This window comes from Carassius auratus, chromosome 49, assembly GCF_003368295.1.
Source record: "Carassius auratus strain Wakin chromosome 49, ASM336829v1, whole genome shotgun sequence".
Classification (NCBI taxonomy): domain Eukaryota; kingdom Metazoa; phylum Chordata; class Actinopteri; order Cypriniformes; family Cyprinidae; genus Carassius; species Carassius auratus.
The window spans coordinates 11,211,845-11,283,933 of NC_039291.1; the positions used below are offsets into that span (position 1 = coordinate 11,211,845).

The 72,089-nt window shown below is 36.2% G+C and overlaps 1 protein-coding gene and 1 long non-coding RNA gene across 2 annotated transcripts; one reads left to right on the forward strand and one right to left on the reverse strand.

Annotated features, from left to right (window-relative positions):
• Positions 1-31,386: 31,386 nt before the first annotated feature.
• On the reverse strand, positions 31,387-33,419 carry LOC113066208 (class E basic helix-loop-helix protein 22-like). The gene has a single exon (XM_026238005.1). It carries the CDS (start codon positions 33,017-33,019, stop codon positions 32,234-32,236), a length of 786 nt encoding a protein of 261 aa, XP_026093790.1. The 5' UTR covers positions 33,020-33,419; the 3' UTR covers positions 31,387-32,233.
• Positions 33,420-42,215: 8,796 nt separating this feature from the next.
• Positions 42,216-60,250, forward strand: LOC113066209 (uncharacterized). The gene is made up of 3 exons (XR_003279140.1): positions 42,216-42,390; positions 45,526-45,658; positions 59,268-60,250. It is a non-coding gene; the product is annotated as an uncharacterized LOC113066209 (long non-coding RNA).
• Positions 60,251-72,089: the final 11,839 nt, after the last annotated feature.

Sequence of the window (72,089 nt, forward strand, 5' to 3'; positions counted from 1 at the left end):
CAGGTATATGTAAAATAGACATTAATATGGAGAATAAAAAAAAGTTCTATATTTTGTATGCACAACTATCATAATTATCCCAACAAAAAATGTTTTGTAAAAATTTTGATTTTAAACTTTCTACAAAGATGCGAGCTACACCGGAGTAGTGTAATGGACGTCTTGGGCTGATGGGAAGAATTTGGATGAATGGACATTTGGTTGAGCTGGTGAAGTCTTTCCTGATTAGCAGTCTTTTATGTCTCATCACTGAGCTTCAATAATTTCTTGTTCTTGCTCATTGGGTTTCAGCGTCATTAGAAAGTAGGCTAATAGCTCAGAAGGAATCGATTTAATTGTTAGATCGTGGTAACATTTTTTTTTTACTTAGACTACAGTTTATCAACATGCCAAAATGTTTCATTGCAAAATAGGGGATAAGAAAAACCATTCACCTTTTTAACTGTAAGACGTTTTGGTGAGAATATGACTGCAACCCACAGCAAAACAAAAAACCCTGTTTACAGTGGCCTCCATTATTGTGCATGGCTGCTGCTGGTAAAGGAAGGTTTTAGCAGGAAACAGTTGTGCGCTTTCACACAGCGGTCAGAGCATGGCGGTTTTCTTTAGCCCGAGGGGCTTGAAGCACCCAGCACTGATGCTATGAGCTTCTCTCCCTCTGAGCGGCGTGTCATGAGTCAGACTCGATTACCGATGATGGCTTTGTGATGTGGGCAAATTGTCACTAAGGGCAGATCTAGAGCTCCGGCTCTCTCGCTGCACTCGGAAGTGAAAGTCAAAGCACCAGAGACCTTGTTAGAGCTAATTCTGTACTCCTGTCTGCGAGACAAACTGTGCTGGTGTTGCATGCTTGGTGTGCATGATGATGCCGATAGAGATAAACTATAAAGGCATAATTCTGCCATGCAATAAAAAATAGAAAAGGGGACTTTTTTGATTTGCAAGATTAATCGAGATATTAAAGAGCAATTGTGTGAATTTTTTGTTTTTATGCAATTCTGAAAATAATTAAAGATAAGTAGTGATTATATTCTCAGAATGACAACAAAAAAATTGAAATTGCGAGATATGCATAAACTCGCTATTGCAACAAAAGTTACAGTTCTGAAAATTATTTTCAGGAAAAAAAAACTCAGATTTGTGAGAATAAACTCAGAAATGTACGAAAAAAATTCAGAATTGTACTCTATAAACACAAAGTTGCGCAAAAAGACAGATTTGTGGGTTATAAACTCGCAATCGCAACTTAGTATCTAATAGTTTGTGAATTTACATCTTACAATTGCAATTTATCAGAATTGCAAGTTTATAGCTCAGAATTGTGTTATATAAACTCAAAACTGCGAGAACAGACATCGCAAGACAGTCACATTTTATGGAAATAAGCTTAAATAGGTAAACTGTTAAACCTTTAAAATTTGACAAGATTGAATTTCTTAGATTTAGAAACAGCTGCTCGCGTGGTGTTGAAACCGATAGTCTTGTATTGTGAGACATCCATTGTGATTCAAATCTACAATAGACTGTGAGTCACTCATTGGAGATGTGGTGCTTTGTCTCTAACTTTAAGATTGCACAATAGCCTCAGTGATTATTGAGTATCCTTCTTTTTTTAACGGTTAGTGGGCCGTGATAGCCTGAGCATAAGCTTTTGACTTCAGTTGGGGCCAGAGAAACATATGGAGAGCTAAATAAAATTCAGATCAAGCACAATGATCCCTGCAAATCCTTTGTTATGCCACGTCCCCCGGTGAAAGACAGTGGGCGGAGAAGGGAGTTAGATACTTATAATGAGCTCATGAGGCATGAGCAAATGAATGTATAGCACGATAATGTGGCCTTCTTTTGAGGCAGGGGAAGTGCGGCCTGCCTGGGGAATTTTCAGAGCCCCTTTTCTCTACGTTTGACGGTTGAGGATTTTGAAGCCTCATTGGCCGCCCCGTGTTGTCCTGTAATCAATGACAGTGACACTTGACAGATTGTCCAAACTTGCATCCTTTGTTGCAGATTGGTGAAGTGAAAAGGCTTGGGAAGTAGCCAATGAATAAAGATGTTTAAAGCCAATAAATAAAGCTTATAAGTCTATCAGTGTGAGTGGCACAAGGAAAAGCTTTCTTTCACACCAGAAAAAAAAAAAAATTCTGCCACCTTTGAAGGACTTGTGAAGCCGAAGGCGTCTCATTGCTCAATCAAACAGATTAAGTCAGTCAGACAAGCAGCAATCTGTCCTTTTCAATAAAGTTACTTTTGTCATGTGGGATCACAGGCTCACATACATCAGATATTACTATTTTATTTTAATAATTTTATATATTTAAAAAAAAAGTTTTTCAATAATACAAAATAATTTTTTTTAGCTTTACATACATACATATGAACATATAAAAAGACTATAGTCTCTCTCTTTCAATATATACTCTATATGTGTGTGTGTGTGTGTGTGTGTATGTATGTGTGTGTGTGTGTGTGTGTATATATATATATAGATATATATATATATATATAAATATATATATATATATGAGTTGTGATTTGGTAACTTAGTATAAAGTGGTAAAATACTGTAGCAGTCTTCACAGTCACTCAATGCAGTTTGTTGTTTACTAATAGCAGCATGCTGTCTTTTAAAGCAGTTGCGACCCAGTAATGAGGACATCTGTTTTCATATGGTGCTTGACGCGCAGCACCAGAAATTTGATGTCATCCTGTCCAAACTCGTACATGGCTGGCAGATACTGTTAGATTCTCTGATTGGTTCTGACAAGTCACTGACAGCTCTGGAGGTGAGGAGGGCGCATGACAAAGGGCAAGAAAAGGCTGAGCGAATGTCAGCTGGAGTCCACTACGGCGCGCTATTCCTCACAACCCCCAACACCCAGCCTCTGTACCTCATCGCCCCCCATTCCTGACCTCTGTGACCTTGAATTGATACAAGCCTGTAAGCAGTGTCACAACCCCCCACATGCAAGCCATGCTGTCAGGCCCCACCTACTTTGATTATAAATCACGCCCCCATGTGAACACCTATGGACAACCATTTTCCCAGAATTCTACTCAAAATTCTTCATTTGCAGCATTTTCACAGGTGTTTGGAAAGCATTAGTAATTTGATGCGGATTAACACCATGCTTCATGTGATGTTTTCTCTAGAAATTGCTGTTATGCAAGTAAAGCCATTAGTAAATTTTAGCAGGCAGACACAGCTAATCTATTTTATTATTTAATCATAGTTTATTGTTCTGGAGTCTCTTATATTGTCTACTTTTGTGTTCCAAGATTCACAAATGCTTCGTTTCCAAGATTGGCATAGCTTTGGGAACATCTTGCCAACTCATGAACAATTTTTTGGGCCAATTTTTTACACTAAACTTGGCAAATGGCAATACTCTGTAAATTAATAGCGTAATGGCCATGTGTAGTTTAAAATAAATTAGACTTTATTTATGTCTCTAATATCTTTTAGTATAGAACAGTGTTCACAGCCTTTCCCCTTCAAAGTCTCTTTTAAAATTTTTGACACTTAAATGCATCCAGTTTATCCCAAATCAAGCTTTTTTCCACTGTTATTTTTGCACTCAGGGGAAAGAAGTAAAAATCTGAGAATGCTTTATTGTTTATTTTTATTTTTTTAAGCAAGGGTAGAAGAGGCTAAATGTGGGGTTACAATTCAGATGTGCTGATGTGATGGTACATGGTAAATAGATATAAAAGCCATTTTGTATCAGATTTGAGGCACCATATACACCATGATTACAGAATTTATATATATATATATATATATATATATATATATAAAGTGAACCCTCTGCCATATCTATCAAGGGCCAAAACATAGGGTTGCTGTGTCTGTTGACTTAATGTATCAAGCAGATTTTGGGCTTTCAGTTATCATTAGCCCCTTTTTGTCCCCTTTTCAAAATGAAATTGTCCTGTCACAAGAAAAATAAAAAAATAAATAATTTCTGATGAATGTTACTGGAAAGCTTCCCGAACAATTCAGATGCTATCTTATGTTTGAAAATGTTTTTGTGTGGACCCCATGTACAGTATTTTAGTATTTACTGTATTTGTTAGTCTACATAAAAATTAAATACGAAAAATACATTTATTATTTTTAAATTCCACATTTAGCTTACATCATTGGTCATTTTAATTATGTATTCTGTTCAGATTTAAGCATAGCATGCTTGCAGGGATTTTGAATGCATAATGTGTTTAAAGTAACATTAGTTGTAGCAGAGAATTTAATTTCATTGGTGCCCTCTTAGAGGAAACAAGATCCTGTAAGCAGCCTTACTGTTGTGCGCTCGACCCTCAAATCTTTGCAGTATCTCTCTAGGATGTCAGTCTGGCTAAACACTCACCTGCCATGTTCTATTTGACCTGCGCCGGTGATGCTGCCATCTCAGTGCTACAGGGGCATCCTTCATTCCCTGCTGTGTCAGGATACAGAAATGACCCAGGCCTCATTTCATCAGATAACATCCTTTACCATTATAATAACAACCCTAAATATGATGTGTGAACCTCTTTGTCAGTGTTGTATGATGCTATCATCATAAATAATGGTACCACTCCTATATATATATATATATATAGGCCACATATATATATATTGCATCTGTGGCCTAAAGGTTAGAGAATTGGACTTGTAACCTGAAGGATGTAGGTTCAAGTCTCAATGCCGGCAGGATGAACAGTGCTCTCTTCCACTCTCAATACCCTTGGCTGAAGTGCCCTTGAGCAAGGTACTGAACCCCAAATTGCTCCCTGGGTGCTGGAGCATATAGCTGCCCCCTGCTCCGGGGGTGTGCTGTGTGCTCTGGGTGGGTTGAATGCAGAGCACCAGTTCCGAGTATGGGTTACCATACCTGGCAATTGTCATTTTTTTTGTTTGTTTTAATAACAGTAGCACTATGATTTTAAATTATATCGTAGAGTTTGGTCTAAATACCTATTTAAAAACATGTATGCATTTGATAGACCCTTTTATCCAAAGCGATTTATATTACATTGGAAATTTATCAGGTCATCTATTCCCTGGGGCTTGAACCCATGGTATTGGCAACATTCTCCTCTGTTTGAGCTACAGGAAACTTCAGTGTGTAATTTGTCCAGCATGGTCTGTTGCTGGACATTTTGGATTAGGAATAAAACCGCTAATAGATAAATTTGATAATAACCAAAACAATGCATTTTATCATCAGATAATCAAGTCTGTGCCCAGTGCACGGAAAAACTATATAAGTGATGTACCTTTTATAATCGCAAAAAACGCATGTCCATGGAAAAACACATTTGGAAACGGTAGATAATTGCAGAGCAACCTGCTTTGGGAAAAATGCTTGACCAGAGTAGTCAAAGAATATAAAGAAATATCAAAGGTAATATCTGTGTTTTATTTGACTTTTGACTAACTGACATATTATTATTATTATTATTATTATTATTATTATTATTATTATTATTATTATTATTATTATTATTATATCTGACTTTTAATTGGCAAAGAAATCAAATACTGTACACTGCTGGACAATAATCAATAATTTGTAATCTATAATATTTTTCCTGATTACATTTTTAGGTTTGGTTTATATACAAACACATTTTTCCCCTTTTTGTCACAGAATAAGGCAGCAATCGTGTGTTTTATAAACGTGTGTTTATTGTCTTCACATTTCATCAGTCAAAATGTTTTCTGCGTTTCTGGTTCGAGTATGAATGAAACATACACTGTATAAGTGTTTGAGATTCCATAATGTTTACATCGCCTTGTTTTTGATATGAATAAAACATTGGGTCGTGCACCTTTTCTCTTTGCATTTAAATCTAGATTTATTCACACTGGTCCATGAAAACCTCTATGACTACATGAACATACTTGCCCAAAAAAAGCGTGGGGGACAAATTTACATTTCATTCAAAGTGGATGGGATTAAAAGTGGATATCTTCTGCACCCATGTATGTTTTATAGATTGATAATGCACGATGGTTAAATTAGTAAACTTGGGATGCTGAGAACTTTTATTCATTGATTATTTTGTTTGCATTTAATACAGTATTTTCGTGCTTAAGTAATACCTTTCTATTTTACAGTCAATGAAAAAAGTTGGTTTTGGTTGAACTAGTATTCATCCATGTGTAGTGGTTGGGAAACAACAACAACAGTGTTTTTTACTCTTCAGAGATCTGCTGAATTTCCACTACCTCTGGGCGTCTGTGTCAGCAACACACCTGAGGCATGTTGAATCACAGAAAATGTCCTCTTACGGTGCTTTTGCAGCGCATTGTCTTGTCTTTACGTCAAAGGAGCAGAGATGTGTTTAGAAGCTGCGGGGCAGTTTGGGCCATGACATGACCACCTCAAGACCTGTGATGCCAAATTTTAAAAGACTATGTCACTTTAAGCAAGAACATGATTTGCTGCATGCATCTTCAGTCTGGCAGATGGACGACTTATGATTTGTTTGCTTGCCAACCAGACACAAAATGGTTATATGTAATCCAGCCTGACCACAAAAAGGGTTGTAAATGAGAAGCATGTGTTTTCATGATTACAGTTTGACCAGGGACATTTTATTTTAACATATTGACATACTAAAGATGACGACATGGAATATTCACAATCCCCAACGAGGCAAGCGGGTTTTATATGCTGCCTGGTTTGCATGCTATCAGCAGTTTTCTTCATGACATTGCAGCCTCACAGTCAATCACCCCTGAATTTACAGCTTATTCTTGTCTCAATGTGAATTAACAGAGAGCTGGAATCAACATCGCTGCTTACAGACCTGTGTTCTGTTTAGCCACTGATACAAAAGCATTGATTCTCTATTGCAGTTCTGGCTATGAAAATTATAATATGGAACAGAGATTAAAAGGAAATTATTATAGCCAGAAGGCATTTACCCAGAGATGGTGGGCAGAGAGGAAGAAAAAAAAAACCTTGGCCCAAGAATAATGGTAATCCATTTGGTTGGGCATGCGTGGCATTACTGCTGTACATTATGTATGTTCCATTTATACTACTACACACGCCACAGCCATGCTGACAGATAGGTAATTACTCTCTGCGCCAATGAACACTTATCAGTCCCAGTGCTGTTTATTGCCTAAATGAAGAGCACTTGTCTGTCAAGGTCACTGCTTTGTACGTCGTCTTTAATAGTTCTTTCTTCACAGTTGTTGAACTTTGCATGTGAGCACTTTAAGTGGCAGGATCGCGGTGCAGTGCCCCTATGAGAGCTCAAAGCTAAGTCTTCTCTCTCTCTCTCTCTCTCTCTCTCTCTCTCTCGGGAGATCTTGCTTTATTAATCATTGTTTCAAGGCTATCCAGAGATTTCCAATGGGCTATATAAAAAGAACAGAGGGAAAATGGGTGCAAAGCTTCTGTAGAGACAGCAATATCATACTGTATATAATGCATATATTTATTGGTAATCTGTCTAGGTGTTTGAACAAATATATGTGTGAGCCACTTCTATCATTCGTATATGTTTCTTCACAAAAGGAAACATCATGTTAATTTGAACTGTAATTTTGACTTCATCCCCAGGAAAGTAATGGAAATTAGTCCATTGGAACAATTTTTATAGTGAGTCATTTTTTGTTAGTATGCTGTTGTCTATTTAAATTTTTTGGTATATAATTGTGCATGATCATTTTACTATTTGGATACCGTTATCAATTATTCGCTTAAAGTCGAAATGTTTTAATATGCAAATGATTTATGTATTATATTATTATATGTGGCCAACATATTTTAAAAATTAAGTAGCGATGTTGCACATTTTTATAGCAGATTTTGAAAGTGAATCTGGGTAGCACTAAATGTAATATACTTTTCTTCTCAGAATCGTGAGTTTATAACTTTATCAATATTATAATGCCTTGATTTATGTGTAACATTTACATTGATTAATTTTAGTCTTTAGCACTGCATATTTAATTTGGTAGTCAAAGTATCAGTCATTTCAATATTTGAGTGTTTATATATATATATAAGCAAAAAAAAAGTATAATATTATTGGGCGATTGGACAAAATCTTAAATTTAAAATGTTAATATTTTAATATCTTGCATCTATTTTCCTTGATATTACTCTAAGTATTTGTGTACAGCAAAACTTTCTTTAAAGACAGTGGGGTAACATCCGTCTCTCTTTTGAGGGTCTTTACACTATAATTGTTTAAATCTATTAATATTATATATATAAAAACTTTACCCAAAATAAAGATTTGATGGTTATTTCCTCACCATCATGTTGTTAAAATATATATTTTTTTCTTTTTCCTAGAATGTGCTGTCTGCTCTTTGTTTATATAATGAAAATGGACACTTATTTTTGTACACTAATTATCCAAAACAAGTCATTTCTACTAAGAGCAGTGTTTTGTGCAGGATAAAAGTCACTACAGCGACGTTTCACTTTGGATGCCGGCTGGGTGTGTATGATAAATTCAGCTGACAGAAACCAAAGAGCCTGTTCCTATCTTAAGGGGCAATAGAAAAGCATGAATGCCTTTGTTACTCCAGTTAACACTAATATTACAAGTTACCCATGGTGCAGGACATGCCATGGCCTTGGGATAAAAACATATTTTTGTTGCCTAGGCCTAACATTGCCTAAAGCTGCAGATTTTTGCCATGTGAAGCCTGGAGATTCTGGCCTGTCTAATATGAGTAGTAATGTGTTGCTTACATATTCAGACTGTTGAGGTAGTTTGGTGTGCCCTGTGGTCACTGTCTGCTGTCGTTTATGTTGTGTTTGAATATTAGTACTGTAATACTGCTCACTTCATTACCATTTCAATTAGTTTGCTCACAGGCCCTCAAGAAATTTCTTTTAGATTGCAGTATTAGGTCAGATATTTTGTACTGGTTGGGTTTAATATTTATTATAGTAAGTTTACCACAGAAAAAATAAAATGATAAAAAATTAAAATGAGTTTGATTTTTTATAGAAGTCTCAAGTGTCATCTATTTATGAATTGACAGTGGACTTTATATAATGTTTACGATTTAGTATCATTGATATACTATAAAAATTAATTAGATTAGTTTTTATATTTTCTGTTTTCAGTTGAATTTTGGTTAAAGGTTTAGTAATTTTGTTGGTTTAGTCATTTTTTTTTTTTTTTTTTTTAAATGTCTGGGTTTTTTGTACTACAAAAGAGGCAGATAGAGAGAGAAATGTTACCTTGGTAGCTAACTGAAATAAAATAAGATTTTTTTTTTTATAACTTTTTTATTATAATAATAACCCTGGTTTCAAATCTAAAAGTTTATATCCAAAGCCTTCTGTGTATGGACAGATTAGATTGAAGAAATGAACAGTTCTTTTTCCTCCCTCTGACGTGAGGCTGACAGGAGTCACTTTGATACACTTTTGGAGCTGGGATTTTTCTTTCAGTTGTGTGTGTGTTTTTCTTGGGGCTTCATCTTTGCAGACGCTGTGAGCTGTCATTTTGTTACCCCCTGTGACACACATGACACTCACAGGTTATGACAAGTGCTGGACATCAGCCTCAGCGCCGAGCCAACTGATAATATTTCTTTAGGTGAAAAGATAGTACAGTGTAACATACAATACATAGATATACAAATTCACGTTTCCCGGTTTTACATGAAGAAAATGATTGTAAAAAATGACAAATTATTAGAAACAGATTCAATAGATAACTTCAAAGTTATAATTTATACGCAAAATATATGGGATTGTTGTAGTCTGGACATTAAAAAGCTTGTATATGTACTTTAAATCCAGCCAAAGTTTTATGAAAATGTTATTTAAAAGAATATTTAGGGTTAAGATTTGTAATTTTTATTTACACATAAATGTTTCAATAACACAAACAGTTTTATTAGAAAATTAGTTTTTACTGTCACTATTATATCATATTACTATATTGTCATATTACAATTTACTCTATTGCTTTTAAGGTTGCTGTAAAATATTTTCTAAATATATCCTTTCTTTATTTTTGTGTTTTCAGTGGCCTTGAGGCACATTTTCACAGTTCTGTGTAGATGAGACACCTGTGAGCTGGTCGAGCTACAGCTCTAATACACTCTGCCTTAGGCACCTGACCTACAGAAATGCCTGATCAGCTTTGCTACTATTTTTGAGGTGAATTCAGTCATTCCCCTTTAAAAATAAATAAATAAATAAATCATAATAATAACTATATAAATAATGATTGATTACACTTTAAAATAATATTTGCAATCATATATTTGATGAGATATAAACATTTTGTAAAAACTGAAGACTTTCTGCAAGGAGCGAATATGCTATATACACTGGCAGTCAAAAGTTTGAAATAATTAAAACATTTTTTTAATGTATTTGAAAAAAGTTTCTTATGCTCACCAAGGCTGCATTTATTTCATTAAAAATGCAGTAAAATCTGTGAAATTGTAAATTGCACTATTGCAATCGAAAATAGCTGTTTTGCATTTTAATAATAATTTAAATGTCATTTATTTCTGTGAAGCCAAAGCTGAATTTTCAGCATCAATACTCCAGTCGTCAGTGTCAAATGATCTTTCAGACATCATTGTAATATGCTGATTTGGTGCTTAATAAGAAACATTTCTCATTATGATTAGTGTTGAAAACAGTTTAGCTGCTTAATGTTTGTCAGGAAATTATGAAACCTTTCTTCAGGATTCTTTGGTTAATACTTGTACTAGACAGAAAACTTTAGTAATATTATAGATGTCTTAGCTGTTATGTTTAATTAATTTAATGCATCCTTGCAGAATACAAGTATTAATTTCTCTTAAAAAGAAAAAGTATTTACAAAAACATTTTCAAGATTTCCACAAAAATATGAAACAGAACAACTGTTTTCAACATTAATAATAATAAGAAATGTTCTTTCAGAATCAAATCAGCATATTAAAATTATTTCAGAAAAATCACGTGACACTGAAGACTGGAGTCAAAATTCAGCTTTGACGTCACGTGAATAAATTACATTATATATATATATATATATATATATATATATATATATATATATATATAGAATTAAATTAATATAATTTATATATATATATATATATATATATATATATATATAAATTCTATTAATATTTCAAATAACTTTTACTCTATTTTTGTATCAAATAAATGCAGCCTACTGTGTGAGTTTTTAGAGAATGCTTTGTCATGGTCTATTCTGCATGGCGTTTATTTTGGTTTGCCTCTTCTTTGAGGCATGTTAGCTAGGGTTGTTGAGTGGGGTGTCAGAGGGAGTGTGTGCTCATGGTATTGATAGTGGTGGAGAGTGTGTGATGGGTTTCATGTCTGTTGGCATATGACCTGCAGGGCCTCTGCAGCCACCGCTGATGCCGGTCCAGGGCGCAGAACTGAGCCCACGCCGCACTTCAGCAAGAGAGGGAATCTTGTCACCACGCACCACGCCAGGCCAGCCTCGCCACACACACACACACACACACACACACACACACACACACACACACACACACTCATGCACACATGTCTCCAAATTCATCCATCACCACGGAAACCGCCACAGGCTTCACTTCCCTCACAAAGACAGTTTTGACTGGAGTGCTAAGAGCCAAGATGCACACAGTCAAAATGCCAGAGATTTTACATGCCAAATTAAAAAGGGGACAAATGCTGATTTGGAACGCTTAATGAGATGAAGCGATAGGAGAAGACATGCTTGTGTATACTTGGGAGAAACGTCTCACTGATCTAATCTCTTGCCGTCTCTTTTTTAAGAAGGCGTATTTATAGACAGATTGTTTTCGCATATATGGGTTTTCATGTTTTCATTGCTCTATTTACCTTTTTTTCTAATGTGCACTAGATCTTTAAGCATTTTAATAAATGTTTAATAAATGTTTCTGTCCATCTATCTATCTAGAAAAGAATACATGTTTGTTTGTTTGTTTAATTTTGTATTCATTAAAGAATCCTATAGAAATATATATAAGAAAATATTCATCTGTGCAGCTGTTTTCAACATTGATAATAATAAGAAATGTTTCTAGGAGGAGCACGTATGTTCTGGGTGTGGTCATAGGTTTGTACTTCATGGAGTGAACTGTAAGTAGCCATTATTATCATTATTTTGCATCTGCAATCGCTCAAGAAACAGCTGTTGGGTTTGAACACAATGCAAAGTGGCAGAGCCTGGAGTTGTTCTTGTTCATTCAGCTAACTACGCTTTGACGTGATGAATTCTGGCAGGGTTTTGTGTTGAATTCCACATCTTTGACAAGCATCAGTGCCACTGACCAGCAGTCATGCTATTGCCATGTTTGAAGGGGAAAGGGGAGGGGAAATGTGGAAATTCTCCACCTTCTGCTTTGGGTGCCACTGGATCACTGCCGGCTGCCAAATCTCATCCGCTTCACTGGACTGTCAGCAGGTCCCATGGTCCTGGGGTCAGCCCAACATCTGGCTCCTCTGCCTTGTCCTTTAAGGACTGTCACTGGGCAGCATCTGTTTATAGACACTGGCCCGATACCTCAGACTGCGTCCAGGAACGCTTCAGTAACCTCCATGGTGTCAACACATCTGTGTGAAGTAAATGCGTCTGCTCACAATTTGCCTCAATATTAGCGCCATTTTATTATAAATGTTTATTAGGGATTATTTTTTTAACAATGTTTAAAGATATTTATTATCTATTCAAGTAAGAGAGTCTGGGCTAGTTGTCACATGGGGAAGGCATGATCTATTGCATTAAATTCTTGTTTTCCATCGATTTATGGTTTATAAAGAGATACAACTTATAAAGCCGAGATACAACTATTTGAAAATCTGAAATCTGAGGGTGCAAAAAATTCTAAATAACTGAGAAAATATCCTTTAAAGTTGTCCAAATGGATTCTTAGCAATGCATATTTCTAATCAAAATGTAAGTTTTGATATATTTACAATAGGAAATTTACAAAATATCTTTATGAAACATAATCTTTACTAAATATCCTAATGTTTTTTGGCATAAAAGAAAAAATCTATAACTTTGACACTCATACAATGTTTTTGGCTATTGCTAAAAAATATACCCCAGCGACTTAAGATTGGTTTTGTGGTCCAGGGTCACATATAAAATCAATGGTGATGAAAATAACAATATTTTTCATTGTATGGAAAGGAAAAAATGTATATTATTTTTCCATACAGGTGTGAAACAAAAAAATACGTTACTGAAAAATATTCAATTTGGTAGACAGTGTTCCTGTCTATGATGTATTGTTCAAGTTCAAGTTCAAGTCTGCTTTATTGTCAATTTCCACATGTACAGTACATACATACAGAGAATCGAAATTGGCCCTTATATGTTAAAATAATTTTCAATATAAAGCTTCATATGCACTGTAGTATGGTTATTTCCAACGTCTTTTTTGTTTGGATAGCTGTTCTTATCCTTTGCACATTGCCAAAACACCAGTGACATGACTGCTTGTTTGTCACAAAGTAAAGTTTCATTTGTGGTAAACTGGGAGCGTCACAGCCTCAGAGGGGTCATGGCAGAAATTATTGAACACAGGTTGAGTGACAGAGGGAGCTGGCTCAGGGATCAAACAGATGTTGCAATCATAAAGAAATACACAAGTCCTGAATTAAATATGAAGCCTTAAGGCACAGAACACACAGGCCTAAAAAGACATGGATTATTGCTGTTCTACAGGCTTTTCGGATGCAACAGGAGCATAGATTTATTTTAGAGTGGGTTAAATACAAGGAAATCCCAGAGAACATAAATGCATTGGATTATATTAAATAACTGTAGTAATGTCTAAGGCCGTTTCTCGATGTGTCCATCTTGAAGAACATTTCATTTCATTTCTGGTGAGTAGACAGCTGTTCTCACCATATTGCAAATTCATTATTCAAATGGCTGGGATCCCTGGACAGCCCCTGTTATGTCAAAGGGTTTTAAAGCATTTACTTAGCAGAGCACAGAGATGACATTTGTAAAAAGGCAAAGAATTTGACAGAATCTCCACAGAACATGGTTTTACTAGGAAATGATTTGTTAAGCAATCATTTTTCTATGTTGCAGCATGTTTGAAGAGGCTGTGTTGTGGGATCTGTAAATATTTTAAAGTAGATCTGCTGGGTAATTACTATTTCATAAAAAAACATTTAGGAAAACTGATCAAATGCCTACATTTTGATTAAAATAGCCATAAATTCCTATACACAAACAATAACTTTATATAATACTAAGATTCTTTTGTCCCAAGAGGTAATCAACACATACTCACCTTCATTTCACTCCAAACTAATTCCAAACCTCTCTCTTAGTTCTGTGGAACACAATATTTTGAAGAAATATATGCTTTTGTCCATATAATGAAAATTAATGGTGATCAAAAGAAACCTGGATCACACTGAACTTCATTTCAAAAGTCAGGTTTGAAACAACACTGAAATTGACAGTATTTTCATTTTTAAGTCAACTCTCCTTTTAAATAAAATATACGTTTGTGTCAGTGACTCACAATCAGGGGCCCTTAGCAGATTACAAAAAACTATTTAAATTAATATATTATTATTATATTATTTTTAAAAATCACAAAATGAATTGTGGTTACTTGTGTGGTTAATAATCACTCCTAGTGTCGGGCCTTTGAATGTTGTGTTGGACAATTGAAGGCTTTTGAGTCAGAAAGGTTAAGAATCAGTGTAATGAGTGACCACATTTAGATTTGGTGGCCTTTTGCCAAAGCAACAAGCCAACTCTGTTGCCATATCAGTAAAGCAGTGTCAACAAAGTCAGGGTCCAAGCCAGATGGGTGATGTAAGAATTGACACACACCCTGAAATCACATTTGCTTTGCAAAAAAAGAGATGTTACCAAAGAAAACAATGGTGTTGTGAATTCTTGGCAGCGGGTTGCAGGGTGCCACTGACAAAAGCAAATGTGATTAAATTTTACTGGGATGGCTAGAGTCTCCGCAATCATCAGTGAGCTCGAGCTAAAGAGAGATGACACATAAATTACTCTGCCTCTTTCTCTAATGGGACTCGTCACTGTGGGGAAGAATCTTGCACACAGAGCAAATGACAGAAATGTTCACAGCTAATAGACTAACAATTTGCCAATGCATCTCCATAGTTAGGATAGAAATCACAGAGAGGCGAGGTGATAACCTCCTCTAGATAGGCTTTATGGGAAAATCTCAACATTGCTTTGATTGAAATTTTGAATGGGGAAGTGTTTCAAAGTGTGTGACATTTTGTGAGACACCGAAAAGTCAAATTTTGGACGGAAATAAGATGAAATAAGACATTTCTGTCCATCTGCATTTGTAACCACAGAGCAGAGCTCTGAATATTTGTGTTTGTATGAGGATGTCTGTGTTTTGGCGTGTTATTGCATGTGGGCAGTGTCTAGGAGAGGAGTCTAACTTGCGTCTCTGTGTGGACAGACCCCTGGGGAGTGACATTTAACACAGGCGGATGCAGGGCAGCCGTGTGACTGTTTGACTCCTTCTGTGTTCAGGGACCACATCTAATGCCACACATCTCTAACACTCAGTCGACATGCTTTCAGATGACACTTCACTGAGCACAAATCACTTCTGCCAAGGGTTTGTTTAAGTGTTACCTGAGCATGATGGGTAGAGTGGGTCTGTATAATGGGAGAGAAAATACCTATCTTGAAAATAACTTGAAATTAAATGGTTTTTAAAATTAAACGTTTCAACCATTTGAAATTTGAATGCATTTCTTCAACTATAGTGAACAGTCTCTCAAAAGATATTCTTCAAATTCTCCCTAGTAACCAATGATTGATTATTTATTTATTCATTTATTTATTTATTTGAATTTCTTTCAGAAAGTCATGGAAATATCCAACCCAATGTAATTTGCACCACATCTTCAATTATGTTTTATGTTTAATAGCATTCATGTCATGGAAATGATGCTGATAAAACTAGTTGGCCTACTTTTTTGTCTTGCTAATTTTATGAATGGAGTTTGACAGAATATGTTTGTAATATTCTGATCATAAGTGATTTATACTTTTATGTTTATAAGATGATTTTTTTTTTTTTGATTTTTAAATTGGTTATTAAACCACCATATTTCCATAAGAAAATCCTAGCCGAAATAAAATTATATATGGACATATTTGAAAAATAAATAAATAAATAAATACAATTACAAAAATGTTAAGTATAATTAAAGTTAAAATAGAAAAATACAATCTGCTTCAAAATATTAACAAACTATAACAGTATATCAATGATATTGAAATAAGTTATCATAAAAGTACAAAGTAACTATCAATGTAAAATAACATTGATATATATACAGACATTGACATACATCAATTTTAGAAAGAAATTGTAAAAGATTTTAATATGACCTTCATATACAGTATCAAAACAATAAAAAGTAAAATAAATAATGAAAAGTAAAAGTAAAAAGTAAAATAAATAATCTTTTGTATAATATTTTATACAATTTAAAAAGGTCATTCTTCACAAGTGTGTGTCTGTGTGCGAAAGCAACCGTGCACAAATCTGTGTGTTTTTGTGTGTTTTATGAAGTTAACTGTGGTGTGTAAATTCCTGGGCAGCATGAGATATAGACTTGTGATCTACTGATCTCTGATTATGTCTGAGCCTGTAAATATCATGTGATTAATCAAGAGGGCTTGTTCTGCGCACAGCTTCCTCAGTCACCTTCACAGCTGGTAGACCAGCTCTGCCCTGTTTGCACGGATTTGTTTCAGTCCCATCTGCCTGCAGCTTATTTCATTTAATAGACCTTAAGTCTGCTGCGCTCTTTACTGTCTCTGTGTTTCTGTTTTCTCCAGCGGCTTGAGACGCACAATTTATACCATATCACATTTAGTTTGCACTGTTCCTTTTATGGTATTTATTTCACACCTTGAATGTGTCTCCATCTTCTTCAACCCTGAGGTGCTGTCAAAGGACATTTGCTCTGTGTTCAGAGGTTCAGAGGTTGTAAATGCATAAAGGAAAAATCTAAGTCTCTTATGTGTATTAATATGTCTGTTTGGCTTGTTTGAAAAGTTACTTTGCAAAATATAAAATTAAATATAATAAAAAATAAAAACCTTTGAAAAAATTTTACATTGTAGAAAATGTATATATATAATTTTGCCTGGTTTTTATTTTGAAACCAAAATCTTTTATTTTAGAATGTTTGAAATCCAGGGGCCCATTTCACAAAGGAGGTTAGGTGAAAACTCTGAGTATGTTAACCCTGAAATGAGGGAAACTCTAGGTTTTCTGTTTCAGAATGGAAGGTTTGTCGAACCCGAGAAAGCAGGGTAAGTCAAGCCCGTTTCTGAAAGAGAGGTAACTTATACTCAGAGTCAGTTACCGTAGTAACTTACTTTATGAACCTAACCTGGTCAGGAGCAGGTTTTCTTCGATAAACCCAGAGTTTCTTTCAGTCTCCTCCCCCTTTTTAAACACTTCATTGATGCACGCTGGAAAAAATGCTCTTCTTACTAAGTGTTTTTTTTTTTTCTTCTTTTTTTCCCCCAAATACAAATATACAATTTTTTTTTTTTAAATAAAGATTGATTTTCTATATAAGAAAATTATATAAGATACTAAGTCTTGTTTCATGGGGGGGATCTAAATTAAGTGCATTTTATTTAAGTAAAATTATATGCCTTTGTGGTAATAAAAATAATATTAATGTAAATGGAAAACAAGATTATTCTGAGTGTCCATTACTAAGTGTAAATTTACTGTAGCTCCGCCCTCCATCAACACATAAGGTTAAATATGGCACATGTAAATAACGGCTTCAGTGGTGTAAGTAGTAATATTTTGGCCATGAAAAACTATAGTTTGTAACACGATTGACTGGGTTCTCACTTTTTCCCATCACATGTCACATTAGAATTTATTTTCAATAAAAATGAACAAAATGTTCTAAAAGTGGAAGTAAAGTGCCCAACGATTGTTTAATAATGATACAACTATTTATAATTGTAATAAAAATAATAATTTACAATCTGTTATTATTGCATCCTGTTAATGTATAACAATACTGAGGTGCAAATGTATCTGCTAGTTTAAAGTATAACTAGCATCTAATTATTATTTACACTTAGCCTCTTGCAAAGAACTGCTACTTTTACATGGTAAATAGAATATATCATGATTTTCACTGTACTTTTTTCTGTAAATAGCATCTAGAGCTACTGGCACTTAGCCTACTGTAAATAGGATCTATCGCTAAGAAAGGATGTTAATTCCACTTAGTGTAAATAGCCACTGCAGTATTTTTCTTACTCTATTTGCAGATCATTTGTAAAATAAGAAGAAATGCACTTAAAATATTATTATTAATATTATTGCTTTATATATTTTTTTTTGCCCATGAGATACCATAAAATGATTAGCTATTGGTTCATTAATCTAACGTTCTTCCAGTTTTCACCTGTAATATTATAACACTGATAAGAATTATATTTGTATCGAGTCTGAAGTATGCAGACAGCTTTTTGGCGGGAGCTGTTGCCATGGTGAATCGTAATATCAGCGCTCCATTGATAATGGCTTTTTATAGTTGTGGTGCACGCGCTTAACTCAGAGTCAGTCAATTTAGAGTTGATTAAACCAACTCATTTCAGTTGTTCTGTAACTGAAAACTCAGAGTTCAGTTTAAACTCAGAGTTGGTTGAACCTCCTTAGTGAAACAGGCCCCAGGTCTTGATTGTACTTACCTGTGATTTGTTTGCTAATTGTTAACATGTTTATCGGCTTTGTTCTAAACTGCAGGGAGCGGTCTAGATAGTAAATGAATTAACAGGCAACAGTTTTGTTTGAAGGTAAAAATTAAAGAAACTAAAAAGCTTAAACTCAGGTGAGTGTTACATATAAATCAGTGCATATTTAATGACAACAAAGCTTGTTTCATGGTACAAACTGAACTGTGAGGGGTAAAAACTAAACATGGACCCTTTTAACCATTCTATTAGACACCGTTTGTGTTCTCTCTGCCAACTCGCACACACAGGATTATGGGATCTCTTCAACTGAGAAGGACACATTGACTGCCTTCAATAATCTATAATCTAATAATCTAAATATCTATCTGGAGCAACTTTTGCTGAGTATATGATGTCTAATCATAATAAAGTCACATTTTCAATCAATCAAGTTATGTTTTAGAGCAGATTTTTGTTTTTTTTTTACATTTGGTTCATACTTTCTGGTTTTAAAGTGATGTGACGATGTCACTTAAAAAAAAAGTGAAAAAGTGAAATACAGCCAAGTATGGTGATCCATACTCAGAATTCATGCTCTGCATTTAACCAATCCAAAGTGCACACACACAGAAGTAAACACACACCGGAGCAGTGGGCAGCCATTTATAATGCGGCACCTGAGGAGCAGTTGGGGTTTGGTGCCTTGCTCAAGGGCACCTAAATCATAGTATTGCCGGCCCGAGACTCAAACCCACAGCCCTAGGGTTAGGAGTCAAACTCTCTAACTACTAGGCCACAACTTCCCACTTTTAAACAAAGTGAAGTATCTGGAAACCAAGTAATACTATGTATGTAGAAAGAATGAAATTTAAATATTACATCTGTCATGTGTCATTAGCTGGGTTCCCATCCAAAGTTGTGAATTCAACTTATGTGCAGAATTGGAATATTGCATAAAACATTTGCGAAGAAGCATTTGTTTCCATCAAATGAGTCAAAGAGAAAAAAATTATTTATATATTAGTTATTTCCTTATTAACTGGCACAAAATAGGCGCTCAGTGTTTCTTTAAGAAGTGACATCACCAACTAATGTCCTGGATGCACAATAAATAATTTTTTGGTAATTTTTGCAAATCTGTTTAAACAGGGAATGTTTTGACAATGTTGTTGTGTCTGCATAAAACGTAAAAAAAAATTATTTTAAAACACAAAGGAAAAACATTTCCATTTTTTGTATATCGTTGTCATGTAAATGTACCCTAGATGGTTGCAGAGTTGTGAAGGCAAAAAAATTGCAAATAATGGAAGGGGCAAAAAATAATGTGAAAAATGGCGGGAAATAAATCTGTTGTGAGTGGTAATGAATGATTGTTCATTGAATACTTGATGAATTATTATACTTTTTAATGCAAAATTTCAATAACTTTATTGCACTGTGTATGAAAGAGATTAAAAACAGCAAACTTGAAGTTAATCACTCACCTTGTAATGTTTACCTTATGTAAAATGAATGTTTTTGTTAGATAACATGAGTAGAAAATAGTTTTCGGTATGTCGCTCATTATTTAGTTCCGTTTACACTATGTCTATATTGTTTTCCGAAATGCATGGCATGTCATAATAACGAACACCCAGCTCAAAAGTAGGAGTTTCCCAGATGCACTTGAACACTTGACCTCTTAGAAACATGCATATGCAGAGGCAAAATTCTCCTTTCTGGATCTTTGACAAATGCCCTGTCATCTCCTACTACCGTTATCTACCAATTACCCCTTTTCAAACCAGTTCACTTGGAAAATGCAGTTGGATGGCATGGATAACTCAACATGGGCTTGAAGAGGGTGAGTGATTCGGCTGATTGCTGAGACCTCAATGATTGTCATTCTAAGATGGCGTAGGGGACATATATGTCAGCTTAATCAAGACATTAAACCTAGCACCCATCCACCATGATGCGAATCCCTGACCTGTCTTAGGAAATAGCTCTCTAATTGGTTTTGTGTGGTGGTGCAGCGAACACAGTCCCACCCAACCGTCATCCCCACACACTTCCAGTGCACATCACTGTCAGTAGGCCTGGAAAATCTCTGTAACAAGCTCCACGTTACATAAACACTCCTTTTTTTATTAAAGCTTTAAGTGAGACACTCAAGTAGAGGTTGTGTTGGGAAATGGTGAAAAAACAACAACCGCTAACCTGGGAATGCATCCAAACTTTAGCTATGCTAATTTGGTCAGCATCACAGCTTGACCATGGAAAGATAGAATTAAGTTACTGAGCAATTTGAAAGGGGTGTGCGGGTGGATGACAGGCTTGGTGAAATATGCCATGCAGTGCCCTTCCTCAAGTTAAGATCAGGAAGAAAATGCAAATCTATTGGATGTGCTTGTAGAGGTCATGAGCTGTTCTATTTTATCAGCCAACCTATCGACAATGTCTAAATACTACTACAGTTATTTTTCAGACATCGTAGTACATTGTACTTGTGGGATATAGTGTTTTTTATTTTTATTTTTTAATTTTTTAAAAAGAAGTTGCAATCAAGGTACAAGTCTCATCATAAACATTAGTTTTTTGATAAAAGCACGCAAATTATTTTGCCTGTTGTTTATAAGAAAATGTATGTGTAGTTTATATTTGAAAATGTTTCAGTTTTTTTCTAATGTAGTATGGTTGCCTTTTTAGCTCAGACAGACTGATTTCAGACAGCATAGATTGCAGTACCATATCTTAATTTATTGCAACAGTTATTTATTTAATCTAAAATATGCATGACTTCAGCCACAGTCATTAGGTTTTTAATGAATTGTAATATTTTATTTACCCTAATCACATCAGACTACAGTCCTTAAATAGGTGAGTGGTTTTTGGGATAATGCATTGATTGAGATATGCAACTTTTATTTATTTATTCATATAATAGATGGTTGAATCATCATTTAAAACCAGCATTAGAGAGCACTTATGTTGAGCAGTCGGCATGCTTTATTTTTAATCTGGCTCATTACTGATTATAAATTACATCTTAAATACCCTGTGTAAATGAATGAGGTATTTCTGACAGGAGGACTAATTTGCTAATAACTATCACCCTGTGAATAAATGATGACACCTCTCATTTAGCTTTACACATTAGTCTCTTTTGTATTCCTCTGTCTTACTCTCTTTTTTTTTTTTACTTGATATGCAATATCATGGGCTTAATATTCAATATTGATAAAAGGGATAGTTCACCCAAAAATGAAAGTAAAATGCAAGTCTCAGGCTTTTGTTCACAAAGAAGTCCCATACGTGAAATTCCCTTGTCACTCTGTGACAGGCTTAAGTGCTCAGATAAGCCTTGATTCATGGCACTATGCCTCAGAACAATGACTAAACAGTGAGCTAAACCTCTTCAGTGATCAACATTAACATGAGGCGAGCAGACAGAGAGCTCATCTATTAAAATATACAGCTCTGGTTACTCCACAGGAGACCGACGCCTCATACGACAGTACAAGGGTGGGTGACCTTGAAGCATTAACTATTCCTGCTAATTGACTAATAATAAAATGTTTTTATTGTGCAAAAAAAAAAAAAAAAAGCATTTAGGATAATTGAATTTTGCCCAACTTTGTGGTAGGTCTGGATTTTTGCTGAGGTTGTAAAACATGACTCATAATTGACATAAAGAAAAAGATTAAGGTGATGGCTGTGATTACTGTTCACGGTTTCTGGAGCCACCGCTATGCCAAACTTTATGTTAAAACCTGACTCATTAATCTGCAAATTACAGCACACAAACCTATTGGTCCTCATTAGCATGACTGATCCTTGGCTGGGCAGAAACCCTCACGTATTTTAATTAGCTATACCTCACATCCGATCAGTCTAATAACAGGTGTTAATTTTCGATTTCCTCTTTTCTTTCTATGTTATCAATGTTGAGTAAGAAGATGTAAAATGTTGAGATCAGAAAATGTAATATCAGAAAATCAACCATCTAAAAATCAATTAAATATAAAACTTCTTTTTTCCTTTTCTTCATTTGGCTTTTATTTATTCATATATTTATTTATTATCAAATATTTATTCAAAAATCATCTACTAAGAAAACAGCAAGGTGAAAGAAGGTACGTGGGGCTGGTTTGATTTCTGATTAAACTTACAGGACAAGCTCGTGTATTCTGCTCCATGATAACTGTGGCTCTGCCTTGAAGGCACGCAGTCAAAATGCATCAGTCTGAGCTAAAGTTTTGCTTTCATGCCTACAAATAATGTGTTATAAATAATAACACATGTTATTATTGTGTCTTAAACTGTACGTTTATATTGGGTACATTTTCAGCTTCTGCTATGCATAAATTACCAGTATTTCAAATTTACATCCCATTTAGTGATGAATCCTAAAACTAAAGATCCCACTGTGGTCTATGCAGCTGTGTGCCATATATAACGGGGACTGACGGGTCTTCTGATAGGGTGTCAGTTTGGCTGTGTGTTAATGTTAAGTTGCCGAGCCATGCTCCCAGTCTCATTACAGCAAATTGAGTCTGCTGTGAGCACAAGAACACATTGTAACAAAGAGATCTGTTTCGCTATTAGCTCTAATGCTTAATTTTACAAATAAACCATCACAGTTGAGCCTTTAAACATAATAACCTAACTGCATGCTTCTAGTGTTCAGCAATCATGTGAACGGCAAAATGGCTAGAAAGGATCAGTGTTGGGCAGTGCAAATTTCCTAGACTGCAAGATCCCTGGCAGATATTCAGTTCTGACTGAGAACCTTGATTAATGTGTCGTTCTCTTTTTAAATAGCCCAGTATAGCAAGACCACCTCTGACGGTAATCAATAATACACTAAATAAACTGCTTGATGCCTTCCAGCTTAGCGTTATCGTAACATGTTGTGAATCAGGCAGCACACAAGCATCTAGAACACCAGCCGTCATCCATCATTCCTTTCCCAGAAGAATAATTGTAAACACGTGGTTGTCGAAAGACCTAAAATGCGCTCAGATTAAGTGCTGGAGCAGAGTGACATTAGAGCTGTTGGTTTTAGGGTGTTTGACTGAATAAAGCGTGCGCTCAGAGGTAGGCGGGGGACTGTGTTTATGGGCTGATCCCTTGACATGCCCTAAATTGCCTTGTTTGCTCAGCACATGCACAGAAACAGATGCTGCTTCACTGTGCTGGGTCAATTACTCTATCTCCTCATGCTCAAAAATACACTCACGTTTGTTTATGCTGTTAATGCAACTACTAAAAAGCCACAATTTTTTGTAACCACGAGATGGCTACGTTTAGGAAGCAAGCCATTCAAAATGAATTAATCCACTTTGGCTGAGGCTAATGTGACTGCCATCATTTACTAATTGTCTTCTGGATTTCCGAAAACCTGTGTTAACTGAGGGACCACCCCACCCCCTGGAGAGGAGGTGGTCTCTGCAGACATGTCATTTAGAGCTTTGTTACAGAGGTTTGTGCTCCCTGCCCTAGATTGTTATGATTAAGATCCACCTAGCAGATGACTGTCCAATTGTCACCATCATTACGCCACCCAGATCAGGATGGGCACTTGTGTTGTGCCAATTCTTTGTGGCACCAAAAGAATGCTCATTGTTTTTCTGATGGCTGTTATATAAATATATATATGTGTGTGTGTATATATGGTTTCATTATTTTTTACACATCTTTAGCCTTAATGCACATCTAACCTCTGCTGATTACAGTAAGAAACTCTTGACATATCATGACAGTTGGCGGTAACCTGAACACAGTCCCATCTTTTCTGAGTGCCGTAGAGCCCACAAATAAAATATCTTGATCGTGAATGTCTTCTATATCTACATATAGGGATGCACTATATGTTGACCACATACTGTAGTATAGTATATACTATACTAAATATAATATAGAAAATCTAAGTGCTTTCTTTTTTCTTTTTTCTTTTATAATGATAAAATGGTAAAATATGAATATAAGGTAATTTATTAAATGAAATATTCATTTTAATAAGTTAATATTTAATATTTAATTTTATTCATTCAAATATTCAAAAAGCATTAAATTATTTATTAAATTATAGAAATTAAAAAATAAATACAAAGAAACAAATTATAAATTAAATAATGCCAAAAAATTAATTAGATTATGATTCATTCAGTAATACTTTACTTAAAGCCTTTATGTATAGTGAATAAAGCTAGACGTATTCGTAATGTACATTTTAATACATAACTTCTCACAAAAGTTTGTAAGTTAAAATGCATTATAATACTGAAGGCTTGTTTTTCATTTTTTAATTCATCATACTTTCTAAAGCTAAATAGGATAATGTTTTATTTTTAAGAAGTATATACTTGTAAGTTTTATTACATTGTAATTCATTGTAATTTTAGTTAAAGTTTTATTAATTTTGTTTTGTGTTTTTGATGTTTCATAAAAAAATCATATATAAAACAAATTATTAGTTGTCCATTAAGTTAATTTGAAATTAACTGAAAATTTGAAATATTGTCTTTTTTATACTTTTATATTTTATTTCGTTTTAGTTATTGTTTATTGTATTTTGATTAATGAACATGTTTTTTATGGTTTTAGTTAAAAATAATAACCCTGTATAGTAGTCCTACATATGTTAAAGGATTTTGAGAAAGGTTATATTCCGAAGTTGATATTTTAAAGTTGTTGTTTTAAAATGTTAAGATTAGAAGCTAGTTTTTCCTCATAGGTCAAAATATAAATAACTATTGGCTATCATATCAATTATATCAGTGCATCTCTCTAAATCATATTTCATTATTATCTTTTGTGTATTTATTGGTGGCTCCTACAGATTGAGTGAATAAGGCTAAGACTTTGGTGGTCAGACCTTCAGATTCTGTGAGTGCTGGTGGAGAGAAGTCAGCTTTGATTACAAACTAAGTGCTGTGCTGCCAGACGGGGGAGGGCCTACGTGCTGATATGCATTCTATCAGAATGATTCATGCAAATTATCCACATTATTCCTGCAGGAATATCCACTGAAACTGCCTGGAGAAATTGCCGGAAATTAGCCATAAAATTCACTGTGTCGGGAGTGCAAGGTGAAGGCCACTAGGAAGCCAAGGACACTGAGCTTGTAGTTATTCTGCATGTGTGTGTCGTTTGTGTGGTCACCTGATGGTCTGTCCATGGATGCAAATACACAGCATAGTGTTCATTAGAGGATTTTCCTTTACTAACACACTGATGAGATTTTCAGTCACATGCCTGATAATGAAGCTGTGAGATGATGAGGAGCGTAATGTTGATGAGTGTTACATTAAAACACATCCCCAGCTGCTCAGTCATTGTTTCCCGCACACTATCTTGTTTGTCCCTGTTGTAGCATTCATTCATGTTATCTTCCAATAGATTATCATCTTAATTTGCAGATTAATGGGCAAACTGATCAGCTGACATCTTGATTAACAGGTTTGTTTTTCAGCTCTTGCACTGAGGATCTACTTTACTGTATGTTAAATCATTTGCTTCCATTCTGAAGAACAGAGTTGTTTTGTCCATGTTTTAATGAATTTTCATGTAACTGAAAAATAATACTCATGTTCTACTGGAAACCTAAGAGATCCCGAAAGCCTGAATCTGTTTTATAATATCTATAGTGTCCAATTTTACACTCAAATACACTGAATAATAAACAGAAATATGACAGAAACATTAAAATACACACACACACACACACACACACACACACATATATATACACATACACTGTTAGGGTAAATTGCTCTTCAAAATATATTTATATTTATTTTTTGCTTGTATTTTTAAATGAGTATGATATAAGTGAGGAATGTTTCTGGATCTGATTTTGAAATTATTTTGAATTAGTTTTTAATGTTACTCTGACCAAATCAAATATAATTTGACAGATATTCTTTTCAATATATATTCATGTTTATTTCTGTGTGTATTTTAAAATGTCTCTCTATCTCAACCAGAAACATATAAGTATCTAATGACCAGGAAATAAACAACAACAATTTTTTTAAAGGCTGCAGAACCCTTAACAATTAATCACCTTATTCTCATTAGGAATACAGAGCCTCACATAAACCCCATGTGTAATGTAGAACATGAATGTATATATTAATCCAAGGCCACAATCAGCAGGGGTCCTGCTTTAACTCCATATGTCCACTCTGCGCCTCATATGGCTGATGCTGAATGCCTGGCCTGCCTCATGGAGTGAGGGAGCAGGGCTGGGGATGTTGCTCTGACTGACTCCCCTGGTAATGGTGTTGTCCCGCTGGCACTTTTCTCTTCCCCCCACAGCCACATTTAATGAATATCAGAAGTTGGAAAGGGTCAGTAAGCTTTGAGCATAACCGTAGCCCTTCAATGTGCACGTTGTGATCATCCTGAACAGGTGCTGGACTATGTTTTTTATAAGTGTATCTTTGAATATGCACATTAATATTCATATGCCATTTACAGTGGTAAAAATGAATAATTTTATAAATGAGTCATTTGATATGGCAAGAATCAGGCTGTGATCACACTTTGTCATTTTTTTTCTGTTCAGAACACATGGTGATTATGTGACAACAGTTTCATGTAATGAAACTCTGATGCCAAAGTATTTTTACTTATTTTCTTTTTTTTACTTACAGATACGTGGTTGCTTATATACTCGCTGCTTTTAATTAAGAATATTGAAAACAACTGACACATTTTCGGTGTCATAACCCCTAAACTGTCTCTATTTGGGCTGAATCAAACTCTCTGCATGTGTTACAAATTGAAACATTTTCCTTCAAAGCCTACCGAGACCATAGATACTGGTGCAGGTGTTCCGTCACCTTTGACCTCTTGTGTAATAGTAATCTTTCACTAGCAGCACTGTGAATTAGAGCCCTTGTGTGAGCTTTTAGCTGTAATCCGAAAACAACTCCAAGAACATCAGATTATTATTTAAAGAAAAGGACAATTTTGGAACGGGATTAAGATAATAAAACTGTCCATTAATCTCATTCATCCAGACAATAGACAATACTCCACAAATGTAATTCAGTAATTCCTGTTTTCTGAAGAATAGCTCATGATCACAAGTGACAGATCTAGACCGTGACTCTTAAAAGATTTCCAGTACTTTCACTGACGAATTTGGCATAATTACAGCACATAAAGTACTTAAAGATCAAGTGGTTGAAGGATTAATTCTTAAGACCAAATACATAAATGCAAGATGCACACTTATTATCATGACCTAAATTCAATAAAAAAATTGCATCACTGCAATCAGCTGCATCACAATTAATATTACAGAAAAAATACATAATTTTAAATGAATTATAGAAAAATTACAGGTGTATAATTTTCTATAATTACAAATTGTATCTTTTTTTATTTTATCTATTTTTAAAGTGTGTGTATGTGTGTGTGTGTATGTGTGTGTGTGTGTGTGTGTGTGTGTGTATGTATGTATGTATATATGTATGTGGGTGTGGGTGTGGGTGTGTGTATGTATGTATGTATGTATGTATGTATGTATGTATATATATATATATATATATATATATATATATATATATATATATATATATATATATATATATATATATATATATATATATATATATATATATATACTTTAGTGATATTTTATGTTCACCATTTCTCCAGTTTATTTTTTCTTCATGAGATAAAATTTGTCATTATGGTTTGAAAAGTGGTGTTTAAGTTCTTTTCACTTATTTGTTTAGTCTTGTTAAACTTATTCACCTCAAATTAATTTTGCCAGTGCACCTTAACATTGACAAAATCACATAAAATATTTTTTGGAAGAGCAATTTCATGTTTTTTTTTACATCTCTCTTTTTTTGTATTTTTAATACCGCACTATACACAGCAATCCCACAGCCAAGTGTGAATTACAGCGTGGGACATTGGGGTACTGTCTCATGTACAGCATATTTCTTCTTGTTTGTATAAGAACAGAGAGATGATTCAATTTGTAGGCTTTGAGTCTGAAGCTGATATGAAGAGGATGGTTCAATAGGGTCCCCTAATGTATACTTTAAAGATCCTTGTTTATCATCCCCAGCATACATAACATCTATATTACAAATAAGTGCTCTGGTAGCTCTTGATGGTAAATTGGATATTTTATGGTTTATGAAAAGGCGCCTTTTTATATTTCACTTTTATTCATGACCCCTAAAGCTACAGTGCAGACATTGTAAAGACACGTTAAGCTTTATTAGGTTCATGAATACAAACACTGCTTTGATTCTGAGTCACTGTTTAGGTGGTTATCTGGTATCTAGTTGCCTCTTTGGTTTGGAGTTTATTTGAGTTTGAGCAGTTTAAGCTCTAAAATCTGTCTGATAGCACTGCCTTAATGCCTCTTAAGGGAGTTCAGACTTCTTTTGATTGATCCCATCCTAATACGTTTGAATTAAGTCCTTTGTGAACTAATTGCTGTATTAAATAATGCATCCCAGTGCCATGTATAATTAACGTCATTATTGTCTTGCTATATGTTAAGGTATGTTAACTAGTTGCACTGGGAAAGTGAACATGTAAGAGAATGATGGAAATCATGTAAATGGGGTCCTGGAAGTAGTTGACTTCCACACAGTAATTGCTGACAGTATTTATCCAGGCAAGGATTTGTGATGGCTGATTACTGCTGGCCCTGATTAATGACTCTTGCATGTGTCTCCACATCTGTGCTGTGCAGAGAATTAGAGAGGACGGAGAAATACCATAATACCAGTACATGCTTTCCAAATGGCTAATTTACAGCGTTGAAACATTGAAGAGAGTTAAGATCATCAGTTAATTTTCTATCTTGTGGTTTTGTAATGCTTTTACTTTTTTGATTAGGGAACTTTTTATGTATTTCTTGTGTTTTGATCGTAGTATTTTTAATCTTCATTCGTTGCAAGCTAGTTTTACTGTACTTCTTTCATCTGACAAGCTAGTGTTTTTTTCCTTCTATTTATTGACCTATGCAAAAATTTCATTTGTAGAAAAAGGTGTTTTTTCCTTTTTCTCATCTGATTTCATGTTATTATTGTAATTGGCTGATGTATGAAATTAGAAGGGGCTTGGCTTTTTTAATTGTGTATGATTTTGTCTCATTAAACGGTGGCTAAGCTGGGTTTCCAGGTTATAAAGCAGAGAAAATCTGGTTAAAACTATTAAATGGCCCCGACAGATCTTCTTCGTGCTTTATTGGAGTATTTTTTAGTTCGGCTCTCTTTTCTTTCTCATTTACTGAAAATGTATTTCCGGTGACGTATTTACAAAGGTTGTGATGTCATGCGGTAATACTGAATGTCATGTATAGTGTTGGCGCTGTCCCTGGTGCTGAACTAAACACGAGTCACTTGGAGTACGAGAAAGCATTTCGTAATTGTTGGAAAGTGTTTGTTAGAAACAGTTCTGCCCACGACACTCAAAACCTCTCACTTTTTGGAGATTATATTTAGATTTCATATCCTTCCAAACAGATCTCTCAAATATGTCACTGTCTAGATAAGACAAATTCAAAAATAAGGTAAGCGATAAAGAAAGCGAAATTCTCTGTAATGTTTAAGGGTTGCGTTAACCCATGGTTTTTCTTCTCACATTTTCGTTTATCATTATTGTTAGCTATTGATTTATGATGTTTACGTGTATCTTTTATAAGCCTTTTCACATTTCCTATTTTGATCATTTAAAAAATATATTTTAATAAAAAAATAATTATCTAAATAATGATTTTAGTGATTTAGTGGTTTTATGCATACAGTTCTATATTGTTTGTAAAACTGCGTTGAATATTGCATCATTTATTTTGTATCTGCCTTACTTCAGCATTCACGAAACTTCGACTTTTTAAAATCTTAAGCTAAATGTTCTTAAAGTGTTTTTTGTTGTAGAAATTAAGTTTTAAATTGAAAACGGAGTTTCTTTTGAACTTGATATCAGCATCATGTGAAAGGGCATCTTCTTGTCCGTACCTAATCGTCCGAACTAGAACAATGCAAACTAATGACACTGACACTGATGCTCGTGACTGTTTCCTGTGATTAAAGACACCCAATTACAGCAGTGAACAGTGTCGTAATTATGTTCCTTAATCACATCCAGGAGGTTTAATTGCCTTAACGATGTGTTTAATTAAAAGGAATATAGGTATTACAGTCCACAGCTTTGATACACTGTTGTTTTAGAATTAACATTATTAGAAAACGTCACAGATTTTTATTATTATTATTTATATATATATATATATATATATATATATATATATATATATATATATATATATATATATATATATATATATATAATCATGATCACGGTGATTATAGTTCTAGGCTATCCTTACCAACAGACATTCTCCTTTAACCTTAGGGTATTGTTATTCAAAAAGTCTGGCCTTTTCCCCAAGGGCTTTTATATGTTATCGAGCATAAAAACAAAAACACAGTTGTTTTACAAACTACTGCTAATTTAAAGAAGAAAATATGTTGCTGCTAATTCGTTAAATGTAACATCAAATTAAGTTGCCAAATGCCGAAATTTACAGTTCCACAAATTACGTGTCATGCGTAAAGTATTTTTTCATCTGCGACTTATTGATCATAATCTCTCGAGCTAGCAAGTGCCATGAATCACTTTACTACCAGAGGCATCACAACATACAACCAGGCATAGTACGTTGGATCAAAATATTTTAATAAAGCTTTCCAATACATCAACACATACAAATGGCCCTCTGTGGTCATATTGAAACTAATATATCTACATTGCTTCCAGCCTCGACCTGACAACAAGTTGAATCTGGCACGTCCCTAAATAGCCAAACTGTATATGTGTTTGTAAAAAGCCAAATCGGCGAGATTTACAGCAATGATGACAATGCATAATCAGACCAGGCATGCAGACCCACTTGGTTTCATCCATTTAGAAAAATGAAAAGAGCAAAGCAACTTTTTAAGATTCCACCAAACTAACAATATATTATACTACAATTTAAAATGAACGATCTCAACTAAGCTTTCGAAATAAAACGTAGGCTACTTTGGAATAAAGTCCAATACGCTGCTCCTTCTAGCAGCTGCTTTGTAAAACACAGATGTCACTTGAACGCAAACATTTATATAACATAAATTCGAAGTAGCAAGAATACGCATTATTGCAAGTTAGAGTTAAAACCTTGAAAAGTTTGGCATCATAATAAACAAGGTAAAACATGGTTGCAAGTTGGCAGGTCAGTGAAACACGTCATTCTGAAGGGTCCACATTAATGAACTGTTCATTCTTCAACATTATCATCATCATCAGACATAGACTTTGTTTGGTTTTTATCTCACGCTCACCAGCACTTAAAGTATAGGCTATACCATATGTACACAATCAGTGTTTCTTGAAATGAAGTTGTAAGAAAAGTTTTTAGCATTCTTCTATATTGACTTCATTGTAAAACTGCTGGCAAACATCAGTCTCTCTTTTTCAGAGTCAAAAGTTGCACATGTGCTTCTACCAGAGTCGGCTGCAGAGTTTAAGGCTTGTCAGTGCATTGCTTACAGAGGCTGGAGGTGACATTGTTGAAAAGGGCACATTTGTCTGGACAGGAGGACGCTGCAACTCCGGCGGGGAACGGGTAACCAACCGGCTGATCGTATGCGCTCAAACCGGGCGTTAGAGCTGTTGTCGCGGGCAGCGAGGCAGCAGAGATAGCCTGGCCTTGGTTGAGATACGCAACCAGCCGTCTCATCTCTTCCAGCGCCTGTGCCTGCATGAGGATGTAATTTTTGGCTAAGAGCAAGGTGGCAATTTTGGAGAGTTTCCGTACAGACGGACTGTGCGCGTAAGGGATGACCGAGCGCAGCTCATCGAGCGCATCGTTCAGATCGTGCATTCTCCGTCTCTCCCGGGCGTTGATGTTTAGTCTCAGCATTTTTTGCTCTTTGTTTTTCTTACCTCCCTCTGACTTTGCGCCAGGCACCATCATTCTCCCGTCCGTCATGAGCATCATATCGCATCTGCCGTCACTGTCATCGTCCGGGCTCTGTTCGCCGCCGCTGCTCTCCGCAGCCGAAGTCCTGCTTGCGCTCTCGCCGTATTTCACACACAAAGATCCCGTCGGCAGACCCAGCGTGCCCGCTCGCCCCCCGGCCTGCACCGGGTCTGGGTCGGTCTGCTCAAAACAGCTGATGGGCGACTGGCTGTCTCGTGAACCAAGATCAATACCCACAGCCGGTCGAAACGAGTCCATCTTTTTGCTCGAGACTGCGCTGAGAGTTTTGTGAAAAATGTCTCCACCCAAGTTTATTCTCCTGTCCATAGTCTCCCGAAAGTCGGATGTGATGATGGGTCTTCACTCAGACGCTGTCCTCTCTTTAAGTTTCTACTCTATGAAGTGAGTTGATGTTGATTGCCGCTCCACTTGTCAAGTGAGGCTCCTCCTAAAGTGCTCTACACTGCGTTTATCGTGTTGAGACACTTTGTAGATCTCGGCAGCGATCAGCATCAGCAGCAGAAGGGGGAGTCTTTTACATCATTATCTCAAGTCTGGCTATTAATATGAAGAAGATTCGCCTATCGGGATTGAGCGCACGTTACCCAATCAGGTTAACGTTTTAATTAATGGGATTAAAACGGTAACAAACAATCCATACTGGTTTCACGCAGCTTTACAAAAGCGCCCAGCTCTTTTATTCCTCTGCCCATCTGTGTACAGACTGTATTCAAGCCGTTTCTTGAGCTTTGCAGTGCAGCTACATAGCCTACTAAATCTACTTATTATATGTTTTGTGTTAATGTTGTTCCCTGGTAGATGCTACAGACTTTTTTTTTTTTTTAATAAACTGAGTTTGTGTTTTTGTTTTTAGCATTTCCACGGGACACACAAACTTTATAATGTAAAATAAAAAGGAAATTTGAAGAAAAACACTTATTTCGTAATGTCTTGGAAAATAGCAATACATTTAATTTATTTTATTATATTTGTTACTTCGCATTTTTACTTGTTGATACTCAAAAATGAGACTTAATGTTTTGAAGCTATGTTTTTGTATAACTGAGAGCACATGATACAACATTCTATTATTCAGTTTTGAGTTATTTATTTCTGTATTAGAGTATTGTGATGAACTATCCTCATCTTGCATCTTTGCATTAAAGCAAAACTCTCATTAATAAATCTTCATTTTGTAATATCCAATGACTTGTACCTTCGCCTCTAGAAAATAGCACTGCATTTCTTTGTTCTCCAAAGCATTCAGCTCTAAGCTTTCCCATTGATTCTAGAAATACATATATGCAGCATGATTTAAAAACGCAGAGCAGTTGTGCGAAAACTCATTGGATAAACGTAATTTTGCATTCGTGCGTGGAGCAGACTTACAGGTACTATTTATTTTCACTTTGCCTATTTGTGTGTATAGGTTACTGTACATTACAGTTGCAGACAATGGTAATGTGCGAACTTTTGGGGCAATGCTTATAAAAAGAAACAGGACACATTTGTGAACGCGACTCGCCCCCACGTGGTCATAATGAGTTCTGCGCTCACAGGACTTTTTTTTTTTTTTTTGTTTTTTGTAGTGTCACTTAATACTAGTAATCAGAAAACATACTATGTTATCATATAATAATATAATAAAAAAAAGTTTGTGAAACAGTGGACCATAGCTTTTATCTATTAAAATGTAAGAACACATATTTTTTTCTGTTTTGTTTTCTTTTTGGTTTTTGGTTTCTCTTTTGTTTATATATATATATAGATATATATATATATAGAGACAGTTTATAAAGGACTTTGTCATAGCCTATTTACTGATTTATACTCTTTAATAAAGAGTCATGTTATAGCTACATAATAAAGGCTTATATGTTTTTATAATTTCATTATGATTCTAATTTTACATTGGCAGTAATGGTGAACTCACAACCTGAGGGATGTTCTTTATTACTGTAAACAGGAAGGACCATCCTTATAATGTATAATCCTTATATATTCACTTCACTTATAATCATAAAACTGGGCTGAGGTCTGCCTTCACACTCCAGGCAGCTCAGCTCTCTCATCTCTTCTGTCTTTACTTTTTTGTAAGTCTTTACTTCATATATAGCCTGCAGTCAGCTTTTCCAATGAATTAGGAAATTTCAGCTTGCTTTCATTAGATCCTAACCTTATATACTGATATCTCAGATTATTTTCTCAGATATATTTTCAATAGGTTTAATTATATATTTTTTAAATTATATTTATTTATTTATTGTAGAGAAACTGCATTATTCTACTTTGAAAAGGTACCTGACACTAACTATAAGCTGCTCATATAAAGTAGTAGTAGTTTTTTTTTTTATATGACTCTTCTGTGCCACACGGTGTCAGACTGCACACATTAAACACACACTGAAAAGTTTATGTTTTTTTTTTTTTTTTTTTTTTACATATTTATGACAAATATTACTTGGCAATGTCTTCAAAAAAATGATGTGGTACAGTAAATAAAATATTTGGACCCACTTTATATTAAGTGTCTTTAATATGTACATTTAAATTCATCATTTGATGCAGTGGACTTGGACTGTTTACAGTGTATACATCTTCTTTTTTTTTTTTTTAGAAGTGGTCCCTATATTTAAAATTTTCTTCCTGTAGTTATATATATATGTAATTAAGTTCTGTATTTACATATAAAATAACATTGTCGACCCAACCCCTACACCTTAAGCCACCCTTAAACCTATTTAAAAGCTACAGACAAGAAATTGTGTGTACACACACACACACACACACACACACACACACACAGACACACACACATAAACGTAATTGCATGAGCTATGTAAGAAAAAGCACACTGCTTTAATTATTGCTGCAGCAGACACTTTACAATATGCGACTCTTCTGTAGGGCAGAACATAAAAACAAGACTGACCTGCTACGTTTGCCACAACGAGCAGTTTCCAGTGTGATAGATGAACCGGAAGTATCTCTTTCTTGACTCATTTGATAGGTGGATGCAATGCGATATCATGTGACAAAAATGTAGCGTAGTCCACTTTACACCAGGTTCATATTATTATTCATAACTCAGCAAATGTATATGCTTGACTCCACGAATGAATGAGATGTTTTTAATAAGCAGTTACATCCTGCTGCTCCTGCAGGTGGCAGGGTTGCTCTATACATGTTTTTTGTTTTCTTAATTTCCCCCCATTTTTAATCTTGCGTCACATATGTTCTGTTCTTGTAGTTCTTTCAACGAATACTGGTTGCATAGCAACACAATGAACCGATACATGTTATTTTTTTAGTAAGTGGCAATTTTTTCATTTCAAAGTGGTCACCCCATAGCAATTACTGCATACTTATAGTACGAAAGCACCTCGCATCGCGCAATCGTGGCGGCGCTTCGCGTGCTTATCTGTCAAGGCTCGCGCGTGTTCTGAATAATGATGGCAGTGTTTATGTGCATGACTGCTCTGCATTGAGACTCTAAGCTTATTTTATATGTGTCTTATTTAAGTTATGTAGAATGTGATGGCAGTTTTAGTGTGTAGACATGCGTGGTTTTCTCAGTAATACCGCACATCTTCCAGTTAGGCCACGTTTTATTACGTTAAAGTGTTTTTTGGAGCAAAACAGCTATGGTATGTGATGTGGAAGATATAAATACATCATTCCTCCAACATCTTGAAATGTTCTGACGCCGATTGTTACGTAACTCACAGCAGTATCATGATGCCCTGTTCAGTGTCCCTAGTAAGGCCTAGCCTATTTAGTTTTTCTTGAATCCTGCAGAAGTTATTTATTTATTTATTTGAATCAAGCAAAATTTCCTGTTGCTATTATTCAATGACAGGCTTTCCCTCTTTCACGACCTATTCTGACAGATGATTATACTGTAGCATCACTGTCATGTTGACTCACAAATATTTACTATATACTTATATTTATTATATACTTTTTCCTTTTCTAAACTGTCTAAACTAATCTATCGCCACTGTATTCAATATATTAAACGTATGTTGTTCAATACCTTAATTCTTCTTCTTTGTGTGATTTAACATCTTCATCGTAAGTCTCAACGCAGAATAAAAAAAAAAGAGTCGAAATATGGACAACATGAGAAAATATTGACAGAATTTGGGGATGTACTGTCTCTTTAAGTTTTACCTCTTTTTTCGTCTTGATTTGGAGTCGGTTTTTAGCCGTTAGGGGTCGACATCTCCTTAGGGATCATTCAATTGGACTGAAGATTACTGTAGAAGAAAACCAACTCGAAGCAGGCAATTCCCATATTTTCTTTCAACAGAGTAAATACATTTGTGGAAATGTTGTCATTATTTTCGGTCTCTATATGATTCTTATAGGCAAAGGTGGGTAGATTCTTTCTGGTGTAAAAGGCTAAACAATTTATTCAGTTGGGTGATTGAATGTTTGGCTGAATTAGGCCATGTTTGTTTTATATCATTTCAGATTCAGCAATCAACAATACTGTGATCTCTAAAATATAATTTAGAGATCCTCGATCCCAGCCCCCTCTCTCTCACCCACTCCACTTCATGTCGACCTACTGTCTAAATAAAACCCATAACACGCCAAAAGATTTAAACACACACTCACACATTGGCTTGCGCATGTGAAAATGGTTAGTTGTCGGTAATTTGCTTTATCTGTTTCCCGTGATGCAGTAAAAGATCTGCAAAAATAAATTCAGCACCACATGCGGTGGACAGCGCCTCACCTTCAAGACCTCTGCAGTGTAACGCATTGTTTCCTTTTTATGGTTTTACAGATTGCAGTACACACATACTTTCACAATTGTTTAGCACAATATCCAAAACACACAGACCATAACAATCAGAATTTGCTTTATTGGGGTGGGAAGCAATTTAATCAAATTTTCATAAAGATATTTTAAACCTACAGTATTTTTTGGCCTGCTGATGGTGGAAGGCCCCGCTCTTGGCATTCACCGCGTGCCTTAATTGTAAGACATTAAATCAAGGTCCGCTGTGAACACGGAGAGCCAGAGTCTCAAATCAAGCAAAGCTTGACTAAAACATACCAAAACCCCTCTCCATCACTGTAACCAACCCAAAGCATCTGTATTATCATGAAATCCTACGTTTATCCAGTAATTCCCCAGCCTCTGGTTTTAGTGTCCCGGCGCGTATAGCTCTAGTACGTACGGCCTATTAAATTAATGCTTTTCAAACCCCAACTCTGCGATGTCCAGTGCTACTGAAACCATTCCGTTAAGTGTTTAATCACAGCAACGGATCCGCAATAAAGCGAAGCGAATGCTCAAAAGGTTTACTTAACCGCCGTATGATGAAATATGGCCATGAAACGTTGGCAGCAAAGGAATAAGGCCTTCGTTATTTTTTGAAGCTGGTTTCAAAATGACAGCCAGTCTGGGACAAAGAAGGATCTGCTTGAAAGGACCTCTGCTCTGTCAAAAAAAAAAGCGTCGAGGGCTTCGACCACATCCGTACGTAGGCTACTCAAACACCTACAAGAAGAAAACACAAAAATGCATATTAGAAAAGTGCAATGCTTCCAGTTTAATGTGAAACGAATACTCGACCCTCGAATGCGTCAGAATAATTAAGATATATTCCAGGGAAACGGAGGGTTAAACTAATACATGTTCGAGAAAAACAGCATCCAAATGAGTTCTGTATTCCATTCGCAAGGAACAGCCGACAAAAGCAACGTACTTCCCGCAGCTCCTTCTGGGACTGAAGATGGGCTGAATATTCCCAATATCCGTGCTGTTAAACAGTATCGGTCTCTCTCTGTCCAGTCTTTTCCTCACGCTGACTGGCTTTGGGATTAATGGCTTTCCAGCCAAACAAATAAGACATCTGCTTTTAGCAGAAGAGGATTGCATTGGGGGAGGTGACGTCACTGGGCAAACTGATGTTTGCGACCAACGTCCTGACCGTCTCCTTGTGTCCTTGAGGGTAAAGAAGTGCACGTTTGCTCTGACGTAACCACGCTATTTGTTTCCTTTTAATAATTACTCCTTCTTTAATAGATTATGATTTAATGATTAATTGTCTGCTTACAAGACGCATGTCATCATTGTCAATAGATCAGCGTGTAGGCCTAGAACTAAGAGGAAAGAGAATTTGAAATTTAAGTTTGCCATCATCAGCATTTCCTGTGCAGAATTTCCTTTACGGATTTCTGAACGCTGTCTTCGTGTTTGTAAGCTGTGATAGGGCGTTTTTATGACCTCAAAGTTTAGCCGGATGGTTTTGCTTGGAATCGATGAATTCTTGTGCTTATGCATTAGAGAAGCTTGTGTTACTCTCTCACAATCACACACCGAGGAACAGTTTGCTGCACCATGTCCATCTTTCTAGCAAATTGGTTCATTACAAAAGAAGCTGTCATTGGTTAGTGTTACAGATCATTTCTCAGATATAAGCCTATTTCTTAAACCTGGTGCAGCAAACAGTCTTGGGGGAAAAATCTGAAAGTCGAGTTTGTTTGCGCAGTAATCCGCATCAATCAGACGTTCTGTTTACATCAGTGTCAACAGACCTCTCAACAAAAAACTTACAACAAAGTACTATTTTTAAATAGCTCGGATACTGAATGTCTATGTTCATACAAACAGATAATAATGGGATAAAAAAAAACATTCAGTATTCAACTGAAAATTGAAAAACATTGATAATGTATATACACCATGACCATCCATACCAAGAGACCGCTACAGCCGTCAAAACACCTTTGGTTCTTGGGTCTACTGCGTTAAACCCTTTTTGGTGTTTTTATGCTCCAAGTCATGCAGCTTTCTATGAATCATTAATAGCTCAGAGTAGATTTTTGTCTATGATGGTAGTATGAATGGAATCGACTAACAAAGGGAAACGCCATTTTTTACCAAAAATGCGCATTGCATTGTAATTCGTACCAGTTTCTCGTTTCTGGAATTTAACCCACGCGCTTCTGATTTATCAGTGTTTGTACTCTCATAATGAGCTGTAAAATATGACCTAGCTGACCTAGCGTCCATTAATCTATTGTCTGTGGGAATCAAGCGGGTACAAACAAAGCGAAACCAACACGTAACTAGCCCTCGTGCGTTTTGCGTGAAAAACGAGTTCGCTTTTGCGATAAACGGTGGGTAAGCCGTTAAAAGCATCATGTGATTTGATTTTGCATTCGTTTTATCTATGCACTGTAAAAACAATAGCAAGGACAACATGGGAAAAGCTTCCCCTTTAGGTACTGATGTTGCCGATCGAGAGCAAACGCTAACAATTGCGTTCTGTCTAAAAGCTAACAGACACGTTCCCATTTAAACGGTATGTTTTTTGCATTTGTTATTATATATATATATATATATATATGTAATCCCATATATGTTTCCCACAATATCTCACACTTACGCGCTAGCTCGCTCGCTCGCTCGCTCCACAGCCTCAGCAGGCGGTCGTTGGATTCCTTGTGTTCATATCCATCCATTTTTTTTTCCACGGGGCTGTCTCCGTATTGCAGTGCGCTTTCGCGATTTAAATAAACTTAATTGTATTCCCGGGTATCTCTATCGATGTGTAGTTGGATGCCTCCACTAAGCGACTTGCCCGATCTTGCAGTGAGTCAGGGGCTGTAGCCCCTGCAAAGCATGGCTGCGTTTTTCTCTTCTTTTTTTCAAAAGAGGGCAGGTCGCTATGCATTATAATGAGTTAAATCTCTCCCTCTCCCTCGCTCTCTCTCTCTCTCTGTCCCCTCGCACGCACACACATACATACACAGTTGCAAATTTGAAATTGCAACAGACCTCTCAACAAAATGATCAAGCTTTTGTATCGTTGAAGTGTCGACCCCGTGGTGTCTAATTTTTACAACACTGATATTACATTTATCAGTGCATTAAATAAAACTCAGATGTTTTGCCTGAGAAATAAACTCATTTTATGTTACTGGTGCACATTGTGCGTAAGTGTTTTGAATGCAATTTGTCACGTTCAGTACGTTTGTCCATTACAACGCCACTGTTACATGTTACATGGAGGAATTATTGATCAGGCTTACTGTATGATTTCCGTGAATAATTTGGAAAGACAAATTATGCTTTATTTCAGAGTACTGGAATCAGTTGAGAAACTCATAGCAGGCTCATTTGTTTAATATTTATACATACATACATACATAATATGGTCGCCGTGATTTTGCCAAGTAAGACATGTTCCTGGATCAACATCATTTGATGATCGTGGATCAACATTATTGTCCAAAAATATAGATTTAACCCAATCCCTACCCCTAAATCTAACCCTACCCATAATTTATTCCTAAAATCATTGAGAAATGATAGCTTATTAACAATGGTGTAGAAGCACCTAACCCGTATTTTAAGCCTAAAACAGATATTTCCTGAACTGTTATATCTCAATTCTGATTGGTTAATTGGAATGTTGTTCCATGATCAACAAGGATGTTGATCCAGGAACATGTTGTATTTGGTGAAATCACGCTCACCAATATATATATATATATATATATATATATATATATATATATATAAAACCAAATCAGAATCAGAAAAAAAGCAAGTTTTTATTTTTTTATTTATTTATTTATTTATTATTTATTAAAAAAGCATTTGCAATAACAACAATGAAATGTAGGTTATATCTTTGAGTTTGAATGTTACACAAAAACACGTTGAAGGGTTGTGGATTAATTACTCTCATTTCTTTTCTTTTTTCTTTCTTTCTTTCTTTCTTTTTTTTTTTTTTTTTTTTTTTTTTTTTTTTTTTTTTTGACAGAAATGCTTTTGGTCCTTTAAGAAACTCCAGCGAGAAGGGATACCGCATTAATAATTAATCGAAGTACCGTAGTTTGCCATGTCACTGGTTGCATTTCTTTTATTTTAGCTATCAACACAGCTAATGTTTGTAAGGAACAACACAGAAATATAAAAGACAAAATGAGAGTAACGTTTTAGTGTCGTTTGTGTTTGTTCTCTTGATGCAAAAGAGCTAACGGTTTAATGTAATGAAATGTACTTTTAGGAGGAGCTACAGAGGCTGGACTTAATTTTTATCACACTTTTTATGACTGCTTTGTGATCAAAACGTTTCTGTCTGCGATGGAGAACAAACTGGCAGGTAGATTTAATAACTTGCTGGAATGAAACAAATAAAACTAAGACATAATGATTAATTTTTTGATTAATATGCAATTAATTTCCTCTTGCAGCAAGCCCTCCAAAGCAGTCACTCAAATCGTGCTACAATCGTGCTGCAACTTTAAAAGGAATTTTAAACAGCTTATTTTCCCTGGGAAAACGCCATTGTTCGTACTGAAACAATAGAAGCTGCAGGCAGCCGCAGTGAGGCGGCATGAATAGCGAAACTCCGGGTCAGTGCATTGGGTCTCAGTCCCCAAAGCCCCCCTTTCCCTGTACACCACATGACCCTGCGCGAGTTCGAGGCTCTGTGGGGTCACAGGGCATCACCTATTGTTCCGCACTTCAAAACAGATAAACATTTATTAATCTAGGCAGGCCATAGGGCCCTGTTTCTCAGAGTAAATCTGGTTACGTTGTACCTATGAGTGCTATAGACCATAGGACCTCTGATGATGTATATGAATAAGACGTATATGCTAGAAATCAACGGAGTAAGTGACATTTTTTCCAGGATGAAAGGACCTCAAATATTCGCTCTCAAGTAAGGCATATTTTTAGACGTTTACATGCAGTATTAATGTGCTGCAGACTATTTTGCATTAGCTTACATAAACAGCACGATTCAATGTATGTTAATCAAAGATTAAACGTTTATTAACCGTGAAAACGTGACTTAATGTGTTTTGCTGCTTGTTCTTTTTCGTAAAAGTCAGTGCTGTCGTGTAAGGTTACAAAAGAAAAAAAGGGAACTAGCATAAAAATGTTAATTATGCCTGAAAGAGTTCAGTGACAAATTTCTTCACAGGCCCAAAATCATTCTTACACCCATTACGACAGTTTCGTTATTGTTTATGCTAGAAGTCTTGTCATGCAAGAGTTCACTTGTGTTTTTTTGAATGTCGCGTCATATTTTAAAGTCATGTATTGTGTTTATGATATTGCACAGACCATGAAACATTTGTTGTTGTTGAAATTGACTGAAAAGCAGGGTTAATTTTTTTGTATATTTACCAGTTTAATTAAAAGTAAATCAATTTAATTGTCAACTTGACATAAGAACTAGTATTTTAACGAAATATTGTATGATCAAAGTAATAATTTAGTGAACTTGCTGCAGCTAAATAAAATATAACTTTGTACTTGAGGCTTTAAATTGGTTAATCACGCATGTCACAACATTTAAAACAGTTTTCTGAACACCATATTAAACACTTCAATTATGCAATTTAGATTGTGCTTTAAAAATATCTCTCTGACCAGGTGCATTTTTTTTCTAAGTTTTCCAAAACAATCCATGACGCATGTTGCGTTCAAATTACACAACATGAAACCACGAGACGAGACGCTGATGCTTTTTTTTTTAAATTGCCTATATTTGTGCAAATTTAGCATGCATTATTTTAAAACGTAAGAAGTAAGTTGCATAACAACCCTTTACCAAGACTGCGGAACTGCTGAGCTTCCGTCACAACTCAATCGCAGTGTGGTTATGGGAGTCTCAGCTTCCTCCAGCTACCGACCGAGCCATGGTCACATTCTGTGCGATTAAAAAATAAAACCCACTATATTTAAAGCGTATTTTTTCTTTACAATCACTAAACGTGTACGTTGACTGTGGCACACGGAATATTGTCTATAAATGCTCTTCAGATAAACTATCCTGCCAGGTAATTGATTTTGTGAGCTTAGTATTTATGAGCATGCAATGCATTCTTTTGACAAGATCTGACCTTTAGAATTGCATTCCTCAATTTCAAATAATGGATATTGTACAAATCTCTACTTTAAATTTAAATGAATAGAAAAAGACCCAACATCAATGACTTCATTATCTATATATTTAGTTTAACTGTTAGTCTATGCAGTACACCGTCTTAATCATCAAAAGCAAACTGAATAATTTTGATTCATTTTAAGAGGAATGCAGTTATATGCAGCATATATGTAGCCTATGTTTATGTATCAGATCTGTTCAACCCTGCTAATGTCCAATATGGATTTTAGTATCAGACCTCAGTGTTTGTGTACTGCATATCTATCTGTGCTGAGCAAACAGCAGCAGATCAGTGATATGGTTTATGAAGTCCCTGTTTAGATTTGTTCTCCTAACCAACCACATTCTGCTCTCAGCTTGGGAGGGAAGTCTTAGTTTTCCACATTGTCTCTGTAAAGGATATAGTCCTCATCCATGTGAAAGAACATAACTAAGGTTTTCCCTTCTCTCCAACTGTGACCTAATTTAGTTGATAATAAGCTTTTAAAACTCCAAATGAGTGCTGCTTTAGAGGATTTCTATAGGTACTGGACCTGTTTAGTTGATCTGGATAGGAGTAGAGTCATGTCAGGTTGTATGAACCAATCAGAATGCACTACAGCCCTCTAAAATGTGTATTAGGTGCTTTTGCCTTTCACTTATGCCATACTGTGCACTTAGCTCAATCTGTGTAGACACTAGGCTTTATACTCACATGCTAAGTGTATTTGTGTACCATTCATAAGGATTAACCATTGTCACATTTGTTTTTTCTTAACGGGTCAAGAAAGCACATGTCTGTGTTTGGGCTTCTCCTGTCCTACATCTCTTGAGGTCAAACATGCATGTTGAGGCATCTGATCTACCAGCCACTCTCACACTGAGCTGTCAAATGTCAGAAAGAAAAGAGAGAGAGTGAATGACATTATGGTCTGTTCTTAGGAGAACTCTGCTTTTATTTCCCTGCCAGCTTCAGTTTTTTTTACTGACAATTAAAGAAAGTGAGAAATTGTACAGAAGTGACCAGCTCTGACTTGTGTAAACTTGTGGTCACCTGTCCACACTTGGCGAAAGATTACTCATTGTTTATATTCAAGGACTCAAGTGGGTGGGAGACATTTTCGTTTTTGTTAGAACAGGGAGTTAGTTTTGTGTAAATGGAGATTGAGTCTGTTCCTGAATTTTCAATGTTTTTTTTTTTTTTAACAAATTTGCCAATAAAAAAATCTGAAGAGTCTCTTTAGAATTAACGCATGTTCAAAAAAAGGGTACTACTTTAGTATGTATTGAATACTGTGCATTATGAACTGTATTAATTTTAGTAAGTGACCCATTATGAAATATAGTGCATTATTAATGTTGGGATTTATGTCACATGGCCCAATATTTTTGCTTTTGAATGTCATCCTATAATCTTAGAATATTAGAAATAGACAGTTGGAAATAAACAGGAAATAAAAAGTTATTTTACATTTTATATATATATATATATATATATATATATATATATATATATATATATATATATATATATATATATATATATATATATATATATATATATATATATTTTTTTTTTTAAATGATCTTAATTCTTTGCAGTTCAGTAAATCAGATTAAAAAGGATGATTAAAGACTGGTTTATTCATCACTTAATCTATGCACACAGAAACCGTACAGGATAAAGATGTAGGAATACTGATGTTAATATACTATTCTGAAAACCGTCTGCTAAAACATTATCAACCTGTATGACATGGAATGGAAGTGTTAATATACTGTGTCTTTTTAAGGGAAAATACACCTAAAAATGAGAATCCTGTAATCATTTGTCTGTTTTTTATATAATGAAAGTCAATGCGATCTAATGTTGTTATGAATATATTTAAAAGATCTTTAAATATTATCTTTTGTGTTCTGCAGAGGGAAGTAAGCCCTATATGTTTGGAACGACATGAGGGTGAGTAAATGATGAAAAAAATCAATCTCATCTGCAATCTGCAATCTGCAATCTGCAATCTCATCTATCCTTCTTCAGCATTAAACTACATCACAGGTAAATATCCAGATATCCAGTGGCGACAGTAGGCTTATAATCAAAGATACAAGGCAGCATGGGAATATATCTTGACTAAATATCAGACATTTTATTACAATGCAACTCTGAGATGTCACCTGAAAAGTGACAGACCAATAAGCAACCCAAATAACAGTTATTATGTTCTCTCTCTCTCTCTCTCTCTCTCTCTCTCTCTGTGTGTGTGTGTGTTCTGCATTGTTTCAATAGGTTTGTATACAGCTTTGCAACAAACAATTTAATCTTTAGAAAATATAACTTATCCCCCACAGCCTTTGAAATGCTTTACAACTGGCTAATGCAGTTCCCCTGAAAATAGTCAATTTGTCAGCATAAACAAATAGACAGATAGAACCAAAGGGGCTGGAAATTTCAATTGCTGCTCAGGCTCCACATTGCACATCCACCCACATGCGCTACCGAATCTTCATGTGCTTTAGTAGGTCTGCCAAAGGATCTAAAAGCTTAAGCTAAATTGATGACAGATTTATGCTGTATGCGGTTTTAAAGGAATTTGCATACATTCTGTAAAAGCAGAGCAATTTGATTGAGAACCGTCTAGATTTCATTGAAATTCAATTGATGCATTGCTTTTTAATTCTTAAATGATAAAATATACATAAACAATGATAATTACTATGAATTGCATTATAAAATCTGAGCAGATGCTTCCTTAATGAGTTTTTGTACTTAATGTAGTAAATAAAATCATATTCATTGGTGTAAATGATGTAGTCAGGCTGAGTTGGTTTTTATATATAGAATTTTTGACTTCAATAGAACTGGTTGATTTTGTCACGGTTTTACGCTGCCTGAAGGAATACGGAGTCGAGGATAAACGGAAGAAGGCTTTTAATATAACCAACACAGGGGATATCCAACATGGAGCACAGAGGTAGACACACGTAAGTAGCAAGTGCAAATGGTAATGAAGACCCGACAAAACAGAACTGAAAGGACAAGGCTTAAGTACAAAGGATAATTGGGGAAACACAGGTGGATGGAATCATAAATTAGCAGGGACATGGAACACATGAGGAAGAGAATGGACACACCTGGGAACTAATCAAACACGGAAAGACAGAAACTGGGTCACGGGCAAAAACACATTAAATGAGTCCAGGTGTGTGACAGTACTCCCCCCTCCCGGTAGGTGCGTCCTCGCACCGTAGAAACAACAGGGGGAGGCATGGGTGGGAACTTGGGAGGAGGTTCCGGTGGAGGACGGACTTCCAGGAGGGGGCCAGCAGACAGGGAACACAGAAGGAGGAGCCAAGGAGGAGATGACGGAGGAAGGAGCCAGGGAGGAGACAGGAGCAGGAAGAGCCAGATGGTCCACCAGAGACCAGCCAGGACGGAGATCCAAGGTGGAGTCGACGGCGGGAGGAGCCATGGTGAAGGAAGGGTCGACGACACCAGGGAGCCGACAGGCGGAGACTGCACCGGTGGGTGAGGAGCCCAAGATGGAGCAGCACAGCCGCAGAGCCAGGGTGACGACGAGGTTCCGGAGGGCCTAGGTGGAGCAGAAGGCTCAGGCGACCAAGGCGGAGGCGGGGTCCTGGCAGACCGCTGTGGAGCCGGAGCGACCGAGGATGAAGGTGGAACCGGAGGGAAGGAGGAGCCTGACAGAGCCGGAGGGATGGAGTGACGAGGTGGAACCAGAGGAGAGGAGTCCCGAGGTGGCGGATGGTCGACGACTGACCAAGGTGAAGCCGGAGGGACGAGGGAGCCCGGTGGAGCAGGTGGGATGACAGGCCACGGTGGAGACGAGGGAGCTAAGAGCCAAGGCGGAGCCGCTGGGTCGAAGGACCGAGGAGGAGTCCAGGGCTCGGAGGCTGGAGGCGGAGACAGGGCCTTAACGCGCCAAGGCGGAGCTGGAGACTGGCAGTCCAGCGGCGAACCATCGCGCCCCGATGGCGCGGACTGAGGGTGAGCTGCGGGACTGACTGGCACCAGCAGGGATGGCGAGGAACTGGCTGGTCTAGGAGGAGGAGAGAGGAGAAGGATGGGAGGAAGGACAGGAGGATCAGGACTGGACGGAACCAGCGAAAGAGTAGAGGGACCAGCAGGTTTGGGAGGAGGCGGGAGAGGGAGGCTGGGAGGGAGTACAGGAGACACAGAAGATTCAGGGCTGGGCGGAACCAGCGGAGACACAGAAGATTCAGGGCTGGGCGGAACCAGCGGAGACACAGAAGATTCAGAGCTGGGCGGAACCAGCGGAGACACAGAAGATTCAGAGCTGGGCGGAACCAGCGGAGACACAGAAGATTCAGAGCTGGGCGGAACCAGCGGAGACACAGGAAACTCAGGGCTGGGCGGAACCAGCGGGGAAACAGAAAACTCAGGGCTGGGCGTAACCAGCGGAGAAACAGAAAACTCAGGGCTGGGCGTAACCAGCGGAGAAACAGAAAACTCAGGGCTGAGCGGAACCAGCGGAGAAACAGAAGATTCAGAGCTGGGCGGAGCTACAGAAAACTCAGGGCTGGGCGTAACCAGCGGAGAAACAGAAAACTCAGGGCTGGGCGGAACCAGCGGAGACACAGAAGATTCAGAGCTGGGCGGAACCAGCGGAGACACAGAAGATTCAGAGCTGGGCGGAACCAGCGGAGAAACAGAAAACTCAGGGCTGGGCGTAACCAGCGGAAATGGAGCAGAGGAAATGACTGGAGGAGGTAGGAGTGGGAGACTGAGAGGGTATACAGGGGAATCAGGGCTGGACGGAACCAGCGGGGAAACAGGAAAATTAGGGATTACCTCCATAGACCAGTCCATCCGATCCAGAGCTTGCTCCATATGACCTTCAGAGACTGTATACAGCTCACCCTCAGTCGCAGGAGTGTGGGCAGGGCTTTCCTCCACGCCCTCGATCTCCACGAGGACTCCCACGATGCACGGTGTTGCCGGCTCACACACCTGGTCAGTCGCGCTCTCGAGATCCTGTTCCCTGTCAGTGAATGGCTCGGGCTCTGCGGCTGCGGTGGGCTCTGGCTCCGTGTAGCGAGTTGGTGGCTGGCTGGTCTCTGGGTCGGGAGTGGGACTGGCGAGATCCTCTATGGGGCAGATGGTGAAAGATGAGCCATTTCTCGCCAGAGTCCACTCCACGAATGCGGCGAAATCCTCTCGAGGACCATCTTCGGACGACAACGCTCTGCATTTGGAGTTCAGGCTGGTGTTGTAGAAGGTGCAGAGCGCGCCGTCCGGGTAGCTGGTGGCATTAGCTAAAAGGAAAAACTGTCTGGTATGGTCCTCGAGAGAACGTCCTTCCTGCTTCAGCAGGAGGATGAGGAATTCGGGACGATAGAGGGGATCCATAGACACTAAGAAAAGAAAGGACTGTGAAAAAACAAAAACAAAACGGAGGGAAGAACACGCAGTTTTCTATTTTCTCTTTTGTGGTCGGGTCTTCTGTCACGGTTTTACGCTGCCTGAAGGAATACGGAGTCGAGGATAAACGGAAGAAGGCTTTTAATATAACCAACACAGGGGATATCCAACATGGAGCACAGAGGTAGACACACGTAAGTAGCAAGTGCAAATGGTAATGAAGACCCGACAAAACAGAACTGAAAGGACAAGGCTTAAGTACAAAGGATAATTGGGGAAACACAGGTGGATGGAATCATAAATTAGCAGGGACATGGAACACATGAGGAAGAGAATGGACACACCTGGGAACTAATCAAACACGGAAAGACAGAAACTGGGTCACGGGCAAAAACACATTAAATGAGTCCAGGTGTGTGACAGATTTAGGTCCAAAGCACATTTTTAGCACATTTTATTACCATTGTTTTTATTTCCTATAAGCATCATTTTTCATTAAGCATGGGTTGTCTTTATAGCCTACAATGGTGCATACCATAAACCAAATTAATATGGGGGGCATCAGACATTAAAGTGAATATTTGATTCTGCCTGCCATTATTTGCACCAAACTACCGTGATCATTTTGGTCATTTATGATGCTATTAATGCAGCGAATGATGGGTGAACATATGTTTCCATGAGATTACTATCCTAGTGACTTGCTGTCCTAGTTGCCTGCTATCGCCTGACTGCTGGAATGAGAATATGTGCCTTGAGTTAATGCTGATTGCAGCAGCTGCCAACACGTGAATCTCCATGGCAACAATAATGGTTGCCTAGCAACCATGTTCTTTTAGGGACACTGGAAGTGCCCAAAGGCTTACTAAAAATATATGAGTATAATTCCCCATTAATGCTTCAGCTACCTTTACTGCTGCTCCTACTGCATTTACCAACAGGGATGGTTGAAGATACACACACCAACTCGCTGAGGCTTGAAATGGAAGTGATTTGAAATTGGATTGTAATTCCATATACATGTTCTTTTTAATCAACATCCACTGTGACTAACACAAGACGTCGGGCATACAATAAGACATGCCTATATTTTTAGCAGCATTTGGATTCATTTCATGAGCCTTCAGTGGCTGGTGTAATTGAATGGAGCATCAGCCATCTTGCAGCACACACAGTGTGCATCTCGCAAGCTCTTGCTCAGACCCAGGTGGCATGCGCACATGCTGAGGAACAAAGCATTCCATCAGTGCAAGTGACATCACTGCAGTCAACTCAGCTGTTTCGGCCCATTTCCTAGAAATAGTGGAAGATAGTAAGATGCAGAAGCTCTTCCAGGTGCATATTTTGAAAGATACCAGTGTATATATATATATATATTTAGAAGGTTCAGTCTCAGAAGCTGTTTGATGGTTTGATGAGGCAGTTTGATGGATTGTGCATAGAAAGAACATAGAAATTATTATAACAGCCATATGTACAAAAATGTACTGTTATTTAAAATGTTTCAAAAGATTGAATAGAAAATTTAATTAAAGTCTCATATAAACGTGCAGAGTGTGTGTATTCTGTGTATATATATATATATATATATATATATATATATACTCACCTAAAGGATTATTAGGAACACCTGTTCAATTTCTCATTAATGCAATTATCTAATCAACCAATCACATGGCAGTTGCTTCAATGCATTTAGCGGTGTGGTCCTGGTCAAGACAATCTCCTGAACTCCAAACTGAATGTCAGAATGGGAAAGGAAGGTGATATTAGCAATTTTGAGCGTGGCATGGTTGTTGGTGCCAGATGGGTCGGTCTGAGTATTTCACAATCTGCTCAGTTACTGGGATTTTCACGCACAACCATTTCTAGGGTTTACAAAGAATGGTGTGAAAAGGGAAAAACATCCAGTATGCGGCAGTCCTGTGGGCGAAAATGCCTGTGGGCTTGTTGATGCTAGAGGTCAGAGGAGAACGGGCCGAATGATTCAAGCTGATAGAAGAGCAACTTTGACTGAAATAACCACTCATTACAACCGAGGTATGCAGCAAAGAATTTGTGAAGCCACAACACACACAACCTTAAAGCGGATGGGCTACAACAGAAGAAGACCCCACCGAGTACCACTCATCTCCACTACAAATAGGAAAAAGAGACTACAATTTGCACAAGCTCACCAAAATGGGACAGTTGAAGACTGGAAAAATGTTGCCTGGTCTGATGAGTCTGGATTTCTGTTGAGACATTCAGATGGTAGAGTCAGAATTTGGCGTAAACAGAATGAGAACATGGATCCATCATGCCTTGTTACCACTGTGCAGGCTGGTGGTGGTGGTGTAATGGTGTGGGGGATGTTTTCTTGGCACACTTTAGGCCCCTTAGTGCCAATTGGGCATCGTTTAAATGCCACAGCCTACCTGAGCATTGTTTCTGACCATGTCCATCCATTTATGACCACCATGTACCCATCCTCTGATGGCTACTTCCAGCAGGATAATGCACCATGTCACAAAGCTCGAATCATTTCAAATTGATTTCTTGAACATGACAATGAGTTCACTGTACTAAACTTGCCCCCACAGTCACCAGATCTCAACCCAATAGAGCATCTTTGGGATGTGGTGGAACGGGAGCTTCGTGCCCTGGATGTGCATCCCACAAATCTCCATCAGCTGCAAGATGCTAACCTATCAATATGGGCCAACATTTCTAAAGAATGCATTCAGCACCTTGTTGAATCAATGCCACGTAGAATTAAAGCAGTTCTGAAGGTGAAAGAGGGTCAAACACAGTATTAGTATGATGTTCCTAATAATCCTTTGAGTGTATATGTATATAAATATAATTGCATTTTGAAAATTACGTAAATATTGCATCAAAACATTAACTTCAAGATCTTCAAAATCTAATGCAAAAAAGAAAATATATATTTTGTGTGTGTAGGTTAATATATACAAGTACTACAGCATATTTACAGATAAATAGGTTATATAATAAAAGTAGAACTGATCCCGTTTTTACTGATGTTCATTTCTTTTTTTACATGACTGTCAAAATAGTAATTAGATTATTTTTTTAGTAAAGAATCAAATTTTTTTTCATGTAAAATCTCAACCACAGGATCCGTCAGGCCAGCCAGATTCAGAATATCTACTATTTTCCCAGCATGCCACTGAGGGGTTTGGTGAAGGGGCACACCTGCTTACAGGCTGATAACGCCACAGCAGTACAGTGGATAGGCCCACTTTCCTATCTTTCACTATTGATCCCCTCTCAGGAGATAATGGCTCTCAGACCTGAGTAACTGACTGATTATAGTCACTTGATCCACCCCCCCCCCCACTCACACACATCAAGTTCTGCCCAGTGTGTCTACGAGAACACAATAGTGTACCCTCTCTCTGGCACTGAAGGGGGAATTCATGCACGTGCAGCTTAAGCTGTCGCAGCAGTGAACCGGGCTGGGCTGCAGCCGCTGGCGCAGTGCCAGCTCTGTCGTGTGCCTGCTATATTCCTGTGCAGGCACTGCTTGGCCAAGCCCTGCCGGGTACTCTTTCATGCAGAAGAGGGCTGAGGTGGTACTGGCTGAGAGCCAGGGCGTGTGCAAGCGGGATGGATGCCATGGGTGCAACGCTACAGGCTGGCAGCAATGGGGAGCATGATGGTATTCAGGGTGGGTGAATGTGCTTTTTGTCTCTGCACACAGTGCCAGACAGCCTCTAATGAGACGCATCTTTGTGGCAGCCCTCTTGACATCAAGTGGGCTGGTGGGCTCATTAACCTGACGATGGCAAATAAAAAGCCCCACACAAGAGACGCCATGATAGCATACTTAAGGCTGTTCGAACGTTCTTTGCAAGCTTTGTAACCACAGAACAGATGGAACAGCACATGTGAGAGGAGCTTTGGGTGTTTTCTTAGTGTCACATTTCTGGCTCACAAAAAAATATTCTGACACAGCATATCATTTTGACATACTATTAGTAGTACTTTTTGAGCATAGTTTAAGAGTTTGTTTTGCTATTGTGTTCATTGTTGGCACATTCTCTGTTCTGAGAAGAACAAAGCAGAAATAGTTTTGCCAAAATTGACTTTTCCTCAGTTTTCTGTTTTGAAAAGACATGCTTTCATGAAAGCTTTTGGTTTCAGTTTTTTTCCAATATTTGTGCTATTCTTCTGTTATTCTATTACTATTCTATATATTGAGTATTTAACGGGATAGTTCACCCAAAAATATAAATTGTGTCATCATTTACTCACTCTCATGTATTTCCTCATGTATGACCTGCTCTGTTTTGTGGAATGCAGTATTTTGAATATATATATATATATATATATATATATATATATATATATATATTCAAAATACGTATATATGATTAGGGCTGTACAATTAATTGAAATTAAATTGCTAAAGCGATAAATCGTGTTTAGGCAGAAGCTGTGATTGTCAGGCGTATCTTTGAGAGAAGCATGGTTCAGTGATCAGCAGTAAAACTTCATCCGAAGGCCAGAGGGTGCTCTCACTCTGAAACTCCAAATATGCTCTGCAGAAGAAACCCAGGAAATCCCTATTAGGTTGTTAAGTGATGATGTAAGAAGCACTGTTTTCAGGTCCAAGCCTCAACTTGCTTCACTGCTTAGAATACTATGAAATATGTTGCATGCCTTATTCTGTGTAAGAAGCCACATCATCTCACAGAAGGATTTATTTCAAACACTCGACTGATGTTATAAAGTGAGTTTGGTGTAAAAACATGCTTTCAGATGGAGCAGCATTTACTACACAGAGCCGTAGTTCACTGACAAGCTATGCAAACAGCTTTCGTAATCAAAATACGATTTCTCCGATTTCATAATAGTGCAATTAAATCGTCTGCAATTATGAACGCAATTTTGCGTAGCTTGACAGTGAACAACTGACAAATTATGTCATATTAATTTTTGGGTGAACTGTCCCTTTAAGGATATAGATTCATACCGAAAAGTGTTATTTACAGAGTTGTGCTGTTTTAAAGCATGCAGCATAACCGATTGCTGTTTTTATAATCTTTGAAGCATTTGATCAGGTGGCACATATGTGTGTGCATTAATTAGAGAGTCACCATTTACCATTTTTTCATATTCATCCTTTTATTATTCTTAATGTGATTTACATTGTAAATTATTTCCCACTGTTTTGGCTGCACAGAAACATGCTGTCTTTTTCAGGCTGTGCTGTTTAATTCTGGGATGTGGAAGCTCATGCTAAGGATTAGCATTAGTCAGGGTCATCCTACAGAGAAAAAACTGAACATTGGTATAAATATCAAAGGGATGACTGTGTGCGACACTGACAAATTGCAGTTGAGGTCCCATTAATTAAACGGGATCAGTAATGTGTGTTTAAATGAATTTACTGTTGCATTATTGATTCACTCGCTGCACAAATGATGTTTCGAGGTGCATAGGGAGGTTGCAGGTCTGGCTCCCCATGAAGGATTTGCGAGGGTGAGGTCTGTGGACGTGTTCTAGGCCTAAGGATGTACTCGTCCCCATTTATCTCCAGAGGAAAGCCTGGGGGGATAGAGGGGGGTGGCGGAGCTTGCCGGCTTTGTTTGCATTCAAACTGCAGATAACAAGGAAGCACAAGCGGCGGCTCAGAGAAATCACTGGTGCTGCCCATTCTGCCAGACTGAATGGTGAATTAGAGAGGTGTGCTTGCGTACTTCACACATGGCTGAATGTATAGCACATGTGCTTTGTTCTTTTCTCTAATTTTTCCTCCTTTTTTGGAAAGAAAGTGCTGACAGCGTGCCTAAGCTTCCTCTATCTCTGTTTATTTTGCTTATGAACAATATGGGCACAAGATAATGTCTGTCTTTACTTTGTCGGAATATTTATTTTTGGAGGGGAGGGAACTGAAATGCTTTTCTTTTCTCTTTCTAACGTAATAAATGAATGCAAATTGTAAATTTAATCAGTCCATCAAAGCACATAGCTAACAAAGCCCCCTGCAGCTCTAACAGATCTGAATTATATTCGATTACATCTATACAGGCTCTGCAATGCATTAAACTCCAACCAGGCCTGTGACATTTTCTTTGCATTGTTCCCAAGGGCGAGATCAAGTCTGTCCATGCATCCCAGCATGCCCCTGGGCCCGGCTGAGCGAGGGAGAAAGTGCGTTAACACGCAGCAATTTGTCAGGACAGCAGTCTTCTCCGAAATTACAGTTCATTGACAGGTGCACGATGCACCAAAGGCAAGTGCTCTGACTTGATAAAAGTGAATGATGCCCTCTACTAGATGTTTGCTCTTTCTAATTTGCTTTAATGGACTTTTGTATGCTTTGAGATTTGATTTAAGTTGAAGCGGTCTATTTTAGGAGTATGTTAGCCAGTTTGCTTTCGCTCTAATTGTTTCAGAGTAATTCAAAAGCAGTGTGGAAAATGTTGCTGCATTTCAGCTGCATGTATATAATCAGAGACACAGTATATAAATCAACCATTTGCCACCTAGTTTATCACTGACTTCAAATAGCAGAGTATTCGTAATCTTCTTTTCTCTAACTTATATCTGATTCTAATTCACACAGAATAAAATTGTACCCACATTATTTGTGTTGGTATACAGGTGTACAGAGAAATATTGGCATTTCTTTGTCTGCAGCAATTCGTCATTGCTGTTTGCACAACAATAAAAGTGATTCACGGTGGTTGATGATCTTCTTTGTACAACATGTATTGACATTTTGTTTGTAACATGATAGGTGTCCTAAGCTAACCACAGAAATAAATGTCATGATATATTTTCGACAGTGGGCTGTACAATAATTTATTTTTATATATTAAACAAAGCAAAAAAATAAACAATTAAAAACATTTGTTGAAAAAAGGTATTGCTCTTATACTAAACATAGTGCACTTGTAAGTTCTTTCTAGTGTGTTTGGAAAATGTGGTGTATACAATGAATATACATTTAAACTAATAACCCTTGATATTCTGAAATTATATATATATATATATATATATATATATATATATATATATATATATATATATATATATATATATATAAAGTTTAATGCTATTTAAATGATATCTTTAGTATTTACAATATTAGTAAAAGTATAATAAAAAGCAATACATTTTTCCTATGTGCATGACATAACATTTACATACACACATTATTGTTAATATATACATGTTTATTATTATCTTATTTCTTTTTTTAATTCTTTTTGTAATTTTACAAGTTTTGAATAAAATTGTGAGTCTTGATTGAGGTGAACAAGGATGGATGTTAATTTTGCATTGCTTTACTCCTAAATGAGCAATGCAGCTTTGGGTCTGTGGTGAGGCTGGCTAGATTCCCACAGCACAGAGAGCAGCTACCTGAGTTTCAGGGCTCTGAATATAACCATTTCTCTTCCATGCCGAGCGAGCATAAGGACAGTAGGGCCCTTTGGACCTGCCAGCCATCTGCAGGTACAGGTGCACACTCATCCACCTCTAAATTTCTCTCTTTCCAGCAATGCTCCAGCTAAATTCCTCTGCACTTGTTGAATGTCCCCTTTCCATCTGTCCATCATGGCGCCTGTCCCTAGTCTTGGCATGCATGTGGTGCATCTGCTGCCAAGGGAAGGACAGAGAGAGAAAAAAAGAAATGGTGAGAAGGAGAGCAATAGGAGGCAGTATAAGGCAGATAGCGTATGACATTGTGACAGTAGACAGAGGTCAAAATCAGTAGTCACAGAACCAAGCAATATCATCAGTAGTGGCTCTGTGAGCCTGAAGCTCATGGGCCGACCTCTCTGCCACTCTGCCCAAATCTCAAAAACTGTTTTTGCTTTTGCCATATTTTAATTAGATTCAATTACAGTTTCAAAATGTTACAAATCAGCAGATAATGTTTGTTTTTCTTTTTTCTATTCTGAATAATTTATTTTTATGAAAACTCACTAAGCCATCGTGGGATGACCTAGATAACTGAAGCTGAAACACTGCTCACCCACATAATAATGCCAGATAATTTATGCAGGATTTTACTTTTTATGGAACTTTTATAGAAGTCTTATGAGTCTTATGTTCATCAAGTTTGCATTTATTTTATCAAAAATACAGACAAAAAAAACTGTAATCTTGCAAAATGTTATGACAGTATAAAATAATGGTTTCTATTTTATATCCTTTCAAATATAACTTATTTCTGAGATGCAAAGCTGAATTTCCATCAGCCATTACTCCAGTCTAAAGTGTCACATGATCCTTAAAAAAATCATTCTAATATGCTGATTTATTATTAGAATTATCAATTAATGCTGGCAACAGATGTTTTGGAAACTGCAATACTTTTTTCAGGATTCTTTGATTAATAAAAAATTTTAAAGAACAGAATTTATGGAAAATATAAATATTTTCTAACAATATAAATCTTTGCCATCATTTATTAATTTAACACATTCTTGCTGAATCATTTTTTTTTTTAATTTTTTTTTAACTTCTTTAAAAAAAAGCAGTAATAAAAATGTACTGACTCCAAACTTTTGAATTGTAGTGTACATTGTTAGAAACTATTTCTATTTTTAATAGATGCTTTTCTTTTTAACGTTTTATTCATCAAAGAATCCTGAAAAAAAGTATCACAGGCTCCAAAAAAATATTAAGCAGCACAACAGTTTCCAGCACTGATAATAAATTATTTCTGAAGGATCATGTGACAAAATTTCAGCTTTGCATCACAGGAATAAATTAGATTTTAATGTATATTAAAATTGAAAAACTTTATTTTACATCATGATAATATTTAACAATATTAAAATTTTTCCCTGTATTTTTTATCAAATAAATGTAGTCTTGATGAGCGTAAGAAACTCCTGTAAAAACATACAAAATCATTCTGATCCCAAACTTTTGACTGGTAGTGTGTGTGATTACTGAAATAAATGAACTTTTCCACGACATTCTAATTTATTGAGATGCACCTGTATATGTGTGTGTGTGTGTCTGTATTTCCCCTTTTTTTTTAGTCCCTCTCTCACACATACCCATGCACTTAAACACACAGTCATTATTTTGTGCCGATATCATGACCCCTGCACTCATGCAGCGTGTGAGCTGGAGAGACGGAGCGGAGGAGCGGTGGAACATGATGGCGTCTTTATTTCTTTGCCTTTCTCTGTCCTTGTCACTCCCTCTATTTCCTCTTATTCCACTTATTCCATTCCAATTTTCTATCTTTCATGCTTTCTTTGTCATTCATCTCCTGTTCGTTCAAAGGAGAATATAGACTGACACACAAGGGATAATGAAAGTCAAATGATATCTCTGTTTGGCAAAATGCGTTTAGCCTAAACTGCACCGAGGGTTCAATTAACCTCTCCTTGACTTTGTGTTTATATGCTCACCTAGAGTAGAAGATGATTTGAAATAGAAGTGATCTTAAGTAATTAACTAATAAAATTAAGGTAAACAATGGTATGTACAAATACGGTTACATAGCCTTGTAATGGTATGTAGAAATACACAGTGCTTGTGTATGTGCACCTGCATCCTTTCATGAACGTGTGTGTTTGTGTACTCACTGGCCATTAATTTTCTGAGAATGTGGAAGAGGCATTTAACCCAGCTGGAGGTGCCAAGTAGAGAGCGATTGTTCAGTGTCCTTCCTATAACCTAAAAAAACCCTAAATGGATAGTTCTCCCCAAAACGAAAAAACAAAACAAAAAAACTATTCTTGTAATTCTAAAACACTATAACCCTTTTGTAGAGCACAAAAATATTAAAATATACCAAAAGTTAAACCAAAAGTTATTATATAGTGTAGTTTTCATTAAAACATTATGCCATATATTATTAACAAAATTCTATTAACAAATTCTGTTAATGTATTTTATAAGTTACTAAACCCAGAAAAAACAGAAATGCATTTGATTTCGTTTTAAAATTTTTATTTATTTGTTTTTGGTCTGTTTTTTCCTTTTTAAATTCATTCATTTATTTACTGACTTAAACGAGGCAAGAGATTTTTGGTTTGTTTATTATAACTTTTTCTGTTTGGTTGAGCTCTGCCAAAATAGTAATAATAAATAAATGCTTTTAAATTTCTTTTTAAATTACGTTGTTTTGTTAAGGTGCTCATATAAGTCTTAAGCAGCTAATTTTGTATTAACTGTATCTTATTACTGTTTGGGCATTTTTTTAGTTACCAAAAACAATTAGTTTTAATTTGCAAACCATTCATCAAGCTCTTGTTTCTTTTTGTGTTTTCATTTCATCCAGGTCCAAGTCCAGGTTAAGCATGACCACGTGCAAGAGAAAAGACTTCTTGCTTCATCTCAGCTGATTAGTGGAGCCAGTTGATTGGTGTAAATGAGGAAGCTTTCATCCTCCTTGAGTATAATCTGCTTGCATCTTTATTGGCTAAAAGCAGGCGTGATGCTGGTCTGACCCAAGCTGGCCCAGGTACTGTCCTCAGATAGGGTAGTGACACTAATGTCTTCTGACACACACATCCCCCCATGCCCTTCCTGTTAAAGGTACACACACAGATACACCGCAGAAAAAAATATCAAAATCTTATGCATGCACTTTTCAATTACACTACTTTGGTCAATTACTATATATATATATTTTTATATACAGCATATTAAAATGCACAATCATGGTGGAGGCGAACAGGAACGCTCAACGCTCAACACTTTGTAACTGTCGGCTTTGGTGTAATGGCTGCCTGTTTTCTTCTCATCCTCTTCTGCCTTGCCTAGCTGCACAGATCCTTGGAGCATCTTTCCTATGTGTCTGTTCCTCTCTGTGCTGCAACACAGCCTGTTATTTCAAGGAAAGTGCAACCTTTGCCTTAGGCTTTAATTATGTTCAATTTGCCAAGCCGAGCCTGAAAAATTCAGAGGGTAAAAAAGCTCTATGACCTATTTATTAATGCTGCGCTGGGTCTAAAGCTACACTGAGATCAGCACTGCATCGCTCAACAATAACACCCATCTCTGGAGAACAGACTTCAATCATGCTGTACTCCTCTCTTACAGCAGGGAGTTCATTACTTTATAATAGATCTCTGACTAGTTAATCATTATTAAAATAAGTGTAAAAGTTAGAAGTTAAGTGTGATTCATCTTTGGCTTATATAACTTTTTATATATTGTTCCACAATACATAATTCTAATAAATAATAAAGAGTATATTCCTAAATATATATTATTTAATATAATATATTTCATATAATATATTATTTATATGTTATTAAAACATTTCAAACAAGGTTTTCATTTCTCTAAGGAGGCAATTGATTTTTGGTCAGTTTTTTTTAAATAAATAAATAATAATAAAGGAGATTATATATGTGTGTGTGTCTTATATTCTATGTATATAAAAAATAGAATTATATTATTGGATTTTTATGTAATATTAATAATTATATATATATATATATATATGTTTATGTATGTTATGCTTATATATGTTAATTTTTAACAATATCAAACAAGTTTTTCTTTTCTTAAATGGGATAAGTGATTTTTCTCTGTTTGGTTAAGCTCTGCTCAGAAGCAGTGGAAGAGAGAATTCTTTGTGTCGATACAGAAGGAAAAGCATGAATGATTTATGGGTCAATCTGAAGGTTTCCCCAGCAGTGAAGTCACGGCTCAGCCCTACAGCAGGCAGAGACCCCCTTCCACCCCCTGAAACGCTGCCTTCTGCAGTCATGCAAATGAGAACAATCTCCAGCCAAGGCATTTGACAATTAGTTTTATTTTTAGAGCGTGTCAGATTTAACGATTAAGGCATGCAGTTGTTATAGTGAGAGAAATTGAAAGCCAGAGAGAGAGTGTGTGCCATTTGTTTAGGTTGCACCCGATTTTAATAATAAAAAAAAAAAAATAGAAATCCATGTCTAGATTTATTTAATATAGCAAAAAAAAAAAAAACTATTGGCCTGTGCTCTGTGCCAGTCACTCAAAAATTAAATGTGCAGTGCAATCTATACATGAGTGTGGCATTTATGTGTGTGTGAAAGTCCTCTGTCATTTCACCTTCCTCTCTTCTTCATAGCACACATTTTTCCATCTTCACAAAATTACTGTGCTATTATATTCAATTCTTAGAGCATATACTGTATGTCAATTATCATGAATATTGGCACAACTTTATTTGGAGAACAACAATTTAAATATCTAAATACAGAAAAGATGCTTTTGTTTTTACACTCAGTGTCCATCCACAGCACATTTGTTCCTATACAGAATTTATCACATAAAATTACAGATGACAGGTTGGGATGTTAAAGAGGACATTTTGCATAGTTATATTAGATAAAAAGCATGATATCTTCTTTGACACACTGTACCCTGAAGCTCAGCACAGAAATAGAATACAGGATGCAGTTTCACCCGCTCACCTTCCACTGTTTCTCGCTCCCTTACTAAAAACACAGATGATTTCAAGAGCTTACAGTATTTGATGCCATAATGACTGATTTATTTGTGATTGTTTCTAACAGCAATTGTCTTTGGTATCTATTAGTTTATAAATTAGTGTCTGACTCTCAGAATGACCCTGAAAATACATAAATGGGGAAAAATGGACCGTTCCATCTCTCTAAGCTTAATCACTCTTAATTATCATAGTTATTTTCAGCTAAGTTATTTTCACTGTCTTTATTCTTAGAAGAAGAAACTCTTTAAAAATCAAATGCTTAATTTTGTTAGACATTGATTGTTAATAGAAACCGGTGAACACTGAAATGTCATCTCACTTTCTCTGTGCAGTGCTGTTCAAAAGTTTGGAGTTTTTTCCAGCAAGGATGAATTAAATTGATCAAAAGTGACAGAAAAGATAGTATTATTGTTAGGCTACAAAAGATTTCTATTTCAAATCATTTTGAATTCTCTTTTCATCAAAAAATCCTTAAGTATATTACAGTTTTCACAAAAATATTAAGCAACACAACTGTTTTCAATGTTGATAATAATAATAAATGTTTCATTATATCAGAATAATTTCTGAAGGATCATGTGACACTGAAGACTGGTGCAATGCATGCTGTGAACTTTACTGGAGATTTCCTTTTCTGCAGATATCTGAATCACACAAAGACCATTAAACTGCAAACTAAACCTCCTTAGATTCGGAGTTATAATAATAAGATCATCTTTCATAGATGCAAGTAAACAAATGCTAATACCCCCCAATTATTTGTGACAATAAAGACTTCTTGCATATTCATATTTAATCCAAGACTGCTGCAAGTACTAACAATTTGCATATGCATACAGTTATATAAATTCTAATGGGTCATTGAAAATGAAGCTCTTTCAGAAGTTTGTATAATGTAATAAATGCATCACTCATCTATTCTAAGACTAGTCACCCTGTTTACCACAAGAAGATGTCTGACCTCCAAAGCCGAGGTAGTGGTGGAGGTAACGACAAGGTACAAAATATTGATGTTATTCAGTGTCCATCCATATTAATATGTAATGACACCCTCCAATGGCTTCATTTATAGTTATTTGTTTACTTTCATTTGGAGGATAAAGAAACGGAGCAATGCTATATTTAAGGATCATTACGTTGGTGGAGAGTTGCTCCATCAGACAAGAGCTTTTACCTACAATTCCAGTTAATCGGTCTGTATTGATCTCCCTGATGACGACGTATTTGATTGTGTTCTGACAGAAAATGTCAGCGCTATAATCGTTGTTGGTGATGGCAAAGAGCTTTGAAAGTAGACCACAACACATTTAAGGCCTATTGTGTCACAATATAAAGACCAAGCGCATCACTAATGCAATTTGACTAGCCCGTGCAATTGTGTGGAAGAAGGTGGCACATTTTTATGAGAGGGGAGAAGCTTTTAAACTGTCACCTCAACTGTCTACCCTCCAGAAAAGGAAACCTTTTAACGGGTAATGTCCTCTGGTTGGCCTAAGTTCTCTAATGGTGGAAAAACAGTGCCCTTAGCCATAATAGGGTGATGGGATGATTCTTAAGGAAATACACTAGAAGTTTGGTGGTACAAATGTGGTCAGTTTTTGTGGAACATATTCTCAGCCCATTTTTAGAGTCTTATAGGGATAGTACACCTGGGGGAAAAAAATGTCATTTAATCCTTCATGTCATTCCAAACATGCATTTCCTTTCTTCTTCATTTGTTATGACTGTTTTCCATGCTCTTTTTCTGAGCTATTACTATGAACAGGGAGCTGTTCAAAACTTTCAAGCTTAAAAAATAATTCAAAACCACAGTAAAAGCTTCATGGAAGTGGTCTTTATGGCGTTCACAATATATTTCAAGACTTAAATAGCTTTGTTTGATTGTTTAGTTTGAAAAATAAATTGAAATAAGGCATATATATTGCTTTTATGACATGTATGAATCTTTTATTGGATTTTTTTTTTTTTTTTTTTTTTGTCAACGAATCATTCTTTAGAGTCCATTTCATTTTCGGTGAATCAATTGATCCAGTACATATATACAATCACAAATTAAGACAGATTCAGTAACAGTTCTTGAGTTCATACATATCACTGAATCTGGAAGCAGATTATCAGTAAATAATGATTTAAATAGACTGATTGTATGATACATGAATTTTGAGTCATAAGTCAAGAGGAAGGCCTTTGCATTGTTTTTCAGACTTCGGCCTCCATTTATTGTAATTGCATGGAAAAGACTGTTCAAGACATTCATCAGAACTTCTCTTTTTGTGTTCCACAGAAGAAAGAAACAGTGAAAAAGTGAGTAAATGATGAAAGAGTTTTCATTTTGGGTGAATGATTCCTTTAAGCCTGAGGGAGATAAGATGTCAGCCATGATTCAGAGTGGCTTCTTTTATCAATTTGTTTATTTCCACTTCTTGTTTCTTGATCTTACTGGAGAAACACTGAAAAACTATGTGAAGTTATTCCTTTTGAAATATATAAATTTCCATACTTAGCAACCCACACAACTGTATAAAGCTTATGTATAAATAGTATATAATGTGCTGCAATGAAACTGTGTAATTGTGAAAATAAATAAAAGTAAATACATTTGCAAAATGCTCAGAGTTAAAGTTTTTTTTATTTTTTTATTAAAATATTATTAGCCATGACAAAGTTGATGTGCCTGCGTCTCAAGCTTCATGCATGAATAATGTATAGGAAGCCTTGGGCTATAGATTGAGTATGAAAATTCATTAATTTGTTCGCCCTTTGGGAGGCAATGCATATTCAAACAAAGTCATGCTAAAGCCCCTGTTTGCCAACTTGTCTGTCCACAGTTTGTGTGAGTAAATGATGGAATAAATGCAGATAGTTCTCTTCAGAGGGGCTCGAATGACTGTGTCTGTCCCTCTTAACAACTTTACAAGGACATCACTAGTGGGTAAATGGTTTAAAATCAGATTACTTATTTCACAGAAGGAACCCAGCTAGCTCTTTAAGTGTTAAGTCACTGCAGCGCTGGAAATCCTATTACCTGGCCGGACAGAATCAGCTCTGATTGCACTGATAGGATGCAGCAGACCTGTGCTGCCCAGGTCAAGATTAATAAGCCTCAGAATAGTCAACTGGATTCAAAGATGGACTGTCAAACAAAGAAAGTGCAAATTCAGTCTAACTGCACGGTGTATTCAGGACAAAAGCAATGTCCTTTCCAGTAGCAAACCATTCCATAACACTTCTCAAGATAGTGAGCATGTTACACCAGCAGGCCACACTGACACCCAAAATCTATGGAGACATCAGGACCTGAATCAATGGTTCAAGTTTTGGCTGATTAATATAACGCTGTTAGCCCCTGTTGGTAGATGTTGTAACTACACCATCAGGACCCCCAAAACACCTTTTTTCACTGATGCCATTGAAAAAAATAGCCATGTATTCTGCCCGAATTAAATATTTAGCTATTATGTAGTTTGCAAAGAATGTATTGAATTGAAGTAGATGCTTCACTTGTTTATTTATTTTATTTATGACGCTAGCTAATTTCCCTTTTATTATTCTTATTATTATTATGACTTAACTAGCTAATATCCCTTATTATTACAATTATAAATTGTCGTTATTGTTTATTAATCATAATAATATTAATAATAATTTACCAGCCATTCTTCCTAATTGTTACAAATAAAAAATGTATATTTATTTGAATGTTTTTGTTTAATAATAATAAAAATAATAATTATTTAATTAGCTAATACCCCTAACTATTACAATTCTAAATGTATTATTATTTATTATTAGAAGTAGTAATGATATTATGTGTGTGAGTGTTTGTGTGTGTGTGTGTGTGTGTGTGTATATATATATATATATATATATATATATATATATATATATATATATATATATATATATACATATAGTAGTACAGTATTTATATTTATTTGAGGGCTTTTGTATGAAATTGGTATATGTATTTTATTGCTTGACAACACAATTTAACAGTAAATACAAAAACAGGGACTTTTGTCATACTGAAGAAAGCGACATATAAAATGTGAATTTTTATAAGGTCAAATTTTGAACTCAATGATGTCACTCTACTCTACTGAAAAGTCACAAATGATGTACCTCCTCCACTTTACATCCTGCTTTGCAAGCATTTCAATCACACTGGTTCCACTGGTACCTCTCCCCCAGTGCAGAAATTCTATTGAGGACAGATTGCTTTTGTTTAGATGTTGATTTGTGCAGAGTTCATCAGCACCCGCGAGCTGTGCCTTCCCTCAGTGTGGCTGGGGTACTGAATGGACCAAGATGAATGACTCATTAGCTGTAGATTGATCACAGGCTGTAGGCCCACACAGACATTTCACTCATTAATATTCCAGTTTAATTATTCTGCCCGCTCGGCACGCATGTTGACTTTGTAGCCCTAATTGACACATCACTATGTGATATATGAATTATAATAATGAACGTCATTTTGGTTTTAATAGTTTGTGTGTTGTGCACAAATGTGTGTGTGTGTGCAACGTTCATGCACCGAGGATTCATACATACTAAATACTCATTTATCAATACAGTTAATCAGTCTGTTACTATCTCAAACACTTTGACCCAAAAGGTCATCAGCAGTTCTGTATAAAGTGCCCTTGAAAATGTATAGATATAACTTAAAAGTTTAAACTATGAATGAGCTAATTCTGTATGTGGGCAAACACTCAATGCAGCAGGATGACCCAGATAGCCTGTGGGTTTTGGTGGGTTGTGTTTGAGATAAAACCAGTGTGTCTTTTGTCATTGTTAACATTTCTTGTTCAGAACGGTGTCTGTGGAGTCATTTGTCATCGCAGGGTTGGTAAAATAGTCTTGTTTCCGCTTCTCTACTTCTGTTATCTATGGAAGCCTGTTTCCACCATGGAATAAAAATTGAAAAAAGGTAATTGTGATTTTCTATCTCAAAATTTGGTCTTTTCTTATGAGAATTGTATATATTTCGCAATTTAATTTTTATTTTCTGCCACAAAATTAAAATAAATGTTAAAATTTATTTTAAAAATCTTGCAGTTCTTTTTTTCTGCAACAAAATAAAAATAAAACAAAAAGGTGACTGCAACTTTCAATTACACTATTTATTACATTATTTATTTATATAAATTGCATTTTTATTGATTATAAATAAAATATATATATATATATTTCTACAAGTCATAAAAATGTGCCCATATATTATCGTTAGTAATGTGGTACAGCTTTCATCAGTGGTTGTGTAACTCTCATCTCAAGCGCTGCTGCCCGCATCTCCTTATTTTTGCTTTTTCCAGTTTATTTTAGCATCTTGGATTACATTTCAAACAGTGATTGTTTTAATAAGTTGGTCTCAGACAGACTCAGAGGTTAATGTAGAGCAGAGGTAGCTCTTGCCTGTAGGCACAGCATAAATGAGATTGAACACTGACTCTCTGTGTGCAGGACTGTTCCCAGAGCTCTTAATTTGCTCAGGTTTTGCTCCAGGGACTTCATGTGGCATGAGACTGCAGATTCCAGCCCAATATATGCCTCTCGGCTCTTTTGGCCAGTTTCTTTACTGCAGTCATATTTATTTGCTAGTTTAGATTCTGAATGTACATGATCACAAGTCACTAGTGTTGCAGTTTGTGGATGGTTTAGAACACCTTGCATGCAAGGAGTGTTCTGTGATGCTTAAAATTATGGCATCATCGATGTGCAGTACTTTCAAGTATTACAAATTTAGTATCATAACAACTTAATTTTTATGGCAATTTATTCAATACAGATTGTGTCAAAGCAGCTTTACAGTGCTAAACAGGGAAATAACAATCAGTTCTGGAAATACAGAAAGACAGACACTAGATTGCATCCATTTTGAAACAACATTTGCTCTTAAAAGGCAAAGCTCAACGCATAGATCAGGGAATCGGCAAAACCATCACATTAAATTCAGTTCAGATTTGTGTTATTTATGAATACTCTGAAAGTGAATCATTTTCAATAAATATTCATCTGCTAAAAAACAGCACTTCATTTATAATTCACTTTGTATTTAATGTTTATATAACTAAATTATTTAATCATGAACTGCCACTTTTATTGTATTTATATAACATAAATGGCATTTATGCCTAAATAACAGTACATTTATAATGATTAATCTAGGCGCTAAACAAACAGTGGCCAATTAATTTGTTTTCAGTTATTGTGTCAATACTCTCTGTAGAAAGACTATTTTTATTTGTAAGTAGTTTTGATGGATGAAGTCTTATATGAAAGAAAGCATTGCTGTGTTTCACTTTAGATGTTTGCTGCATTTAGCCATAATCTGGCCGTCCATTTCCAACATGAATGTGGTATTAAACTAGTCCCATTCAGAAGTATTTAATTCTCCTTAATCTGCTTTCCAAACCCAGATTAGATATTCACATCAGAACAAATCAGCAGGATGACACAGAGTGCACAAGCGGCAGGCTTTGAGTATATTATTTTCTCTCAGCATTATTCTGGTTGGTTGCAGGAGAGAGAGGTAATGGGCTCTAATGCTGGATGTGTTTTAACACAAACACACACAGACGATTATTCCGGAGAGCTGCCAGAATGAATATTAAAACATTTTCAGATTGTACACGTCCAATGCCTTGTTATGATAAGGCATAATGAAATCAGTACTGCAAGTTTTGTATAGATTCTGTAATACCAGTTTAAAACAGATTAGACATTACTCAAATAATAAGACTTACATCACCAAGGAGGTTAAGGAGTGTATTAATCAGAAACACTTTGTTTTTTAAACAACAGGATCCAGAACCTTTGAAATCAGCTCAGAAAAAGCTTAATTATAAATTAAGAGAAACTCATAAGAATTATAGATATTTTAATGATAGCGATATAAGTAAAAGTTCTAAAATGTTGTGGTCTAAGGGAAGATGTATATTTGATATGACTACTAAAAGGATAAGCATGCTGTCAGTGAGCAAAAAAATGGTAAATGAGCTCAATGATTTTTACTGTAAGTGTAATGTGGATTCTTATGATTGTAGTGATGTTTTGGGGGCTATTTGGATTGATGGTTCTGTATCATAACCTTAAATTACTTTGACTGATGCTGTTTAGGTTTTTAAAGGTCTTGACATTATAAAGGCAACTGGGCCGGATGGACTTTCTGCTTCTATTTTAAAAACCTTTGCAGAGAGACAGGTTGCTTCATACAATATTTAGGTTTTTTTATGGATAATAAACTTTAATTGGAGATGCATGTGGATAATCTGTATAGCAGGGTGCAGCAAAAGTTGCACTTTTTAAGGAGGCTCTGATTATTTGGAGTGGCTCAGAGGGTCAAGTTGTTGTTTTATCATGCCTGTATTGAATCCATCCATGGTTTAGAGGCCTGGTTTGGAAATTTGAAAGTTACTCTTAGATCTCAGTTGAGCCAATTGGTGTACTGCTATGAAAGTGGCAGTATTTCAATAAGGTTATTCTTAAACAGGCAATAAAAATGACTTGGGACCCTTCTGAAGTGCTTCAGCAAGAATTTTAATTGCTTCCATCTGGTCGACATTTTCGTACTCCAATATCTAGATATAACTGTTATAAAAACTATTTTGTTCCTTCGGCTACAAGGCTGTTAAACTCTAATTCAGGAGACACAACTGTGTGATTGTGATTATTGATGTTGGGAGCAACCTTTAAATAAAATAAAGATTGATTTAATTGATGGATTACTCCCGTTCAGAGCTAGTCATAAAACTAGCCTAAATGGAAGTTGACATAATATGGAGCTGAAATTGAATAAAATGATGAACACAATTTAAGATATCAGCTACATTGATGGATCAAAATGGAGACCATGCAATTTAGGGCATCTGTGTGAAAAGAACAGTTTACTTATTTATGACACAGGTGTCTGAACGTGATCCATGACATTGTTATAATGACCAATGACAGAGCACCTTTGACATTGTCAGCGGGTGAATATGTGAGTGTTTGTACACAGGTGAGTGTGTATGTGTTGGGCTGGTTTGTGTGCTGCGGTGCAGTCAGGGAGCAGGTGAGAAAGGTGATCCTGGAGGGGGAGCGTAATGATCTGGATGGGCTGTTTTTCAGTCAGGCCTGTCAAACCTGCAGCTCAGCAGCCTGTCAATGCCAACACAAGGCTGAGAGACTGGAATACATTTCATCCCTGGCCTCCTACAAGTCAGCAATAGCAGGCCGTTCTTCAATTACCAAGCATCGTTTCTCTCTCTCTCTCTCTCTCTCTCTCTCTCTCTCTCTCTCTCTCTCTCTCTCTCCCTCACATACACACACACAAATACACACACCTGTGCACATGCATGTGTCCCAGTGGTGAAAATAGACACCTTTCACACACTAACTAGTTTATTTGTATATTAAAAATATCCAAAAGCTATATATATATGACAAATATGCTTGACAAAGCATCATTGTCTAACTGTAGGTTTGCATATGCACACAAATGAGTGGGTTATCTAATAATCAAAGTCTAAACCGAGGGCCATGTATTTTAATGGGACCTCTAGGAGAACAGCCTTACAATAGAATTGATTTAGGATAAGTCAATACAATGGCATATTGACCAGCCAGAGTTTGTACTCTCTGACCTGGGTCAGCAACCATCATCTGATTCTTCTATTCAGATACATTCATATTCATTAAAGTAAGTTTAAATATGTTTAATGCACAATGGTCACGATTCTGTGGAAGCCTACATTTCTGCGATGAGATGAAAATATAAAAAAGATAACTCATACTTTATATCTTGAAATGACTTTCTCATGATTCTGACTTTTGCAAGACATCAAATGTGAATCAGTATTGTGACACAGCATAAACTCAGAATTGCGAGGAAAAAGAAACAATTACCTTTTTTATTCCTATTTTTATTTTATTTCTTCAATGACATTCACAAACTATACTATGAGATCAAACTATGAGATAAACATGAATGATCTAGTAATTTCAAAGCTTAAAACAGAGTTCAGATTTAAAGGGTATGTTGACCCAGAATGTAAATTATGTCATCCTCAAGTCTTTTTTTAAAAGATAGTTGCATATTATGTTGCCACTGTTTTTTGTTTTGTTTGTTTGTTTGTTTGTTTCATGGTGTAAAATGATTCTACCTAAAGTTGTTAACTTCTCTCTCTGAAGACATTTGCTGACTTTGCTGAGAGTGTGTAAACCCACAATCAACAATAAAACAAAGTGAGACTTAATCTTCCTCTCTGCTACCTGAACACAATATCATTTATATATTAATATCATATTTTTGTAAATTGCAATTTGCCATTAACAAAAAAGGTAGGAGGTGTGTTGTCAAGTTCAGTTTTTTTTATATATATTGTCGTTGTGACTTTCATTGTGGTGATTGATGCTTTTGAGATGCCATGGCTGAGAAAGTGTTTGTTTGCTCTTTGCTTTCAAATCCTTTTCAGAGAGATTTGTGTAGCCTAAAGCTGACCATGATAACAGATATAAAGGACCTTCATGCTTCTCTGTGGCTGAAGTAACCAAACAGTTCTGGGTAGAAAGTAATAGACACGCTAACCATTAACAGAGATGGACTCAACAAAACACAGGCCTCGGAGGTTCGAATTTGCGGACATCTATTGTTAGCTGTGAATGCCTGACTGCCATCCTGTAATATCTTGAGAGCTCTTTGTTCACTCAAGCCTGTCACCAGCTATTTTTCCTTATATTCTCTATAAGCTGCTTTTTGCCTGATAGGCAGACTGTTGTGGATTTCCCTCTGATAGCTTCTGAAACGGGCCAATTGGTTGACAATATGAAACATTAATTAACTAAACTATATTTTTCAGTAAAGTCCCACAGCTGTTATCAAAACATTTAGAGTAATGATAAGTGGTAAATCACAATTTTTATTAGCTACAGTATTTGTCGTTCAGTCGCTGAATCTAGAGCAATATTTCTTTAATATTTACATATTTATATATATATATATATATATATATATATATATATATATATATATATATATATATATATATATATATATAAATAAAATTTATATTTATATAAAAAGAAATTACAAAAATAAGAATATAGTAAAAACAGTAATATTTTTTACTGTTATTACAATTTAAATTTGTTTTTTATTTTTATATATTTTAAAAGGTAATTTATACCATTGAATGGCGAATCTGAATTTGAATCATTATTCCATTCTTCAGTGTCCCGTGATCCTTCAGAAAACATTCTAATTTGCTGATTTGGTGCTCAAGAAACATTACTTATCAATATGGAAAACATTTATTCTGCTTTATATATTTATGGAAACCATTGTACATTTTTGTCCAGGATTCATTGGTGAACAAAGTTGAAAAAACTGCTTTTATTTGAAATCGAAATCTTTTCTATTGTTATCAGTGTCTTTAATGGTACAATTTAATACATTCCTGCTGAATAAACATAATAATTCCTTTTCAAAAATCTTGCTGAAACTATATAGCTTACTACTACATAGCATACAATGGATTTATTATAATAAACTTACTTCGTCACTACAATATATTTGCTAGCCAAAGAGGTGGAGTTCTCCATACCTGCATGCAGCAGCAAGCTCTCATTTCTCTGAGAATTATGTCCTGTGTCTCAGAGGCTCCAATAACC

Coding starts and splice junctions, on each gene's coding strand:
- LOC113066208 (XM_026238005.1), bottom strand. CDS start 33,019: ATGGACAGGAGAATAAACTTGGGTGGAGACATTTTTCACAAAACTCTC.